Source organism: Phyllobates terribilis, unplaced genomic scaffold (genome assembly GCF_046119375.1).
Source record: "Phyllobates terribilis strain yellow unplaced genomic scaffold, ASM4611937v1 Scaffold_305__1_contigs__length_2280687, whole genome shotgun sequence".
NCBI lineage: Eukaryota > Metazoa > Chordata > Amphibia > Anura > Dendrobatidae > Phyllobates > Phyllobates terribilis.
The window spans coordinates 1,241,907-1,313,995 of NW_027363065.1; the positions used below are offsets into that span (position 1 = coordinate 1,241,907).

Consider the following 72,089-nt stretch of genomic DNA (forward strand, 5'->3'; position numbering starts at 1 on the left):
GATTGCAGCCAATTTTGCGTTCCTAAAGTCGGGGAAGCTGCGTGAACCAGCAGCAGCTGCAGGGAGGCCGGAAGACGCCGGAGCAGTACTGCGGCGGTAAGGGGGATGGAGTCTCTGCCGGGCAGGAGGCAGAGACGCCGTTGCTACAGTACCCCCCCCTTTACGCCCCCTCTTTTTCAGGCCATCAAGAAATTCTTTAAGGAGCAGAGGGGCATGAATGTTCTCCCTGGGTTCCCAAGACCTCTCCTCTGGGCCAAACCCCTTCCAATCCACCAGAAAAAAAGTTTTTTCCTCTTATCGTTTTGGTGGTCAAAATGTACTCTACCTCATAGATGTCCTCAGCGGAGACTGGAGCTGGAGTGGTACCTGGATCGTCAGAAAAAGAGTTAAGAACAACTGGTTTGAGGAGAGATACGTGGAATGAGTTGGGAATTCGTAAGGTGGCCAGGAGTTTTAGCTTGTAAGCCACGGGATTGATTTGCTTGAGAACCTCAAACGGGTCGATGAACCGCGGACCCAACTTATACGATGGTATTTTGAGCTGAACATATTTGGAGGAGAGCCAGACCCTGTCTCTCGGATGAAATTGAGGTGGATCCAGACGTCTCTTATCGGCATGTCTCTTCATCTGCTCAGAGGACTGAAGAAGTGCGGATCTAGTGTCTTCCCAAATAGTAGAAAATTCGCTGACCAGAGACTCCGCAGCTGGGATTGTCCATAGAAGCGGAGACGGGAAACGGAATCCGGGGATGTTGACCGTAGACCACAAAGAACGGGGATTTGGAAGAAGACTCACTCTCATGCTTGTTATAAGAGAACTCGGCCCATGGTAGGAGCTCAACCCAGTCGTTATGGTGAGCATTGACGAAATGCCGGAGAAAGCTGGTAATGACCTGGTTGATACGTTCCACTTGAGCATTGGACTGAGGATGATAAGCAGAGAAGAAATCCAGGGTGACATCCAGCAGTTTACACGTAGCTCTCCAGAAGCGCAAAGTGAACTGGACCCCGCGATCAGACACAATGCGGAGGGGTAGGCCATGGAGACGAAAGATGTGATGAATGAAGTCCTTAGCCAGCAGAAATGCGGACGGGAGACAAGGCAGAGGGATGAAGTGGGCCATCTTAGAAAAGCGGTCAGCCACCACCCAAATGACGGTACAACCGGCAGAAACAGGGAGATCCGTAATAAAGTCCATAGCAATGTGTTGCCAAGGAGCAGAAGGTACGGGTAAAGGCAGAAGACGGCCAGCGGGAAGATGCCTGGGAACTTTGTTACGGGCACAGGAGGAACAAGCCGTGACAAAATCCGCAACGTCCTTGCATAAAGAAGGCCATCAGTAATGCCGGACGATGAGCAGGAAGGTCTTCCTCTGGCCTGCATGGTCGGCTAGTTTGGACGAATGACCCCAGTGAAGAACCTTCTTACGATGCGGAACAGCTACAAAAGTCTTACCGGGTGGAAGATGAGCCAGATCAAACAGGGCCACAGTCATTACACTGGAGGGGTCGATGACATGCAGAAGCTCCTCCTCTTAGTCGGAGGACAGGAAAGAGTGGGATAGAGCATCGGCTTCAACGTTCTTGTCCGCAGGGCGGTAATGTAGAGAAAAGCCGAATCAGGCAAAGAACAGAGACCACTGGGCCTGACGCGGATTGAGTCTCTGGGCGTTTTGTAGATAGGCCAGGTTTTTGTGATCTGTGAAGATGATCACCGGGTGCAGAACCCCTTCCAGCAGGTAGAGCCACTCCTCCAGCGCCAATTTGATGGCAAGCAGCTCACGATTTCCTATGAAGTAGTTGCGCTCGGATGAGGAGAAGAGCTTGGAGAAGAAGCCGCAGGTTACCATTCTCTTGGATGGGGATTTCTGGGTGAGCACCGCTCCGGCTCCGGAGGAGGAGGCATCAACCTCCAGGAAGAACTGCTTGTTGCAATCCAGACGGTGCAGCACAGGGGCGGAGGAGAAGGCTTGTTTTAGGGAGACGAAGGCCTCCTCCACTCCGGAAGTACATTCCTTTGGATTTGCTCCCTTACGAGTGAGCACGGAGATGGGAGCAGTCCGGGAGGAAAAGTGAGGAATGAAGAGGCGGTAACAATTTGCGAAGCCCAGGAATCGCTGAATCGCCTTCAACCCCTCCGGTCGGGGCCATTTTAAGACAGCAGAAACCTTCTCGGGATCCATCCGAAGACCAGTCTCGGAGATAATATATCCCAGGAAAGGAAGGGAAGTCTTCTCGAAGAGACATTTTTCAAATTTTGCGTAGAGATGATTCTGCAGGAGCCTTAGTAGAACCTGACGAACATTCCTCCGGTGTGAGGGCAGATCCGGAGAGAAGACCAAGATATCGTCCAGGTATACCACTACGCAAGAATACAAGAGGTCGTGAAAAATGTCATTAACTAGCTCCTGGAAGACTGCTGGAGCATTACAGAGACCAAAGGGCATGACGTGGTATTCATAGTGACCGTCCCAGGTGTTGAATGCCATCTTCCACTCGTCTCCCTGGCGGATCCGGACCAAATTGTACGCCCCACCTATATCGAGCTTGGTGAAGACCCTCGTGACTTTAAGGCGGTCGAACAGCTCCGAGATGAGAGGCAGAGGGTACTTATTCTTGATGGTAATTTGGTTAAGCCCCCTGTAATCGATACACGGCCATAGCGAGCCGTCTTTCTTTTTAACGAAGTAGAATCCTGCTCCAGCCGAGGATGTGGATTTCTGAATGAATCCCCTAGCAAGATTCTCCTCGATGTACTCAGACATGGCCCGGGTCTCAGGCAGCGACAAGGGGTAGATACGCCCGCGGGGAGGAGAAGCACCAGGTACCAGGTCAATGGGGCAATCATACGGCCTATGAGGTGGTAGTGTTTCAGCTTCCTTCTTGTCGAAGAAGTCCGCATAGGACTAGTAGGGTGCTAGCAGACCAGGGAGATTAGCCTGAGTAGACGGAGGTCGAGCCAGCAGAACCGGAACCAGGCAGGCCCCATGGCAATCCTGCCCCCAACGGAGCACCTCACCGGATCGCCAATTCAGGACGGTTTCATACTTCTGTAGCCAGGGCAGACCTAGCAAAAGGGAGTGAGATAGTCCAGATAGCACATGGAAGGAGATCCTCTCTGAGTGCAGCATCCCACCTGAAGGGTTGCAGGCTCTGTGACGAGCAAGATGGACACCGGAAGCGACTGCCAAAGGTTCGGCCAGACGTTTGGTGGGAATCTGATACTTCTCCACAAGGGACTGAGAAATGAGATTCCCAGCGGCTCCGGAATCCAGGTGGGCGGTTTCAAAGAAGCGGATCTCTCCACAGGAAATAGAAACGGATAGAGTCAAGGACGGAGCAGATTTACTCTTGCCTAGGACAACCTCTCCGAGTGGTCCTAGACACTGGAGTTTCCCGGTTTCACCAGACAGGAACGGATCAGGTGCTTCTTACTACCAAAGTAGAAACAGCTCCCCTCGGCTTGGCGTGTCTCTTGGCGAGACTTTACCATCTTGGTCTGGTCAATCTGCATGGGTTCTCGCGAGTGTGCCCGGGGAGTTGCTGGTTGGGAGGCAGGCTTCTGGAAAACAGGAGTGAGACGAGGAAATCTTCTCTCCCGGGTAGCCTCCTTAACTCGTTCCAAGAAACGGATGTCAATCCGGGTAGCTAGTGGCAACAGGTCATCCAGGGTGGTAGGAATGTCCCGGCCGGCTAGCTCGTCCTTGATCCGTCCGGAAAGACCCTCCCAGAAGGTGGACACCAGGGCCTCGTTGTTCCAGGCAAGCTCAGATGCGAGGGTACAGAACTGTATGGCATACTGGCCCACGGTGAGACTCCCTTGGCGGAGACGGAGCAATGAGGAGGCAGTAGAAGTCCTTCGTCCGCGCTCATCGAAGACCTTCCAGAAGGCAGTGAAGAAAGCCGGAAGGTCGGACACCAGGGGATCCCTTCTCTCCCATAGAGGGTTTAGCCATGCCAATGCTTCCCCGGTGAGGTGAGACATGATGAACGCCACCTTGGCCCAGTCGGAGGAAAACTGATGTGCCAGTAGTTCAAAGTACAGCATGCACTGGTTCAGAAAACCCCGACATAAGATGGGGTCACCCCCAAAACGAGGAGGCGCAGAGAGCCGGGGTCCAGAGCTGGATGCCGTGGCACTGGTAGGCAGAGGCGCCACTGGAGCGGGTGCAGCTCGGCTCGAGACAGACACAGGTGGGGTGGGCAGCGTGTCCAGGCAAGAGTTGACAGACAGCAGGTAGGTCAGGATAGTTTCCTATACTATTGGCATGACCGTTATGCAATTATATTGGCGTACATGGGAGAAGGTACTACCCACAGACGCCAGACAGTGCCAACTCATAACACACATGCTCACTGAGAAAAAAGAGTTTTAACGGCATAAAAGTATATATATTTTATTGACAACATTAATCAGTATAAAATGTACAAAGAATATTTTAAGGTAAAGTGCAAAGAGATAGCAGCAAAAACAACTGCCATTTGAGGCCAATGATCCCATCAGTAAATGGAACCCATATATAGAACCCATATATGCTATTAAGGTAAAAAGGAAAAAGTACAGCATAACCACATATTAATGTAAGCAATTGGGTCAGTCTTAAAGTAAAATTAATGAATAATACCATGTATGAAGTTAATAGTAAAAGGCTGGACCAAGTGCACTACATGGATCACAAAAAATGTTGTACGCATGCCAAGACAGAATGTCTACTGCAATAAAGTGTGTGAAGTATATAAATGCAGTTAGTCCTCCTTACCAAATAAGATGCCAGATGGGAGCCAGTAGTAAAGGAGCGCAATGGCGTGCTCCGACGCGCGTTTCGCGGCCACCTGCGGCCGCTTCCTCAAGGGGAGTGAGGGATAGTGGAGGAAGAGGTTCCTATAAGCGCCATTGTGTTGGTCACGTTTGGCCTCACGTGACCGATCACATGGGATGGAAGAGGGAGCGGCTTGATGCTCTGAAGCGGTGCATGTGCCGCTGTCCCCCGCTCCAGGCGCCCGTCCAAGCCGTCAAGTGGCAGAGCGCCCGCTGCTATCTCTTTGCACTTTACCTTAAATTATTCTTTGTACGTTTTATACTGATTAATATTGTCAATAAAATATATATATTCTTTTATGCCGTTAAAACTCTTTTTTCTCATTGAGCATGTGTGTTATGAGTTGGCACTGTCTGGCATCTGTGGGTAGTACCTTCTCCCATGTACGCCAATATAATTGCATAAGGGTCATGTCAATAGTATTGTTGATTTCTGTGTGTTTCACAGCTTTTTTCAGACCCAGTATGGACTTTAGAGCTCGGGACGGGACCTGGCTTTCACAATTGGATGAGATGTGCAATGATGGCAGCAATCGTGGAGCAATAGCAGGGGGTGTTACTACATTTAAACATGTCAATGAATTGATTAGAAAAAAGACACGATTGTGGTGGAATGTTGCCTTTTTGAGGAAATATATTGAAAAGGGCCTCATACCTCGTGGTCTGAGGGTACAAATCTTCCCCTCATTTGGTATAGATGATGACACAATGAAGTCTAGATGGGAATAGCACTCGAATATATGTTCAATTGGATTTATGAACCTGCTCATTGAAATGAATCAGGTGTCATTATCTACCATTGAAACTCAAATTGAGAAACTACAGATTTCCCTCAAAAATGAAATGTCTACAGACTCCCTCAAAAAACTAAATGAGGATATTGAGGTATTATCCCAAAAATGGGCAAATGAAACACAACTGGTCAAATCAAAAAAATTTCAAAGAGATATACAAGATAAACAGCTACAGAAAGTGTACAAATGGGGTAATTCAGGAAGACGTTCGCGCCCTTATCATAGGAGTGGGCCTCACTTTAGATCTAGGTCCACGTCCGCATCGTTTGCGGCCTCTACTGAAGACACACATGATGGGCCTCAATCGATAGACAGTCATGGTGCATCCCTACAGATAACAAAAAGGATTCAGACGAGATTGACCAGCAAAAACAAGGGTCCGTCTCTGCAACGGGTGAGTGAGTCCCAGGGGGGATTACAGGTCGTCAATTTGTCCTCCCATATTCTCTCTAATGAGCAGCTGGAGGTCCTAAGTATGGGCTTAACTTTTTCTCCAACTAATAGTTTTAATTACTTTACAGCCCTAAAGGACCTCCATTTGTTCACTCGCAAGCTCATCCTACATAAATTACACTCCAAGGAGGATGTACCATCCGATGCCCTGAGTGCGGCGGAGTGGGAGGCGATCAATAACCAGAAAGAACTCTTACAGGAGCAAGGCCCTTCACAATCAGGTGGGTTGCCTCAATGTGCTGTACCTAGATCCATGCGCTTTCCCCCCTTGTCGCTATGTCCAGCCGTTGAGATTTTTGCCAAACTGGTTTCAGATGATTTTAAACAACTGTCAACAAAAAGGAAGTTTGACAATCTCACTGCACGACAACGATTAGCAATAAAACAACTACAAGCGTATGAAGATATCGTAATCAAACCAGTGGACAAGGGGGGAAATATCGTGATCTGGCCATGCACTAAATATGAAAAGGAAGCTTTTCGACAGTTGCGAGACATCAATACTTATTCCAGATTACACTACAATCCGACCGCCTCGTACTCCTCTGCACTCCAGGGCATCCTAGGCCATGCCTGTGAGGAAGATATTATAACTGAAAAAACAGTGAAAGCGCTTACTGTACACTTTCCAAAAACGTCAACCTTCTACCTTCTGCCCAAAATCCATAAGGACGCCGTCGACCCGCCTGGACGTCCGATTGTGTCCGGTATAAACGGATTGTGTGAACCAATCTGTAAATTTATTGATTTCTACCTAAAACCAATTGTAGAGACGCTACCATTGTACGTAAGGGACACTACGGACGTCCTAGCGCGGGTCGACGGCGTCCTTCTGGATGAGGATGTCTTGCTCGTCACGGCAGACAGAGGCTTTATACAACTGCATAGAACATACGATTGGTCTGGACGCGGTCCGTCTCTTCCTGGGGGCGTCCGACCTGGGCAGTCCTTTGTGCGGATTCATTCTCGAGCTGCTGCACTTTATACTCACGCACAATTATTTTTTATTCAAGGATACAATCTATTTGCAGAAGCCTGGCACAGCCATGGGGGCGGCCTGCGCGCCCTCGTACGCCAACCTCTGCCAGGGCGCATGGGAGAGGCAGTTTTTTTGTGGTGGGGGCCGCGGACCATGTGCTCTGCTGGCTTCGTTATATTGATGATATTTTGTTTTTTAGGCGGGGTACGGTGCGGCAGCTCGAGAGTTTCATGGCACAATTAAATTCAAACACGTGGGGCATTAGGTTAACATATAAATTTCACACACACAGGATCGAGTTCCTGGATGTCGGTCTTGAGGTGGATAGTGCTGGGCGCCTCCAGACTGACATTTACAGGAAGCCGACGTCGGTCAATTCCCTAATCCATGCTAAAACCGCACATCATCCTACAACCATTAGGGCCGTCCCGGTCGGGCAGTTCCTGAGGGCGAGGCGGATCTGCTCTTCAGACTTTAAATTTGAACAGCATGCCACTGATCTAAAAAATAGATTTCAATTACGTGGCTATAGTAAAAGGTGTATAAAGCGAGGCTATGTCCGAGCAAGACGAACCCCAAGAAATCACCTGTTGTATTCAAACAAGCGAAATGAAAATGGTGATGGGCAGAGGAAGATTCGTTATATATCCACTTACAACCACGAGTGGGAGAATATGAGGAGAATTATGATGAGACATTGGGACATCTTGACGACCGATACCTCCCTGGGACCAATTCTTGGTGATTACCCCCTTATGACTCCTAGACGATCAAATAATTTAAAGGATATTTTGGTTTCTAGCCATTATGTTCCGGCAAAACCAAATCCCTTTGGCTCCCATGGTCCCACATTGGGGACTTTTCCTTGTGGCCATTGTCGTGCCTGCACCCATGTCCTGCACAGTAGTACGTTTACGTCCTCGGATGGCAAGAGAGAATTTAACATCAGACATTATATTTCTTGTGGCACAAATAATGTGATCTATTATGCAACATGTGATTGCCCATCTATATATATAATTGTCTTATCCTGTCTGTCTGTCCAGGAAATCCCGCGTCGCTCATTGGTCCGGCCGCTGTCTGTCCAGGAAATCCCGCGTCGCTCATTGGTCCGGCCGCTGTCTGTCCAGGAAATCCCACGTCGCTCATTGGTCCGGCCACGGCCAATCAGCAACTCGGGATTTCAGAAAAAAGATGGCGGCTGTTAGCGGCTCATCTGCCGGACGGAGGTCAGCGGCGATGCAGCTGGGAGTTGAGCGGCGCCAGCAGCAGAACTACCCCGACCGGCGGCGCCGCTGACCCCCATGCGGCTAACGTCGGGAGATCAGCGGCTGGGGCCGCTGATCTCCCAACGGCAAGTGTGAATGGAGGACCAGGGAGCGGCGCTGCCGGTCAGGATGCTTCTGCTGCGAGCAGCTGCTCATCTCCCAGCTGCTCGCAGCGGAAGTGCCCGCAGAGGCAGCGCCGCTCCCCGGTCCTCACTAATACAACGCTGATTGGTTGCGGCCGCCGGCCGCGACCAATAAGCGATATGGGCGGCAAATTTCAACGCCGCTCTGCTGATTGGTCGCGGTGGCCGGCCGCGACTATTCAGCATTATTGGCGCCAAATTTAAACACCGCTCTGCTGATTGGTTGCGGTCACCGGCCGCGACCAATCAGCAGTATTGGCGCCAAATTTAAACACCGCTCTGCTGATTGGTCGCGGTCGCTGGCCGAGACTAATCAGCATTATTGGCGCCAAATTTAAACCCCGCTCTTCTGATTGGTCACGGTTGCCTGCCGAGACTAATCAGCATTATTGGCGCCAAATTTAAACCCCGCTCTGCTGATTGGTCACGGTTGCCGGCCGCGACCAATCAGCAATTTTGGCGCCAAATTTAAACCCCGCTCTGCTCATTGGTCACAGTGGCCGGCCGCGACCAATCACCATTATTGGCGCCAAATTTAAACCCCGCTCTGCTGATTGGTCGCGACCGCCGGCGGCTGCGATTAATCACCATTATTGGCGCCAAATTTAAATACCTCTCTGCTGATTGGTCGCGACCACCGGCCGCAACCAATCAGCATTAATGGCGCCATATTTAAACCCTGCTCTGCTGATTGGTCGCGGTCGCCGGCCGTGACTAATCAGCAGTATTGGCGCCAAATTTAAACCCCGCTCTGCTGATTAGTCACAACAACTGGCCGTGACCAATCAGTGATATTGGCGCCAAATTTAAACACCGCCTTGCTGATTGGTCGCGGCCGCCACCCGCAACCAATTAGCAGTATTGGCGCCAAATTTAAACCCCGCTCTGCTGATTGGTCGCGGTCGCCGGCCGCGACCAATCAGCGATATTGGCGCCAAATTTAAACACTGCTCTGCTGATTGGTCGCGGTCGCCGGCGGCGACCAATCAGCAGTATTGGTGTCAAATTTAAACACCGCTCTGCTGATTGGTCACAGCCGCGACCAATCACCATTATTGGCGCCAAATTTAAATACCTCTCTGCTGATTGGTCGCGACCACCGGCCGCAACCAATCAGCATTAATGGCGCCATATTTAAACCCCGCTCTGCTGATTGGTCGCGTTCGCTGGCCGCGACCAATCAGCGATATAGGCGCCAAATTTTAACACCGCTTTGCTGATTGGTCACGGTTGCTGGCCGCGACCAATCAGCGATTTTGGCGCCAATTTTAAACACGCTCTCCAGTCCTCACTAACACGGTTTGCTGATTGGTCGCAGCCGCCGCCTGCGACCAATCACCGATATTGCCGACAAATTTAAACACCCCTTTGCTGATTGGTCGCGGTTGCCGGCCGCGACCAATCAGTGATTTTGGCGCCAAATTTAAACACCGCTCTGCTGATTGCGCCCGGTCGGCCGCATACATATTCTAGAATACCCGATACGTTAGAATCAGGCCACCATCTAGTTAATTTATATTGGGCTAACATCAAGAGAACTCCGAGTACGTGTTCGTGAACATGTGCGGGACATTGGTGCGGCCAGGACAGTGGCCGATGTCGCTGAACTTAAGACAATCCCTAGGCACTTCATATCCGCCCACAATTGCGACCCTGGATGCTTAAAGATTCACGGAATAGATGTGATCCATATGGGTGCTCAGGGGGGTAACGTAAGGAAGATCTTGGCACAAGTTGAGGCCAAATGGATCGTAATGTTGGGCATTTATCACCAGATGGTCTCAATGAATCGCTATCATTTTCCTCCTTCCTTTGAGTTCACCCCTTGTTAAACAATGTGGGCTGTGTACACCTCCCCCCCTCTATTCATATTTCTCCTAGAGCATTGGCGTTTCTGTTTTTAATCGTTTATAATGGGGGTAACCTTCCATTATTTCTCATTACTTTTAATCATTTCATGTTTTTTCAGTTTTCACTGTATGTTTGGAGGATCTGGTCCCTGTTATTTGCCTGCATATAATTCCAATTGGATCTGATGTCATATTAATCTTTTTGAATGGCGGAGGACTGATTGCCTGAAAGGCGGAATAAGAGTACATCACTGGAAAGGAACCGATGACTCTATATATTGTTATAAAATACTTTCTTTATATGTTTTAGAATAATTGGTCACATATAATATGCTTTTCAGCGATGCCTCCTCCTACCATGACACACTTTTGATGCGGTGCGCGTGCGTTGCTGCCTCCGTTGCTGGGCGCGCCCCCGGCTGTCTCTGCAGTGCCGGTGCGCGTGTGGGCGCTCTGGAACATTTTGTGCTGTGCGCCTGCGCACTGGCTCTTGACGGCTTGGACGCTCGCCTGGAGCGGGGGACAGCGGCGCATGCGCCGCTTCAGAGCATCAAACAATGCCCTCTTTCATCCCATGTGATCGGTCACGTGAGGCCACACGTTACCGACACAATGGCGCTTATAGGAACCTCTTCCTCACTATCCCTCACTCCCCTTGAAGAAGCGGCCGCAGGTGGCCGCGAAACGCGCGTCGGGGCACGCCATTGCGCTCCTTTACTACTGGCTTCCATCTGGCATCTTATTTGGTAAGGAGGACTAACTGCATTTATATACTTCACGCACTTTATTGCAGTAGACATTCTGTCTTGGCATGCGTACAACATTTTCTGTGATACATGTAGTGCACTTGGTTCAGCCTTTTACTATTAACTTAATACATGGTATTATTCATTAATTTTACTTTAAGACTGACCCAATTGCTTACATTAATATGTGGTTATGCTGTACTTTTTCCTTTTTGCCTTAATAGCATATATGGGTTCCATATATGCGTTCCATTTACTGATGGGATCATTGGCCTCAAATGCCAGTAGTTTTTGCTGCTATCTCTTTGCACTTTACCTTAAATTATTCTTTGTACGTTTTATACTCATTAATGTTGTCAATAAAATATATATATTCTTTTATGCAGTTAAAACTCTTTTTTATCATTGAGCAGGATAGTTTCCTGTTGGGATCTCTGACGAGAAACCTCCTGGTACAGGTCAGCAAGCGAAGGAGCCTGGGGGCCACCGGGTTCCATGGCCCATGCAAACTGTTACGGATCCAGGTGGTGGAACCTCTGTGCTGCGGTGCAAGGAGGGGCCAGAGGGGCGTGACTAAGTACCTACTCGGCCTCACCAAGGTCACACAGTGGCTCAATCGACTCCGTGAACCAGGGAGGGACCGAGCAGGGGGACCAGGTGCCACTCTGGGACCGACCTTGTATGAGAGCAGGTGACTCCCACAGGTCAGAAGGCAAGAACTGACAGGTACAGTGGATGAGCTTCGGCTGGCAGGCTGACGGGTGGTCCGGGTAGACAAGCAGGCTGATTAGGCAGATAGTCAGGCGAGTGTCCCAGATAGGCAAGCTGGTGGCACAACAGGTAGCAGGCTGGTGCTTCCAAGTAAGCGGGCACAGCAGGTAACAGGCAGGTGCTTCCAGGTAAGCAGGCTGGCGATCACTGCAGTTAACAGGCAGGTGCTTCCAGGTAAGCAGGCTGGCGGGCACGGCAGGTAACAGGCAGGTGCTTCCAGGTAAGCAGGCTGGCAGGCACGGCAGGTAACAGGCTGGTGCTTCCAGGTAAGCAGGCGGGCAGAGCCCATAGACAGACTGGCGGACTGGACTGTAGACCGATTGTCGGGCTGGAGAGTAGTCAGGCTGGCGGACAGGACTGACTTGCAGAGGACCTGGGGGCTGAAGCAAAGTAAGAATCACAAAGCAACAACCTTGCACGGGCACCTCCATGTTAAAGGAGGTGCCTTTTATAGGGGAAGTCCTCCGGCCCTTTAAGAGGGAGGGAGCGCGCCCTAAGCACAGAGCAGGGGAAGCTGCGTGCACCAGCAGCAGATGCAGGGAGGCCGGAAGACTCCAGAGCAGGACCGCGGCGGGCAGGAGGCAGAGACGCCGGTGCTACACCCATTTTAAATGGAGGACAATATTTTCCACATTCACTACAAATGGCTGGATTTGAACCACAGTGATATGTGATACGTGTTACAGAAAACCAGTTTTAAATAGCTGGCCTGTAGGTAACTATTTTTAACAGCCAATTGGTGTCAATAACTTCGCTAACACACTGCAACAAAATTTCAATGGAGGCCAGAAATGGCAGAATTTTCAGTGCACTTATATGTGATCCGTGTGACGGACAAACCACAGTTTTAGATAGCTGGCCTGTAGGTACTATTTTTAACAGTGACCTTGTGTCAATAACTTTGCTAACACACTGCAACAAAATTTCAATGGAGGCCAGAAATGGCAGAATTTTCAGCACACTTATATGTGATCTGTATGACAGACAAACCATTGTTTTAAATAGATGGACTTTTAGCGCTGTATTATGGAAAGGATCTGACTGTATTCTGCAGTGCCATCAAGCAAATGGAGCAGAAAAACGGTGTTCTCTGGATTGCTTTTTAAGCATATAATCAGGATTAAGATCCCAAAAAAATTATTCCTGACCCTTGATACCTGGGGCTATTTCTAGAAATATCTGTAAAAGCACCAGCAGCAGACAGAACTGGAACTCTTTTATTATAAAAATATAAAACAAACCATAAATACACATTACAAAGAGCAAAATGCAAAATCCCAACAAAACACAACCCAAAGGAAACCCCGACAAGTCCAAAATTATAATGTCCAGCAAACCTTATAAAGAAAAAATGTCCTGCAACGTTCATAGAACATAAAATGACCATTTTCCACAAAATCCCCCCAGCAAGGGAAGACCTTAACCTCTTCTTTTTTTTTTTTCTTTTTTTTTTTTTTTTTTTTAAACCAGAAAAACCCCTTCCAGCATTCACTCACATTCATACCCATACATTTATAATTAACACCCCAAAAGAAAACAACAAACTGGCCCACTGCCAAAAATTTAAAGAAAAAGGCCACCTGGCCGAAAACTTAGTACACACCAAACTTTTTTTATTTATTTTTTTGTTGTTTTTTTTCCCCACCACCATTTTTTAACACCCAAGGTCCCACGAGAGTCTGTGGCCTTTCCACAACAAGGTCCCACTAAAGTTTATGGCCATTTCACACACAAAAAGGTCCCTTTGCCTTTTCCGGCATCCCGCAGGATGTCCAAATTTTTAGACAAAACCACCACAACCCCTCCCCCCTCCCACCTAAAGCCCCCAACCCAACCTAAACTAACCCCCCCACATGCGCAATACACATACATAATTTATATACAATACACAACATAACAGTAACAACAATACACAACATAACAATAACAATATAACAACGACTAACCATATACCTTCATGACATAACAACTAAACCATAAGACTACTAACCATGAACCAAAAGATCAGACCCAAGTTCAGTGCTTGCAAGCCCTATATTCAGATTCTGATACCGTAAAACAAAAAACTACAATGTGAGGGGAGCAGCCCACCACCAGGAAACTGGAGACTACAGAGGCTTTCACCCTAATCTAACACACAACACCCTATCCCTCTCTAATAAAGAAAAAGAAAAAACTATCCCTACCACCCTACCAATCTTTCCCTACCTGTCCCTCACTGACGCTCTCTACCATCCTAATACTAACTACCTGTCCCTAAAGACTGTCCCTATCTGTCCCTCCACATCTATCTGACCCTACAAATAAAGATAAAGAGACTAAACTCACCCTATCACAAGCACACAGAACCTAACTCTCCCTAGGGTACATTAAATGAGAACCCCCTCCATAGAAGAGAGGCCTTCCCTGCACCCAGCCTCTCATAGTCCAGCGAGCGCACTTTTGCCAGGTCACCCAGGATGTTCCTAATCACCTCTTCCCGAGGGAGGACTTTCTGCTGGGTGGACACTAAACACCGTGCGTTCCATGTGTAGTACCTAGTCACTAAACTAACTAAGAAAACAGTGCCCCGATCTCGGCCACCAAGGGACCTGAAAGCTCCATAGGCCCACTCCGCATAGGAAAGGCCTGCCAGCCTAGGCCAGCCAATGGAAGCACCCACCCTACTGTAGACCTCTGTATTAAAGGGACACCGAAGCAGGAAGTGCTCCATGCTTTCAAGCATGCCGCCACACTCCTCACGGGGACAATCCCGGTCATCAGAGTTCCTGTACTTCAGGTTGTCCCTTACATACAGTCTCCCATGGAAGCAGCGCCAAGTCAAGTCCCAAGACTTCAAGGGGATCCGCTTAGAGTTTAATAACCCGAGCCCCACCTCCAGATCCCGGCTTGGGCAATCCTTGACGGCTAGGGGCTTCTGGAAGTGGGTCAACAGAACCCTATTGTCAAGTAACCTCCTTGACAAGGTCCTGATCTCCCACACTCCCAGACCCCACCGGTGGATCACCTTCACAACCAGGGTAGCATAAGCCGGAAGATGCCCATGAGGCGTTCGAAGGTCCTTCTCCCGCCCTCCTGTCTCCCATTCCTGGAAGAAAGGCCGAAACCACCCCCTACAGGAGAATACCCAAGGAGGAGCCCTCTCTAACCAGAGGTTGGCGATGTTTGCCTTAAGAAAGGTGTTTACTAGAAACACCACTGGGTTGACCATACCCAACCCTCCTAGTCTCCTCGTGCGGTACGTGACCTCCCTCTTGATTAGATTCAGCTTATTCCGCCATAATAGTTGGAAGAACAGGCTGTAGACCCATGTCCAAAGAGGCTCTGGCAAGATGCAGATGCTGCCCAGGTATATTAATAAAGGGAGCAAATACCACTTGGCCAGGTTAACCCTTTCCCTCAGGGTCAAGGACCAACCTTTCCACTGATCCACCTTCTGGGCTGCGATCTTAAGTCTGCCCTCCCAGTTTTGCTGGGGATAGTCCCCTGGGCCGAAACTGATGCCTAAAATTTTAGCTGTGTCCTGAGGCCCTGGAAGGGTGTCCGGGAGATCAAAACTTGGATCTCCCCCTCCCAGCCAGAGACTCTCACACTTATCCCGATTGATCATGGACCCAGATGCCACCGAGCAGCGCTCAACCTCAGACATGACCCAGTCTGCCTCCTCTCTCGAGGATACAAAAAGGGAAAAGTCGTCGGCGTACGCCACTACCCTCAAGGTGGCCTCTGGCTCCGCCCGGTCCATCCCGACTCCCACCAACGGTCCGCGTTCCACTCTCCTTAAAAAGGGGTCGATCGCGAACACGTATAACAGTGGGCTCAGAGGACAGCCCTGGCGGACACCAGGCTTCACCTCAAAAGGGGGTCCGACCCAACCGTTCACAAGCGGAAAAGTCTCTGCCCCATTGTATAATACTCTCAACCAATCAACAAACCTCCCGGGCAGACCGTACCACAGAAGGACGGACCAGAGGTACTCATGGTTAACCCGGTCAAAGGCCTTCGCCTGGTCTAAGGACAGCAAGTACCCCTTCCAGTGACCTGCCCTGCCCTGCTCCACTGCCTCTCGGACACCGAGCACAGCACTAAAAGTACTGCGGCCTGGAACAGAGCAGTGCTGGGCCTCCGAAAGGAGCCGGGGTGCAAACTTCACCAACCGATTAAAAAGCACCTTTGCCAGAACCTTTCGGTCCGTATTGAGAAGCGCTATGGGACGCCAATTCTCAATACGGGACGAGTCTTTACCCTTTGACAGGATAATCAGGGCGGACTTCCTCATTGAACCGGGCAGAAAGTCTGAGGAGAGACATTCATTAAAAACCTCAGTCATGAGGGGGACCAAAGAGTCCCTAAAAGTCCTGTAAAACTCGGATGTTAAGCCATCCGGACCGGGCGATTTTTTGGGCCGGAGCCCATCAATGGCCCGTCTCACTTCCTCTTCCCTGATTGCTTCTGCCAAAACATGAAGAGAGGGGTCATCCCCTGGCTCAGGGATGGTTCCAGCCAGGAAAGCCGACATCTCATCCCGATCTGGATCCCTCCTTCCCAAGAGATGCGAGTAGAAGGATCTGACCACCTCCAGGATCCCTGATTTGGATCTGTTCAGGGAACCTGTACTGTCGATCAGTCCTGTTACCATCTTGCAACTCACTGACATCCTGCAGTTCCTGTAGGGGTCGGGCGAGCGGTACCTCCCGAAATCCCTCTCAAAAACTAAGGATGTGTGCCTATCATACTGGCACCCCTTGAGCAAGGCCTTCACCCTGGAGATTTCCTCACGGTCCCCTCCAGTCGAGACGAGCTGCTCGAGTTTCCTCCCCAGCTCCCGGTACAGGCGGTACCTGTTCAGGCCTCTGAGGCTCGAAAGCTGACGGAAGAACCCCGCAACCCTTGTTTTGAAGATCTCCCACCACTCAGACTTACTGCTACAGAGACCCAAGAGAGGTACCTGGCTCTGAAGAAATTCCTCAAAGGATTGTCTCACATCCGCTTCTTCCAACAGGGACGAATTCAGCTTCCATAGGCCTCTCCCTATCCGGGGAGTCTCTGCAACATTCAAGGAAAAGGAAATGAAACAGTGATCGGAGAATTCCACCTCAACAGCGGACACTGCAGAAGAGACGGCTTCCTCCTTTAAAAAAAACCTATCTATTCTAGACCTACAACTACCCCTATGAAAGGTGAAACCCCCGTGACCTGGGGTGTGCCGGATGTGGACATCCACCAGGCGAGCTTCGCTTGCTATGCTGTTAAGGGTATTACTATCAAAAGCCAGCCTTCGGTCTCCGGGGCCTCCCCTATCACGGGATCTAGTTATAGTATTAAAGTCCCCACCGAAGACCACCTGCCGGCTGGTAAAAAGATAGGGCTTGATCTTCAGGAAGAGACATTTACGGTCCCACTTTGACTGTGGACCATAGATGTTAATGAGCCGGAGCTCCTGTCCCCCCATGAAGACGTCAAGGACCAAGCACCTCCCCATTTCTACCTCGATCACCCGTCTGCATTCCACCGAAGCGGCCTTAAAAAGGACCGCTACCCCGCTATACGGCTTGGCCGCAAGAGACCAGTATGAGGGCCCGCACCTCCACTCCCTCCTTGCTTTGTAAATGGCCCCCATGTCCGTTAGTCTGGTCTCCTGCAAAAATAAAATGTCAGCCTCAACTCGGTTGAAAAAATCAAAGGCCATAAATCTGGCCGCATCTGACTTTATACTGGCGACATTAATCGACGCCAGAGTCAACTGGGTAGGTTCCGCCATCATGGGTGATTGAGTTAGACGGCCTTCTTTTTCACCGCACCCCTCGATTTACTTTTTTCACCCTCAGAGGAGGAGCCAGACTCTCCCCTCCTCTTTAGTGACACCGAGGTGTCCATAGCACCCGTCACCACCTTCCCAGTACCGGGTTCCTCACCCCTGGACCCCAGAGCAGTCCCCCCTCCAGAGGAAAGTGAGCCCTCCGGAGGACGGACCCCGCCGCTCCCTGAAGGCACCTCAGATGTTACCGCCGGTCCCTCACCCCCGACCTCCGACACAGCAGAGTCATCGAGGGCATGGAACTGGTTGGAGAGGGGGATCAGAGGGGAGCCGGTGAGCCCTTCCGTAGGCACCTTAGTGGCCAGGGGGGGGGGCCTTAGATGTTTTTGCCCCCTTTCGGTTCCTCCTCCGACTCTTACTGGTCTTACTGTCACCTTTTGTTTTAGGCTGCTCCACCACCTCCTCGTCCAGACTTTCATACTGGGAGGAGTCATCAGAAGCAGCCACCTCCTCCCTCTCCATCCTCCTGATCTCCTCGTTCACCTCCTCCTCCCCCAGGGGCACCGGCTGCCGCTTCCGAGGAGGGTACAGACATCACCCCAGTCGCCTGGGGCTTATCCTGCCCCCTACCCCCACGGCGCCTCACCTGATGCCACTGGCGGGCAGATGTATTGGCCACGCCTTCCTTCACTGGCCCCTCAGCCCCTCTCCAGCCCCCACCTCCAGCATCAGCAGAAGATGAACCGCCAGGGACTCCCCCATGGCTCACCCCTGCCTGACCAGAGATGGCGTTAGAAAAGGAGCGGGGGCAGCGGCTGTACGGGTGACCTAGGTCACCACACAGGTGACACCTAATGTCACCACAGGCCGCGGCAAGATGACCTACCCCGCCACACAAGGCACATTTCTGTACCTTGCAGCCCGCGCTGAAGTGGCGGGGATCACCGCACCTGTGGCAGACCTTCGGCTGCCCCTGGTAAAAGATCAGGATTAGAGATGAGCGTTGTTCTACTCTAACTGTTCGCCAATCTCAAATTCGAGCTGTTTTGGGCGGTGTTCGAGCCGTTCGGCGAACACGAACAATTTGAGAAAAATTCGGCTGTTCGAGGTTATGTTCGATAACTGTTCGTGCACCAAAATCATAACTGGATTTTTTCTCAGTAATGATGAAAATTAATGTTAATACGCAGTTTGAGTGTACAGCGGGGTGGGGGGAGGGGCAGGGGATGGATCTCTGCAGGAACAATGAAGATCTCCATTTTTTTTTTCTCTTTCCCGCATTTACAGTGGGGAGGTGCAATCTGTCAGCCTATCAGCAGCGCACACACGGAGCGAAGTGCTTTTTTTCACACAAGCAAGGGCATGTGTCATTGGCAGTGTATGTCACATGTCCTTGCCCTATAAGACCAAGCCATTTTCCCCGTCGCCACCATTTTCTCACTGCTGCAGCTGCGTGTTAGACGGCACCGCTGTTGCTGTGTGCGCTATACCTTGTTAATTTCAAGCCAATTTTCGCACAAATCTACAGATAGCTTGGGAGTAGGGAATAGTTGTGATTGCAGTCCTTTTAAGGACTAGGTTACAGCATTTCCTACGACTTTTATCAGGCAGGTCTGTGCTCTTAAATAGATAGATTGTGGGAGTAAAGACTAATTGTAATTGGAGTCCTTTTCAGGACTAGGTTACATCAGTTCCTATCAGTTTTTGCCAGGCAGGTCTGTGCCAGTGCTGTGCAAGTTTTTTTCACAGCATTTGGCTGAATCTAGCAAAGCTAATCCTTTTTGGCCTATTGCAGAGTGTGTTAGTCAGTGGAGTAGCCTATCTGTGTTGCAAGATATACCACCTGTGTATAGAATACCAATTTTTTTACTGCACCTAGTGAAGTAAAATCTTTTGGGCATAGCATCATTCTATTAGTCCATCTATACTGACTTCCATCAGGTTGCAAATTGAATATAATTTTTTTCTGCATCTAGCTCTGAAAAAATATTGGGCTTCTAGCTGTGTGTGGGACTTGTTGTATTAGTCCATCTATACTGACCTCCATCAGGTTGCAAACTGCATATATTTTTTTCTTCATCTACCTCTGAAAAAATATTGGGCTTCTAGCTGTGTGTGGGACTTGTTCTATTAATCTATCTATACAGACCTCCATCAGGTTGCAAACTGAATATATTTTTTTCTGCATCTACCTCTGAAAAAATATTGGGCTTCTAGCTGTGTGTGGGACTTGTTGTATTAGTCCATCTATACTGACCTCCATCAGGTTGCAAACTGAATATATTTTTTTCTGCATATACCTCTGAAAAAATATTGGGCTTCTAGCTGTGTGTGGGACTTGTTGTATTAGTCCATCTATACAGACCTCCATCAGGTTGCAAACTGAATATATTTTTTTCTGCATCTACCTCTGAAAAAATATTGGGCTTCTAGCTGTGTGTGGGACTTGTTGTATTAGTCCATCTATACTGATCTCCATCAGGTTGCAAACTGAATATATTTTTTTCTGCATCTACCTCTGAAAAAATATTGGGCTTCTAGCTGTGTGTGGGACTTGTTCTATTAATCCATCTATACAGACCTCCATCAGGTTGCAAACTGAATATATTTTTTTCTGCATCTACCTCTGAAAAAATATTGGGCTTCTAGCTGTGTGTGGGACTTGTTGTATTAGTCCATCTATACTGACCTCCATCAGGTTGCAAACTGAATATATTTTTTTCTGCATCTACCTCTGAAAAAATATTGGGCTTCTAGCTGTGTGTGGGACTTGTTCTATTAATCCATCTATACAGACCTCCATCAGGTTGCAAACTGAATATATTTTTTTCTGCATCTACCTCTGAAAAAATATTGGGCTTCTAGCTGTGTGTGGGACTTGTTGTATTAGTCCATCTATACTGACCTCCATCAGGTTGCAAACTGAATATATTTTTTTCTGCATCTACCTCTGAAAAAATATTGGGCTTCTAGCTGTGTGTGGGACTTGTTGTATTAGTCCATCTATACTGACCTCCATCAGGTTGCAAACTGAATATATTTTTTTCTGCATCTACCTCTGAAAAAATATTTGGCCTTCTAGCAGTGTGTGGGACTTTCTCTATTAGTCCATCTATACTGACCTCCATCAGGTTGCAAATTAAAAATAATTTTTATCTGCATCTAGCTCTGAAAAAATATTTGGCCTTCTAGCAGTGTGTGGGACTTTCTCTATTAGTCCATCTATACTGACCTCCATCAGGTTGCAAATTGAATATAATTTTTTTCTGCATCTAACCCAGCCAATAGTTTTGGCCTAATACCACAGTTTGGCCACTCAGCTCTGCTCGGTTCCCATCCATTGTTTTTTTGTGCAAACAACTCCAGAGTTGTTAATAAGTTAACCACCAAAATGAGTGGAAAAAGGCCTGCTGCTGGTGGAAAGGGGAATAGGCGTGTTGGGAAGGGGAAAAAAGGTTGTGTCCGTGGGGTAGGTGTTAAAGCAACAGTAACATCTGCAGAAGAAAGACCATCTTCCAGCCAAACTAAAATGTCTACTTCTTTTAGCGGACAATGTGATAAGATCCCTTTCTTACGGCCACGCCAATCGCTACAAATTCCAGATGAGGCACAAAAACAGCAGGTGCTTCAACGGATATCAAGTGCTCCTTTAAGTGGGCTCTCCTCCACATCAACTTCAACATCACAAATACTCCAGTCCTCAAAGGTGTCACCCCAATCGCACTTGCTTCCTCACAGCTCCCAAATCTCCAGCTGCCCGTCTGAGTATGAGGTAGAACAGATGGTTGAGTCTGCAGAGCTGTTTACTCATACTATAGCCTGGGAATCAGAGGTCGACTCCAGCGCTTCTGTGAATCCAGACGAGGAAATGATCTGCACTGATGCCCAGAATCTTTATGAGTCGGATCCAGGACCAGACGCAGAAGGTTCTGACCATAATGTAGACCCTCATTCCCAAACTGTAACTCCTGTTGGTGGAGACAATGAGGAAGACGATGATAAGACTCAAATACCTGATTGGAGTGACAACTTTAGTTTTTTGTCAGGGCAGGAACAGGTTGGCTCTGAGGACGACGGGTGTGATAACGCACAGGGTGATGATGATGAGGTTGGAGATCCCACTTACTGTCAACCCACAGTCAGCCAAGAGATGAGGTCAGCAGAGGAGGTGGAGGAAGATGCTAGTGACGACGAGGTCAGGTTGCGCCTTCCTGGACAGAGACGTAGTACTGGAAGCACGTCAACAACTGCATCCTCAAACACAACTCTGCCTCTCACCACAAGTCGTGGTGGCTCTTCAGGTCGCATGGGTGCTAAGCCTTGCATAGCCTGGGCATTTTTTCAGATCGATAAAGATGACCCAACTCGTGTTATCTGTAACATTTGTCAGCAAAAGCTAAGTAGAGGCCAAAAAATACATAGTTTGAGTACTTCATGCATGAACCGGCACATGGACATGAAGCATAAGTTGCAGTGGGAAGCTCAGTGTGCTACAATGCGGCCTAGCCGGCCGGGCCAACCACCGTCTGCCATATCTTGTGCATCCGCGGCCTCTTCATCCTCTGTGACTGGGGGGACAGCAGTCACACCTGTTTTGGGGCACAGACCTGCCACCTCTTTACCCGCAACAGCCAGCGTGATTGGCAGGTCATCATTTTCTTTGGAGGTGGTAACACCAGCTGGTGTTGAGCGCTGTCCGACATCGATAGCACCACCTTTGGATCAAGGCAACCTAACATGTCCGCCTGCATCTTCCTCACAGACCGGCAGTTTGCCGGGGACACCCTTATCAACCCCGTCTAAGCACAATAGCCAGCCCTCGGTCCCTCAGATGTGGACAAGTAAAAGACCATTTCCTCCTAGCCATGAGAAAGCTAAGAGGTTGAATTTCACCATCTGCAAGTTCTTGGCTACAGAAATGCTGCCTTTCCGCCTGGTGGACACAGAGGATTTTCGAGACCTTATGTCCGTCGCAGTGCCCCAGTACCAGATGCCCAGTCGGCACTACTTCTCAAAGAAAGGTGTGCCTGCGCTCCACCAGCATGTCGCACACAACATCACCGCTTCTTTGAGAAACTCTGTGTGTGACAGGGTGCATTTCACCACAGACACTTGGACGAGTAGGCATGGACAGGGGCGTTACATGTCGCTGACTGGGCACTGGGTAACTATGGTGACAGCAGGACAAGGGGCTGCTGTCCAAGTCTTGCCGTCCCCACGAGTTGTGCGTCAATCCTCTTTATGTCAAAGTTCCTCCACTGCTTCTGCCTCCTCAACCTCCTCTCGGTCTTCCACCTGCACCCAAAGCCTGTCTGGTCATGCCACAAGCTTTCTAACTGCGCAGAAGGGATCCTGCACACCTCCTTACTATGCTGGCAGTAGGGCTCAACGTCATCAGGCGGTTTTTACATTGAAATGTCTGGGAAATGTGAGTCACACAGCTGAGGAGTTGTGGTCAGCTCTGGAGAACCAATTTCATGAATGGTTGTCTCCACTGGACCTGAAACCAGGGAAGGCCGTGTGCGACAATGCTGCAAACCTGGGTGCGGCCCTTAGCCGGGGCAATGTCACACACGTGCCTTGTATGGCTCACGTGTTGAACCTGGTTGTCCAGCAATTTTTAGCCCACTATCCCAGACTAGATGGCCTTCTGCAGAGGGCATGGTTGCTGTGTGCTCACTTTCGCCGTTCGCATCCCGCAGCTCAGCGACTTACATCTCTACAGAAGTCGTTGGGCCTGCCACTTCACCGGCTAAAATGCAATGTGCCTACCCGGTGGAATTCAACTCTGCACATGTTGCAGCGACTGTGGCAGCACCGACAAGCCCTGGTGCAATACGTTCTGACGTATAGCCTGGGCCAACGAGATCCAGAGGTGGAGCAAATCACGCTGGAGGAGTGGTCTCAGATCAGGGACCTATGCACCCTTCTGCACAGTTTTGAAATGGCGACGAAGATGTTTAGTGCTGACGATGCCATTATCAGCATGACTATTCCGGTGATTTACATGCTGGAGCACATGTTAAACAGAATTCGGAGTCAGGTGGTGGCACAAGAGGAGGTGGAGGAAGTAGAGGAGGAGGAGTTGTATGTGGAAGGGCTAACATCTGCAAGGTCCAGACGGTCGGCAGCACCAAGGCGGCAGGCATGTGATGGTGGGGGAGATGGTTTTACCAGGGCGCATGGTAGCAGCCAAACTAGTGAGGAAGGTGCAGGAGCCCAGGAAGAAGTGGAGGACGAACTGATGGAAGACTCATCAGATGAGGGAGACCTTGATCACATTTCTGTTGTGCGAGGTTGGGGGGAGAGGACAGAGGAAGGAAGCATGATTGTTACCTCGCCACCAACACAACAGGGACTTGGTGCTCCTGGATGCGCAACACACATGAGTGCCTTCTTGCTGCACTACCTGCAACATGACCCTCGAATTGTGAGAATTAGAAATAATCCTGACTACTGGGTTGACACACTGTTAGATCCCCGGTACAAAAGTAAATTTGCAGAAATTATTCCTGCCATAGAAAGGGATGCACGCATGCAGGAGTATCAGCAGAGACTGTTGCAGAATCTTACATGTGCTTTTCCACAAAATACCAGTGGTGCACGTAGTGAATCTCACAGTTCCAACTTGCCAACCGTGGGACCGTCAAGTGTTCAGCACTCAAACCGTAACAGAACCACAGTATCTGCTGGTAACATCAATTTTGCGGAATCATTTCACCACTTTTTTAGCCCATCCTTTGCAAGGCCACAGGAGACAAGAAGTCTGACACATAGTCAACGCCTAGAGACGATGGTACAGGAGTATCTCCAAGTAAACATTGAAGCCACGACTGTGTCACTGGACCCTTGCTCTTTTTGGGCTTCCAATCTGGATAAATGGCCGGAGCTAGCCACTTACACCTTGGAGATCTTGTCATGCCCCGCAGCCAGCGTTCTGTCTGAACGTGTGTTCAGCACTGCTGGTGGTGTGCTGACAGATAAGCGCACGCGGCTCTCCACTGATAATGTAGACAGACTCACGTTCATAAAGATGAACAAATCATGGATCCGAAACGACTTTTCTACCCCTGTGTCATCCTGGGGAGAGTAAAAGCTTGATGATTGGTTAAAATCACCCTACCAACCATTTTAAGCTTTCAAATTACTAATCATGTTTATCTGTATCTTGGCTGGAAAATAATTTGGGCTTTGTAGCAGTGTGCAGCACTGATTCTATTAGGCCATCTATAATAAGCTCCACCAGATTTAAAATTACTAATCATGTTTATCTGTATCTTGACTGGAAAATAATTTGGGCTTTGTAGCAGTGTGCAGCACTGATCCTATTAGGCCATCTATACTAAAGCTTCACCAGATTTAAAATTAATAATAATTTTTAGCTGCATCTAGCCCGGAAAATAATTTTGGGGCTCCGAGATGCGCAAGACACATAAGTGCCTTCTTGCTGCACTACCTGCAGCATGACCCTCATATTGTCAGAATTCGAAGTAATCATGACTACTGGGTTGCCACACTCTTAGATCCCCCAAACTTTTCGATCAACCTTTTCATTTTAATAAAGACCAAAAAAATGGTCATTTTTGAAATTATAAGCATTAGCAGGTTGTTAGAAACTGAAATCAAACAGTTTTCAACTCAAAACTTTATTCTAGGTGATGTTACATTTTCACATAGGACCCCTTGTTCGAAAGGAGCTTCTGAACTCTCTCGTCCATTGAATTTGTCAGGTTTTGGATGGTTTCTGCTTCAATTGTTTTGCATGAGGACAGAATACCCTCCCAGAGCTGTTGCTTAGATTTGAACTGACTCCCGCCATCATAGACACTCCTTTTAATGAAGCTCCAAAGGTTCTGAATGGGGTAGAGGTCAGGGGAGCATGGGGGTCACACCATAAGTTTGTCCCCTTTTATGCCCATATCAGCCAGAGATGCAGATGTTTTATGTGCAGCATGAGATGGTGCATTATCATGCAGAAAAATGATCTTGCTGTGAAATACACGGTTCTTCTTCTTGAACCATGGCAGGAAGTGCTGTTTGAGAAAATCCACATACATTATGGAGTTCATCTTTAGCGCCTTCAGGGATCCTAAAGGGGCCGACAATCTCTCTCCCCATGATTCCAGCCCAAAACATTACTCCACCTCCTCCTTGTTGGCGCTGTAGCCGTGTTTGCGTGGGGTGTCCATCAACCAGCCATCCTCCACTCCATCCATCTGGACCATCGAGCGCTGCACGGCACTCATCCGTGAACAAAACAGTTTTGAAATCAGTCTTCATGTAATGTTTGGCCCACTGGAGCCGTTTCTGCTTGTGTGAAGTGGATAGAGGAGGTCGACAGGATGGCGTATGCACAGCTGCAAACCTCTGAAGGACCCTGCATCTTGTTGTTCGGGGGACGTTGGAGGCACAAGCAGCTTCAAAAACTTGTCTGCTGCTATGACAAGGCTTTTTTGCCGCTGCTCTTTCAACCTGACGTAATTGCCTGTAGGAAAGAGTCCTCAATTTGCCCTTATCAGCACGCACACGTGTGTACTGTGAATCAGCTACATACTTCTTGATTGCCAAGACACTTCATCCTGATCATCGCACAATGTTGATTGTAGTCATGCCTTGACCTAAACACTCCACAATTTGTTGCTTCTCAGCAGCCGACACATCCTTTTTCTTTCCCATTTTGGCAGAAAATGTAGGCTGCTTAATAATGTGAGACAGCCTTCTTAAGTAGTCTTGCCTTTCATTGGACACACCTGCCAAACTAATTAGCACAGGTGTCTGCAATTGCTTACAGTGATATAAAGAGCCCTGACACACATCACCATCAATGAGTTTAACTGACAAACAAACAAATTCTTCCCTTATCACTCCTAAACACTTTTTGCATAATAATTTGGAACACAGTGTACATGTGCTTTTCCACAAAACACCAGTGGTTCACGTAGTGAATCTTACAGTTCTAACTTGCTAACCGTGGTCTGTATGGAGTTGTTCAATAAAGGGCCCAAAATTAAGATAACATAGATGGGAGAGGTCTCTATGAATAGGAATTCCTAAGTATTTGATACCCTGTGAGGGCCAGGCAAAGGGAAAGTTGGACTGGATGGAATCCTATATGGATTTGGGGAGGGAGACATCGAGGGCCTCAGACTTCGCTGCATTGATTTTAAAATTTGACCATGTAACAAAGTGATCTATTTCAGCCATAACAGCATGGATGGATATATGTGATTGAGTGATATATACTAGGACATCATCAGCAAATAGAGAGCACTTGTACTCGGTGCCTCCCACCTCAATCCACCTAATATTGGGGTTATGGCGAATTGATGAGAGCAGGTGCTCCGTCACTAGGATGTATAAGAGAGGGGACAGAGAACATCCCTGCCTTGTCCCATTGGTGATTGTGAAAGGTGATGAAAATGTTCTGACGCGCCCCCTGGGCCTTGGGACACCCGGAGCCGGACCCTTTTTGGTGGATGCTGGTGGTTGTAGTCTCCGTGGCGGCAACCCGGTTCCGTGGCTCAGGGCGGTCAAACCAGTGGCGGAACTATTTATGTGGTTTTGATGTTTAAATGTCCGACTACGCCACCCGTGGATTGCGGTCAGAGTGAACCGCCGCTCCAGGGCAGACCGCTGAGGCTGGTGTTGTGGGTGCAGCAGAGCGTAGCATAACTCCCCACGGGAGGAGTATAGCCTCAGGGCAGTGTATGCGGAGGATGGGGGTGATGGTGCAGGGCAGCAGCAGTAACGACACGGAGTCAGTGATGCAGTCCAGGGCCTTTACTCACAGTTCTTATTATCCAGACCACGTCTGCAGGTAACGGCTGCCCACGTCGTACTGTGCTCACCAGGTGAGGGGCTCAGACAACTCCCAGATAACTTTGGAGTGCTTCACAGGACCCCCTTTGTGTGTCCTTTGTCTGGCCTTTCTTACCAACCCTTCTGTCCGGCTGCCTCGGGCCTCCTCTTGGTAAACTTGGCGCCAGTTTCCCTGACCCTATGTGGTGCCTTCCTAGCGGGTGTAGCGAGGGGCTGCGCCACATAAAATGTCGCAGCCTCCTGTTTCTAGCTGAGGGTTGTTTCCTGCCTCCACTAGTTTCGGGGACCGGTCTCCCCCTTTGGCCTGACCCCTCCACGCAGGTGGATTCGGGCGTGCGGTGGTGACTCGCCCGTCCGCACCCCTGAGATCCCTTCGTTCCTCGTTCCTGGAGCCTTCTCCGCTCCTCTTCCTTCCTTCTCCCTCTTCCAGGCCTGGGCCTCTGCTACTAGGCCCGCCTCCGGAGCAGAGCTCATGCAGAGCCCCTGCTCCCTGCCACTTCTGCTCAGACTTCTCTGCACTGAACTAAGATGGTGCCCACCTTTTATACTCCCTTCTCATTGCACCCAGGAACTGCTTCCTCCCTGCTCCTGCACTACAGGGTTCCCCTTCCTCAGTGTTCCCTCCCCCCACTCCAGCCAGGGACAGGGACTGTCGTGCCCATCTCAGGGGCATATTGGTCGCCCTGCCCCACGGCAATGTGGTGTAATGCATGCAGGTGTCGGGTCCTGATCCACACTACATCCTTACCTGATAGTGAGATATCACACCTCTGGGTGAGGTGCAATACCTCTGTAGCAACCGAGCCCTCAGGGTGCTACAGTTCCATTTATCTTCAGCCTAGGTGACGTATTGCGATACAGGACCGTGATTTTGGCTATAAAAGGGTCCCCTAGACCCCTACCCCAAGCTTTTTAAGAGAATCATATATGGCGTGCCAGGAGACTCTATGGAATGCTTTCTCAGCATCCAACGAGAGTATCTAATTACAAATTTTTAACTGCATCTAGCCCAGGAAATACTTTGTGCCTAGTAGCAGGGTCTGCTAGTCAGCGGATTATCCCGGCTGTTAAGCAAGCTACACCACCTGTAGTTTGGACACTTCATTTTTTCAAAGGAAATGCTTCGGGACCACGGGATACTCAGTGAAGAGCATCAGGAGGCACCCCAAGGCATAGGGGCTCGGACTGGCAGTAGGATGCCTTGCGGTGGACAGCCGAGCTCGATCCTTATAAAAGCTTTTTAACTGCAGCAGCTTTAGTGGACGCTACTGGAGCTCTAATTACGCGGCTGCTGGCATGAGACTTGCCCTCCAATAGATCCTTGTAAATGGATTTAAAGTGTATTTATTCAAATTAGAGAGACAATTTAAATTAAAAAGCTTAGAGCTGCCTCCACCACAGGGGGGCTCGCTCGACCCACCAGCGGACAGGCACCAGTATTGGGAGAGGGGGGCTGGCCGTCAGGGTTCACCGCGGCTCTGGCACAAACCCGGCGACACGGAAGTGGCACGGGCAGGAGCGGATTGAACGTGTCGGCTTCTCACTTTTTGGATTTTAGAAGGGCATGACATGCCTATATCTGTGTCTCCCCCTCCTTTTACTCCTCCACCTCTTTTCTTTTCGCATGACTATATGTACTTGTCACTTTTCCATGTGTTAGTTGTGTCTTCTGAGCAGTTTGTCAGCTTTTGGACACCTTTGAAGGTGTTTTCTATGTGTTTCTATGTGTTTTTGTTTGCCTGCCATTGGTTTTAACGGTGTTCGAAGGTGTTCGACGAACAGTTCGACGAACAGTTCGGCGAACACACGGGTGTTCGACGAACCGAACCGAACTCGAACACTACGGGGGTGGCTCAACACTAATCAGGATCCTGTCCCTCCCCAGAAGTGCTGAGGAGGGGATGTGGGTGACAGTACCGCCTGAGACCTTCAACCTCATCATGAAGGTCCAGCCCCCTGACCAAATGCCAAACTCGTCCCTGTTCTTTTTTGGGACGTCCGTGACCTCCCCATAGCGGGAAAGCCACGTCATAATATCGACCCCAGAGAGTGACTCGTTACTTGTCAAAACAGTCACCCTCTTTACGCCATTTTGACGAGACACCGCCTGCACGGCAAAGTCTCGCCAGCCGGGCTCCCCCTTCACCAGTTCAAAATTCGACCAGAAAAGCTCTAGGCCCTCCGGCCGAACAAAACTGATGTCGAAGATGGGGGTACCAAAAGGATGAATCAGGGCAAAGATGTCAGTCGCCCTGAAGCTCATCTTCAGGAGGAGCTCCACGACCCTCGATCTTGGCGGGCACGCTTCACTGCCCCTCCACCGAAGACGGACCACATTCCTCCTGGCCACCCCCTGCCCGGCTGTCGGGAGGGACCACACTGTCTCCCCCTCCCTTTTATCTTGGAAGGCGGCCAGGCCATGTCTATCCAGCCAAAAGGCCAAGTCTACCGTTCTTCCCTCTACCTCGATCGTCCGTTCTCCCTTTTTGAGGGCCTCGAGGAAACGGCGCCGCAAGTCACCATCCCTGAGGTCCAGAGGTGAGGAAGCCCGCCCTGAAGATCCCGAGCCCCCAGCTACTACCCCCGCAAAACTCCGGGGACCAGCAACCGGGGGGGCAGATGGACCAGCCCCACCCCCACTACCAACAGACACACCATTCTTACTCCCGTCCACAGACACCTCAACACTTGTATCTTCAATCACAGCCACATCCATACCCACGCTATCCCCATCCACGTCAATAGTCACACCCCTCGCCCCACTCTCACTCACATGCACACTGGGGTCACAGTTTTTTTTTTTCTGTAAACATTTTTTCCCTGCAGCAGCACTGCCGCCACCTGCTGGCAGCACCTTCCCTGCCGGGTGGGGTTTTGTGAACCTGGTGCTGCTACCATTTTTGCCGGCGCCCCTGCCCCAGATAAGCCCGTGGGCACAGAGGACACCGACAGGCAGGCACCTCCTCCGTTGTCTGCCGCAGCTGTGGCACCACTGCTCCCAGCAGTAGCAGCTGCCGGCGCTAAGCCCCGCCCCTTTTCGGGTGGAGCCACGCCCACTTGGGTGGGTTTGCCCACGAGGCCACGCCCCCGCACCAGGCAGCACGGTGGGGGCCCCAGAGGCCACTCCCACCGGTGCCGTGGGTGACAGGGAGACCAAGCCCCCCGCACCAGGCAGCACAGTGGGGGCCTCAGAGGCCACTCCCACCGGTGCCTTGGGTGACAGGGAGGCCACGCCCCCCGCACCAGGCAGCACAGTGGGGGCCCCAGAGGCCACTCCCACCGGTGCCGTGGATGACAGGGAGGCCACACCCCCCACACCAGGCAGCACGGTGGGGGCCCCAGAGGCCACTCCCACTGGTGCCGTGGACGGCTGGGAGGCCACGCCCCCCGAAGCCGGCCGCGCCGGGACCCCCGAAGCCGACCCGGAACTGGGTCTACTCACAGGGGCCCCTGGACCAGCGGCACCAGCTCTCAGGGGCATAGCACCCCCTACCGTCACACCCTTCGCCACAAACAGCCTGGCCACCCCAGCTCCGGCGGCCGGCCCCAGGCTAGGCCACTCCCCCTCGGCACCCACCGGCGGTGGAGCCCCTCGCGCCGACCCATTACTGGGCCCCTGCGCAGGGGGCCCCAACCTCGCGGCGGACTTTGCCAGGGGAGCAAGCCCCACCTTTCCTTTATGAGCCGGCTCTGCCGGAGCCGCAGGCCCCGCGCCCTTCACCTTACCAGGTCTCTGGGTCCCTGAAAGTGATCCAGATTTAGTGGATCCGTGCGTGAGGGACCCAGACACCCCAGGACACGCCGCCGGAGATGCGGCCCCGGCTGTCGGTGCGCCGCCAGCAGAGCAGGAGGCAGCGGCAGATATACAAGCCACCCCCTGCACGCCAGCAGGCGCACCAGGTGCCAGGCCAGACCTCCCTTTTACAGGGGATCCAGCCTGAGCACCACCACAGATCACACCCACCGTCGGGCCGCCCTCCGTGCCATGCTCCATATCAGACACCCCTGACGCACTGCCTCCATTACCACAAACAGCGGCAGCGCTCTGCGTGCCATGGCCTATAGTCTCCCCGCTCCCTCGCTGTGGACCCACAACAGAGTCCAAGCCGGGGTGGGTAGCGGGTGCCGCACAACGGGACAGGGGGGCCCCAGAGAGGGGGACATACACAAACTTGTGTGCAACAGTTGTTTTCCTCCTCTTTTTTTTTGCTTTCCTCTTCATCCCCCTCACGGGTGCCTCATCCTCGCAGATCTCATCCCCGAATGTAAGCTGACCAAAACGTATCGGGGACTCGATCTGCTGGATCTGCTGCATGATAAGGCAGCCCCCCTCACTGCTACTGCTCCCATCCTCCTCATCCTCCCCCTCGCTCCCGCTGCCCTCTGAAGGGCTAGAATCGGACGGGAGAGCCATCTGCTCAGGGGCTATCCCGCTATGCGATGCCTGGAGATCACTTACCAGGCCACCAGGCGGTGGGTAGGGTGCAGCCTCCTCCACGCATACCTCTTCCTCCTCCTCCACCGCCTGGCTGGGGCCCTGCGACCCCTCCAGAGCCCCACCGGTCATGGCTCTGAACCGGTTATCGTTTTCCAGTTTCTCCCGAAAGGGTCCACTGCCCGCCAAGATGGTGCTCCTGCGGTCCTCCAGGTCTTGAATGGCCCGCTTGATCTTCCGGACCGCGGCGGATAGCTCAGGCTTCTTACTGCCAGAGGCCCTCACAGACCTCTCCTGAGCCACCCTCAACTCCCCCCAGAGGGAACTTAGCTTCTTTGTGGCGTCCTCATACTCGCAGAGGTGCGCATGTATACGGGAGGCATAGGTGACGGTTGCCTCCCTCGACGCCTTGGTACCCCAATCAGGGGGCACCGCTGCAGCACCTCCGCTCGTACTCGACCTACCTCCGGAGGGAGGAGCCGCCGCGGTCGTAGCCTCGGGGGTCCTCCGGGTCCTCATGCTGGAACCCCTGCTGTCTTGGCCAGATCTTGTAGCCTTAGCTGGCTTGGTGTTCCTCCCACCCCCCGCCAGCTTGGACCGGGAGGTGGGAGCCGAGGGCCCAGCCCCGGAGGCCAGTACCACTCTGAGCTTCCTTTCCTGGGAAGGGGGCAGACAAAAAGTCCCAGATGTAAAAGATTACCTCCCTTCCCAGGAGCTCTCTCCAAACGCAGCACACTCAGCAAGCAGCACACGGCAGGCTCCACCTCCACCACTTCCTGTCAGAAGTTGCAACAGGCAGAACTGGAATGGATCCTCTTGCTATATGCACTGCAGTCTGTCACATACATTGCCTGCCTGCCTGTCTAGCACTGATATCTATGCAGCTTGATTAGTCCTCAGAAGGACTGCTAGTTGAGATGGGTATGTGAATAATATATGCTGGTATACCTACACTAACTAAGAAACAAGCAAATCTCTCCCTAGCTCAGCAGCACCTCTCTCTACACTGTCTGATTCCGGATTAGACTGTGACGAGCATGGCGGTGCCAGGTCTGATATAGACCTGATGACGTTGTGCGGCCAGCCAATCACTGTAATGCCACAACCAACATGGCTGCGGCATTACAGTGTGTGGCAGACAATCCCTACATGTTCATGGAAGAGACTCCAGCTCACGCTGAGCAATCCCGGAAATACTCGGCAAGCACCGAGCATCTCGAGCGTGGGAACTGCCGCAAATTCGGGCCCCCCATTCATTTGAATGGGGTTTAGGTTCAAGTTTGGGTACCGTTTTGTTTTTTTATAAAGTTCGGCTGAACTTGACAGACCCAAACATCCACGGGTCCGCCCATCCTTATTAATAATGAGCCAAATATCAGTTCTAAATGGAGAGAGACAAGCCATCCATACTGGACCTCTGCGCCTCTGGTTATATTTGGAAACACAAAATCTCTTTACGAGAATTTATTTGGAGATATTGACCCAAAATTACTAAACCTGGAATCTTACAGAGATAGTTGACCAAATAGAACATTCATTTCCGTGGGGAAGCTTTACACTCACATTTACATATAAAGAATCAGGGTAATTGTATATAGTGAAAAGCAGTTTATTAAGAGTAAAACAACAAACATAAGCAAACAACTAACAACTATTTACAAAAGCCGGGGAAGCTTAAAGTGTCCTTGGTGGTCCCTGTATGGACCTTGGTGGGTCAGGATCCCAGCGTGTGTGGAGCATCCTGAGATACATAACATTGTTCAGTTTGGGGGGAAATTGACGGGAGGATGATTCATTTCCAGGGTATGTGGGGGAGAGGTAAATGTGGTCGTAGGGTAGAGGGGTTTTGGTAAGGTGGGTGAGAATAAGATGGGAAGGGGGGATAAAAGTTAGATGGTGATGGATAGTTATACTGGGGTATGGGTGGGAAATTTGGGTAAAGCACAAGCGGGTGTACACTGGGAGGGGAAAATATATTAGGAGGAACAACGCTTGAATTAGATGTAGGAAGGTTCCATAGGATCATTGGGAAAGACGATGCGGGGTTTGGAGATGAAAAAATGGATGGCGCAGCAGCTTCTGGTCTGATGGGATCTGTGTCATTTGTAAGAGAAGGATGATGGTTATCTATAGGCCTGTAGGGATGTCCATGGATAATGAAGGGGGCCAGGTCAAGGTGGTAGATGTCCTGCCTGCTGACCGCCGTATTCTGAAGCTTCATGGCCTCTGGAGGAATCCGACTCACATCCACTGTCCAGAAGTTCCCTTTGGCCTGAGTCTGTTTTGGATCCTTCGGCTCCTGAAATAAAGATTCAAGAAATTCAGATAAAGATTGAAATAAAATTCAAATTTCTGCAATATAAAGTCACTACTGTATATAGATGTCACAGTAGAAATGATTATGGGATAATAACTTTGGTAGAAAACTGGGATCTTTGTTTATAGGAGTCTTTAGGAGGTAACATTTATCAGTAATATTAGAATTGGGAAATGCATTTTTTCTGAAAATGTAATAGTGTGATACCTTCTAAAATAATGTCAAATCCTTTAAAAATGTTATAAAAAAGACAACTAATATTAAGCAGATGAGATTTATGAAATAGAAAATTGTTACTTAGGATATAAATATTTAGTGACATGAAGAAAAATCCTGCCTCATTAGAGAAGAAAAACAGCGCTGTGTGTGATGAGGTTTATGGAGGAGAACCTGGAACCTACTAAGAGAGTCATTAGAGATGTAATTTACCCAATGCACCATTGTGATGATTTTACACGATTTCCACCATTTCTACCATCTCATGAAATGATGCATTTTACAATATTAATACATTTCCCCTTATATGTAAAAACCAGCAATGTCCATTAGAAGAGAATCACCCCAGTAAATGACCACACGGAGTCCTCACCTTTCTGAAGCAGTCGTTAGAGGACAGGTTGTGTCTGACAGAGTCTTTCCATCCTTGGTATCGTCCATTGAAGATGGGGAAGAAGTCGCTGATCTTTTCTAAAATCTGAAGGCAAAAAAACATTCAGTTCTGCAAATTAGTCAGGGAACCCCATTTATCCTAAATTGTGAATTCTCATTTCATAATAAGTATGCGTTAAAAATTACAATTTATATGGAGGGAAAAGAACCAGCAATAAGTTTATAATTCTCTTAACCTGGATGTGTCTGGCTGTTATAACATGTAACAGTATATTCCCACAATGCGGGAAAGTCTTGTTATGAAAATTTAGCGTTTTTTTCTGTGTATATGACTTAAGAAGAAATGTAGCAAAAGTAAAAATGTATCCAGTTAGCAGAAGTACAGTCTTAAAAGATTTGTTGTCCCCCGCTAGGTGTCCTAAGTCAATATCCCACTAACCTATTCCTTTATAACATCGTTCTCTTACCTGCGACAGCTTCAGCTTCTTGTCTGGGACACATTGTATCACCAGCGCAATCATGGCCAGATAAGAGTATGGAGGTTTGGGGTATCGCTGGTAATTCTTCTTCTTTTCCCCAGTTTTCTCCTCTTGACCTGGTGTCATCTTTGGGTCACGCTGTGCACTTGTATCCTCTCCTGGACCATCGTCCATTTTGGAGTCCATCTGCAGTATCTGCTCAATACTGAACACGTGGGGTGTTGGCATATTGATGGTTTCCCAGGGTTGGAGATTTGAGTTCATGTCTCACAGATGCCAATATTAGATCTGATGTGACCCTGGACCAGGGAAGAAGCCTTGATAAATGCTGATCACCCCACCTCAGGCTTTGTTATGTTAATACCCCCAAAATAAGATGGAGCCCATTGGCTGGTAACATCTTAACTGTTATTGAAAGACCTTGATCAATAAAGACAATAGCAGTATGAATACACAAAGTTTCAGTCTTTGGGTGTGATCCATCCTTAAAACATCCTTTGTCATGTATAGCGTGTATATCTATAGTGTATACCATGTGGCCCCTTGTGTATTAACAATTATCAGTCGCATAGGTAATGCTGAGGCCAAAAAGGAAATAAACAGCCCATAGGGACAAAAGTTTGAGCCTTGACTGAAGATCTTACCTTTCGTGAGTTTGTATAAATAAAGTCACTTACAGACCAAATTATCAATCATTTCTTTTAAATATATATTGTAATTAATAATCCTGTAAACTAATATATTCCACATTGATGGTTTTGGCTCTTCCCACTCCAACCCATTATTCAATATATTTGGGTGAATATATATATATTTTTTATACTTTATACTTTGTCTTTGGTTTCATCATCTAAGTTTTTCTCCTGCTTCCATCTATAATATTATTAAGGAGGCATTAGATTTTTAATTGGTTGCCGCAGTGTGACTTTTGGATACAATCTTATTACGTCTGACATCCACAGGCTAATGTATAGGTTTTTTTATCTTTAGTGATCTATAATGTCTTTATTATAAATCACTAAATACTCCATATTATTTAGGGGTGCCACCTACTCATTTTTATACAGCGATGCAATATACTCATTGACTATGTGAATGGTTACCCCAAACCCTGCAATGGACTAACTTGTAGCATCAGGGGAAAGGGGGGTAAGATGTTCCTAAAGACTGAACCCCTACACCGGCCTTTGGAAACTTGAATTCATGAGGTTCTTTTATTGTTTTGTCTTGTGGTTCCCATTTTCAAGAAAATATTCAGATATTCATCTTTCCCTTGGATAAAATGATAAATTTAATGAATTCTGCCCTCCACCATTGGTATAGGACATTGTTATACAATTTAATCTTAATAACTTTTCTCAAGTACATAAGTAAAAGGAATTACAGCCGGCTTGTGTTTGTCATTCCCAAAAAATCCAACCTTCCAGATCTTTGTTTTGAACCATTTGTCGGTGATTTGTTTGGTGAAAACAATCAATCGTTATTTTCACTGAAATAATAGACGATCGATTGTAGAGTGAAAATTGGCCATTTTGCTCTGCTTTCACCTCATGTGACCAACAACAGAGATCATAAGACTATAAAGACCAACAGACATATTATGTAGGTCTCTGCTGAACAATGCTTTGGCCAATCAGCTATGTCGGCTTTCTGTCCCTTGCAAAGAACCTCTTGTTATGCCGAGCATTCCTGTGTTCTCTACGAGAAGGTCACCAAAAGACGTCTCTACCAGCGGGATATATCCAGTAGAAGAAAGCCATCTGCAGTCCGAAATCATTCGTGCCTGATAGACATTCCTCCCCCAAAGTTTATTTGGCTGGTGCCCCAATATATCTCAGAGTATAGGCCGAATCTTTTGATATCGGTGATTGTGGGTAACATGAGTCTGATTTGTACGGGGGCTTCAGTCATTAAGATGCTGGAAAATGATTTATTCATATCTGCTCTAATTTACATGAACGGGGTTAAAAGTTAATTTTCCAATTTAATAACTATTTAATTTAAGAAAAGCAAATTTATAATTTGTAATTTTAAAAATCTACTTTTTTTCCATTTTTAGATTGAAACTAAGAAGTTCGGCTCTTCAGGAAACATATAGAAGAGCATAATAAAATGTCTTGTATTTGGTATTTCCTATAAATGTACAGTAATACTCGAAATTAAATGAAAAATTACTTATTATTAAAAAAATATTTATTAAGAAGTTTATACCCTCAAACAACATTTATAAAGTTAAATGCAACATTTACATATAAAATTCAGAAAACAACATATAAAAATGGACCTTGTCTCATTCATTAGGTAATATAAATTTGTAAAAATGTTAATTGACAATTTAGCAAATTTTACTCTTTAAAATATGAATTTTTATAACAGTAATTTTTGGAATTTGTTTTTCCTTTTTTTTTCTGTGATTTACTTGAGTAGACTTCTTTTTTTTTAATCATTTTCAGGTTGTCCCTAATGATATGATCAGAGAAATGTGCGAATTCTCACTGATCTTTTGATATTTGCACTTTTACATCAGTCATTGGGAAGCTTTGCTTGCGGTAATACTTTTTTTTTCAAAATGGTTATCGCCCTGTGTAGAAAAGAGCCTTGAATGATAATTTCTCTGCAGCTTCACCAGAACCTTTAATTTGTTGGATTTCTTACAACTGATGTGGAATCTTCACCTCTACATGACAATAGTAACAGTAAAGCTGTGATTATTTTCTGTGTAAGATCTCCATATAAATCTACACATTATTTAGTACAATTAGATTACTTTTTGCCATTGTCTTTTTTTTTTTTTTTTTAGCATTTTCATCTGATCTAATATTGGAGATGTAAAATTCTTCTTCATAGATGATTGTTACAGTGAATCATAGAATGGAGATGAGAAGCTGCAGGTCATTTAGTAAAAGAGGTAAAGAATTACACAGAATGGCTGAAAAATCATTAAAAATATAATATATTGAAGCTTGTTTGTGTGGCACCCCGAGGGCTCGGTTGCTACAGAGGTATTGCACCTCACCCAGAGGTGTGATATCTCACTCTCAGGTAAGGATGGAGTGTGGATCAGGACCCCGACACCTGCATGCATTACACCACATTTCCGGGGGACAGGGCGACCGATATGTTCCAGGCAGAGCATGACAGTCCCTGTCCCTGGCTGGAGTGGGGGGAGGGAACACCGAGGAAGGGGGAACCCTGTAGTGCAGGAGCATTGAGGAAGTAGTTCCTGGGTGCACCTAGAGGGAGGTATAAAAGGTGGGCACCATCTGAGATGAGTGTGGAGTCTGAGGAGAAGTGACCGGGAGCAGAGGCTCTGCATGAGCTCTGCTCCAGAGGCTGGCCTAGTAACTGAGGCCCAAGCCTGGAGAGGAAGTGAAAGGAAGAGGAGCGGAGAAGGCTCCAGGAACAAGGAACGAAGGGACCCCAGGGGTGTGGACCGGCTGGTAGCCACCACACACCCGAATCTACCTGCGTGGAGGGGTCAGGCCAAAGGGGGAGACCGGTCCCCGAAACTAGTGGAGGCGGGGAACTACCCTCAGCTAGAAACCGGAGGCTGTGACATTTTATGTGGCGCAGCCCCTTGCCATACCCGTTAGGAAGGCACCACATAGGGTCAGGGAAACGGCACCAACGTTTACCCGCAAAGGCCCGAGGCAGCCGGACAGAAGCATGGTCACTGGTGGGGTATGACAGGCCAGGGGAAGGACACACAAAGGGGGCCCTGTGAAGCGCTCCAAAGTTATCTAGGAGTAGGCCGAGCCCCTCACCTGGTGAACACAGTGCGACGTGGGACGTTATGACCAGCTGAAGTAATTTGGATAAGGAACTGTGAGTAAAGATCCTGAACTGCATTACAGAGACTCTGAGTCATTACTCCCGCGCACCATCACTCCCAACATCCCCACTTGCTGCCCTGAGGCTATACTCCGCCCGTGGGGAGTTATACTACACTCTGCTGCGCCCACAACATCTGCCTCAGCGGTCTGCACTGTAGCGGCGGTTCACTCCGACCGCAATCTACAAGTGGTGTAGTCGGACCTTCAGAACGAATAGACTATCCCCTCTGGTTTGACCGCCCTGGGCACGGACCGGTTCGCCGCCACGGAGACTACAACCCCCAGCATCTCACAGAGGCCCGGCTCCGGGTATTCCCCTACACACACGGCCCAGGGGGCGCGTCATTTGTATTTAATAAAAAGGTAAAAAAAGAGAATTCTTAGTGTTTGATACTTTTTATTGGCCCCTAAAATATACCAGCCGCTGAGAGCTCTTATTTTTTTTCATCACATAGAATTTAACATTGCACATAAGAAAAGATATTACTGCACATTCATCATCCAAAAAGTCTAAATGTCAGCAGGAGGGGATTGTGCCTTCCTTCCCTTAAGAGTATCTAAACTTTGGCATTAAATTCTACATCTAATTTTGTCTTTAATTTCATGCAGATTGGTGGGTTCAGGTCTCAGATCACTCAAAGCTTCCCTGAGAAATGTGGAGACAGAAGACGGGCAGCGTGTGCTTTCTATTGAATACATATTGCGTGCTCTCAGGCAGGAGCTCTGCGGTGCCAGCCTCCTGAGCTGTGCGCTGCCGGCCTCCTGATCTGGGTGCTGCCAGCCTCCTGAGCTGGGCGCTGCCGGCCTCCTGAGCTGGGCGCTGCCGGCCTCCTGAGCTGGGCGCTGCCGGCCTCCTGAGCTAGGCCCTGCCGGCCTCCTGAGCTAGGCCCTGCCGGCCTCCTGAGCTTGGCGCTGCCGGCCTCCTGAGCTGGGCGCTGCCGGCCTCCTGAGCTGTCCGGTGCCGGCCTCCTGAGCTGTCCGGTGCCGGCCTCCTGAGCTGTCCGGTGCCGGTCTCCTGAGATGTCCGTTGTCAGTCGCCTGAGCTGTCCAGTGCCAATCTCCTGAGCTGTGCACTTCTTGGAGGTTTCAAGACTCAGACCTCCCCGATCTGCTTGAAATTAAAGACCAAAATATAAAATTTTCAGTACAATTGTTTAGTTAATCTTTAACAGCAAAAGGCACAACATCCTCCTGTTGCTGACATTTAGGCACTTTTTTTTATATATGGATATATGTTTGCTTAGAAACCATGATTTAGTAGCCGCTGATATAGTAGTCCTCTTTTTTTTTTCCTGTTGTATGTTTTTTTTTTTAAATTCAAAACAAATTTTGTATCTTTGAAATGAGAGCAACAAAAATAATTAAGAAACCTGAGAGTTTTTTAACCGTTACCCGACCGCCCACTGTATATAAACGTCGGCGCTGTCTGGGCTCTGTGCAGCGCCGACGTTTAAAAACGGTGGGTGGTCCCGCAGCGCTCAGGACCCCCAGGGTCCTGCAAGCGCTGCAGGTGCGGTGCAGAGTGATAGCTCTGACAGGGGATATCATCGGGACCTGATTGGATCAGGTCCCAATGTTGTTAACCCTTTGCTATCTTCTATATGCCACTATCTATAGTGATCGCGGCATATAGAAGATAGTGAGAGGAGAGGGGGTCGTCCACTTACCTCTCCGACGGCCCCCTGATATCTTCCAGGACCTGCCGTTGTTATGGCAGCTGGAGGTCACATGACCGCCTCCAGATCTGCCATATATGGTGTCCTGCTAGGCTCAGCCTGCAGCTGAACTCCAGCAGGAGACAGACAGTGTGAAACTGTCAGCATAGATCTCATCCAATGCAATACATATCTATTGCATTGGATGAGATCAGTGATTAGAAAAATAAAAATTAATGTCCCATACAGGGACTAAGTAAAAATGTAAAAAAAAAAGTCAAAAAAATGTTTTCAAACTGTTAAAAAAGTCACAAAATAAATAAATAAATAAAAATAAAATATTAAACCAATAAATCCGTATATTTATGCAAAAACAAAAAAAGTACACATATTTGGTATCGCCGCGTCCGAAACAACCCTATCTATAAAACTGTCACACTAATTAACTCCTTCTGTGCACACCGTAATAAAAATACATAAAAAACGGAGCAAAAAACGATGCTTTTTCATCATATCACCAATCAAAAAGTGGAAAAAAATGTGATCAAAAAGCAAAATGGAAATAAAAATGGTACCGCTGAAAACGTCATCTTGTTCCGCAAAAAAAAAGCCACCATACAGCTCCATCAGCTGAAAAATAAAAAAAGTTATAGCTCTCAGAATAAAGCGATCAAAAAAAAAAAAATATTTTCTATAAAATTGTTTTATTGTGTAAAAGCGCCAAAACATAAAAAAATATGCAGTAAGTGTAGTATCGCTGTAAACGTACTGACCCGAAGAATAATGCTGCCTTATCACTTTTACCACACGCAGAACGGCATAAAAAAGCCCTCAAAAAACAATTCCTGAATTGTTGGTTTTTGTTAATTCTACCTCCCAAAAAACGGAATAGAAAGCGATCAAAAAATGTCACGTACCCAAAAATGGTACCAATAAAAATGTCAACTCGTCCCACAAAAAACAAGCCATCACATGACTCTGTTGGCCGAAATATGGAAAAATTATAGCTCTCAAAATATGGCGATGCAAAAACTAGATTTTGCAAATAAAAGCGTCTCTTAGTGTGTGACAGCTGTCAGTCATAAAAACCCGATATGATTCTGGTATCGCTGTAATTGCACCGACCCGAAGAATAAAGTAATCTCATCACTTATACCGCACGAGGAACGGCGTAAAAAATAAATAAAACCAATTCTTCACCTGCTACTGATTTGTTTATTATGTCTCCCAAAGATCGCAGTAAGGCTCCGCTCACATTTATCCTGCGCTGAGCACTTACGCCAGAGTTTCCGTATAAATCTCTGAAATACATGATTCAGACGGAACCCATGACGGAAGATTCCCTGTAATGAGGCAGATATAGGCCACTGTGGATGCCATCTGGCCTGTGATCCCACGGTGTCAGTTTTTTTAGGCGTGCATAAAAGTGCGGTTGGCCACAGTTTTGTGCACTTCTGAAAAAAAGGACACCGCTAAATAGAGGCCAGACGGAGTCCAGAGTAACTCTGCTGCCTCATTACAGTGAATGGATCCAAGGGGTTTCATCTGAATTACATCACTTGGAAATTTAGATGGAAACCCCGATGTAAGTGCTCAGCCTAGAGCGCCGGATAAATGTTACGTAAAATGTTCCCAATAAAAGCTTCAACTCAGTCCTCAAAAAAAGCTAGTCCCCACTCAGGTCCGTCATCTGTTAAAAATATTCCAAGTTACTGGTAGCAGAAAGGCTCTGGAAAAACGAAATGGCCCTTGCCCCCCAAAAGAAATTCTGAAAATTTTGTGCTCCCAAATCCAAATGCCTATTCTACAATAATTTGTTCTCCTATTGTCAAATAGCGCTTCGTCCCTCCCAGATCTCGCCGTATGGCTAAGCGGTACGATACAGCCACATATGGGGTATTGACACTTTTAGAAGAAATTGTGTGACACATTTCGGCACCATTTTTACCCATTGCCCTGTGTGAAAATGTAAAATCTGAGGGTAAAACATTTTTTTGTGATAAAAATATAATTATGTTTTTTTCACTGCCCAATGGTATAAATTTAAAAATTAAAAAATACTCACTACTTCCCTAGATGAATTCCTTGAGAGGTGTAGTTTACAAAATGGGGTCACTTGTGGGGGTTTCTGCTGTTTTGGCATGTCAGCGACTCTTCAAATGTGACATGGTGTCTGCTGCCTATCCCAGCCAACATAGCGCTCCTTTCTCTTCCGAACCCTGCCGTACACCAAAGCAGTGGTTTTCCCCCACATATGGGGTATCAGCGTACTGAGGAGAAATTACACAGCAAATTTCATGGTGCAATTTATCCTGTTACCCTTATGATAATGCAAAATTAGGGAAAGAAAAACATTTTTTGTGGGAAAAATGTGAAAATTTTATTTTTACGGCTCAATATTAGAAACTTCTGCGAAGCACCTGGGGGTGCAAGGTGCTCACCACACATCTAGATAAGTTCCCTAAGGGGTCTAATTTCCAAAATGGTGGCACTTGTGGGGGGTTTCCACTGTTTAGGCACATTAGGGGCTCCCCAAATGCGACATGGCGTCCGCTAATTATTCAAGCAAATTTTATATTCAAAAAGTCAAATGGCGCTCCTTCCCTTTCAAACCCTGCCGTGCGCCCAAACAGTGGTTTGCCTCCACATATGGGGTATCAGTGCGCTCATGAGAAATTGCACTACAAATTGTGTATTCCATTTTTTCCTGTTACCCTTGTGAAAATAAAAAAATTGGGTCTAAAGTAACATTTTTGTGAAAAAAAGTTAAATGTTCATTGTTTTCTTCCACATTCCAAAAATTCCCGTGAAACACCTGAAGGGTTAATAAACTTCTTGAATGTGATTTTGAGCACCTTGAGGGGTTCAGTTTTTAGAATGGTGTCACTTTTGGGTATTTTCTGTCATAAAGGCCCCTCAAAGTCACTTCAAATAAGATGTGGTCCCTAAAAAAAAATGTTTTTGGAAATTTTGTTGGAAAAATGAGAAATCGCTGGTCAACTTTTAACCCTTATAGCTTCCTAACAAAAAAAAATTTGGGTTCCAAAATTGTGCTGATGTAAAGTAAACATGTGGGAAATGTTATTTATTATCTATTTTGTGTGACATCTCTCTGATTTAAGATTTAAATTCCTGAACTGTGAATTCTTTTCCAGTTTTAATTCCAAACGAAGTTTTATGTGGAAGGTAACGAACCAGCAAGAAGTTTGTAAATCTTTTCACCTGGATGTTTGTGGCTTCTATGACTTGTTACTATATCAACACAATGCAGAAGAATCTTGTGTTTTTGATCAAAAAATTTGTTGCAAAAGTATTAATTTGGCGACTCGGAGTGCAGCCTTTAAAAGATTTTTTACTCTCCAGATATCCTACAGTAAGTCCATCTCCCACTAACCTATTCCTTTATGACAATGTTCTTACCTGAGACAGCTTCAACTTCTTGTCTGGCGCACTTTGTATCACCAGCGCAATCATGTGTATAAATGGGAGATCAAAGCCGGCGTATGACTATTGTTGTCCATAATGATAAATTTTGATGTTTGCGATTGTGTTGACCACTGAGAAGCCCCCATACACATAAGATCAAGGTGGGCAGCCGAATGATCATTCCTCAGTTGTTTGTGATAAATGAGCATCTCTAAGCACATTCACTGAAAATAGTCTAACACGGACAATGGTACAAAGCTATCCGCAAACCGGAAGTAGCCTCTCGAGGAACACAGGTGCTCCACATATCAATAGTATCAATAGTAGGTGCCTCTGCTGGAATGCAAATGCGCTCAATATATGAAATTACTATGTAAAGATACTTCTCACAAAATTAGAATATCATCAAAAAGTTAATTTCAGTTCTTCAATACAAAAAGTGAAACTCCTATATTATATAGAGTCATTACACACAGAGGGATCTATTATATAGAGTCATCACACACAGAGGGATCTATTATATAGAGTCATTACACACAGAGGGATCTATTATATAGAGTCATTACACACAGAGGGATCTATTATATAGAGTCATTACACACAGAGGGATCTATAATATAGTGTCATTACACACAGAGGGATCTATTATATAGAGTCATTACAAGGAGTTATCTATTTCAAGTGTTTATTTCTGTTAATGCTGATGATTATGGCTTACAGCCAATGAAAACACACAAGTCATTATCTCAGTAAATTAGAATACTTTATAACAACAGCCTGAAAAATTTTTTAAAATCCGAAATGTTGTCCTACTGAAATGTATGTTCTGTAAATGCCTCAATACTTGGTTGGGCTCCTTTTGCATCAATTACTGCATCAATGCGGTAATGTGGCATGGAGGCGATCAGCCTGTGGCCCTGCTGAGGTGTTATGGAAGCCCAGGTGGCTTTGATAGCAGCCTTCAGCTCGTCTGCATTGTTGGGTCTGGGGTCTCATCTTCCTCTTGACAATACCCCATAGATTATAATAGATTCTCTATGGGGTTAAAGTCAGGCGAGTTTGCTGCCAATCAAGCACAGTGATACTGTTGTATGTAAACCAGGTATTGGTACTTTTGGCCGTGTGGACAGGGGCCAAGTCCTGCTGGAGAATGACATTTCCATCTCCAAAAAGCTTGTCGGCAGAGGGAAGCATGAAGTGCTGTAAAATGTCCTGGTAGACGGCTGCGCTGACTTTGGTCTTGATAAAACACAGTGGACCTACACCAGCAGATGACATGGCTCCCCAAACCATCACTAATGGTGGAGACTTCACACTAGACCTCCAGCAGCTTGAATTGTGGCCTCTCCACTCTTCCTCCAGACTCTGGGACATTAATTCCCAAATGAAATGCAAAATTTACTTCCACCTGAAAACACCTTGGACCACTGATTATCAGTCCAGGTATATTTCTACTTGGCCCAGGTAAGACGCTTCTGGCGTTGCCTATTGGTCATGAGTGGTTTGACACAAGGAATGCGACACTTGAAGCCCATGTCCTGGAAACGTCTGTGTGTGGTCTCTTGAAGCAATGACTCCAGCAGCAGTCTACTCCTTGTGAATCTCCCCCAAGTTTTTGAATGGCCTTTTCTTAACAATCCTTTCAAGGCTGCGGTTATCCCGGTTGCTTGTGCACATTTTTCTACCACACGTTTTTCTTCCACTCAACTTTCCATTAATACACATTGCACACTGAACAGCCAGCTTATTTAGCAATGACCTTTTGTGGCTTACCCTCCTTGTGGAGTGTCAATGACTGCATTCTGGACATCTGTCAAGTCAGCAGTCTTGCCCGTGATTGTGGAGCCTACTGAAACAGACTAAGGGACCTTTTTAAACACTTAGGAAGCCTTTGCAGGTGTTTTTTTTGTTAATTATTCTAATTTACTGAGATAATGACTTTTGTATATACATTGGCTGTAAGCCATAATCATAAGCATTAACAGAAATAAACACTTGAAATAGATCACTCTGTGTGTAATGACTCTATATAATATAGGAGTTTCACTTTATGTACTGAACTGAAATTAAATTTTGATATTTAATTTTGAGACGTACCTGTACATGCTCCACAAATCGCTAGTGGAGCACAAATATATATGGAGTGCATTTTGCTCTATAGGTGATAAGATTTGTGCATATACTATGGCCACAACTATTAAATAGCTACTGTAGAAGGTGGCTGATAAGGCACAAGGTGCATCACACTTGCAATATACACACAAATGTTACAATTGTTTATTTAGGACCTATATATAAACTGTTTAGCCGCATATCACTAAATTAGTTGGCTATTCAATACCAAATATCAGGTTTAAAAGCCATTATGGGCCCAGGGAACCAATAAGCATAGGCTGTTCTCATGATATTTGTAAGGTTTTGTAGCATCGGCGTCTCTGCCTCCTGCTAGGCAGAGAAGCCGTCCCTCTCACCTCCCCGCGCGGCGTCCTCCTGCGCTCCTCTTCCTGCTGCTGCCCGCGCGCGCAGCTTCCCGGGCACTGTGCTTAGGGCGCGCGCGCTCCCCCTCTCTTAAAGGGGCCGCGCGCGCCGTCCTAAGGAGTCCCCAGCCAATAGCCGGAGGACCTCCCATATATAAGGCACCTCCTCCAAAATGGAGGCGCCTGAACAAAGTTGATGCACAGCATACTTACCTCTGCTTCAGCCCTCAGGTCCAGTTGCCAGCCTGACTACTATTCCAGTCCGCCAGTCTGACTACTCTCCAGCCCGACAGTCTGCCTTCCGTTCAACCCGCCAGTCTGTCTCCGCCAGTCTGTCTATGGGCAAGTCCGCCTGCTTACCAGGAAGCACCTGCCAGTTACCTGCCTGCTACCTGCCGTGCCTGCTAGCCCGCTCACCTGGGAGCACTCGCCTGTTACCTGCCTGTTACCTGTTAGCCTACCTGGAGGCTCTGCCGTCACGTGCCGTGACCACCCGTCTGCTAACCTAGAGACTTCTGCCTGCTTGGCCGTCACTTGCCGTGACCACCTGATAGCCTACCTGGAGGCTCCTGCTGTCACTTGCCGTGACTACCCGTCTGCTAACCTAGAGACTTCTGCCTGCTGGTTGTGTCCATCCGCTATACCGGTCAGTTCCAGTCTGCTGACCCGTGGGAGCCACCTGCTCTCTTACAAGGTCGTCCCCAGAGTAGCACCTGGTCCCTCTGCTCGGTCCCTCCCTGGTCACGGAGTCGGTCTGAGTTGATACTTAGTTACGCCCCTCTGGGTCCCTCCTTGCACCGTGGCACAGAGTTTCCACCACCCGGATCCGTAACAGTTTGCTCGGGCCATGGAACCCGTTGGCACGCAAGCTCCCGCGCTCTCTGACCTATACCAGGAGGTGTCCCGTCAGAGATCCCAACAGGAAACCATCCTGAACTTCCTGCGGAGTGTCAACTCTCGCCTGGACACACTGCCTGTCCCTCCTGCGTCCACCTCGACTCGTACGACTCCCGCTCCGGCAGCGCCGCTGCCCACCAATACCATGGCATCCTGCCCCGGTCCCCGGCTTTCTGCACCTCCTCGTTTTGGTGGCGACCCCACCTTAGCTCGAGGCTTCATAAATCAGTGCACCCTGCACTTTGAACTTTTGGCACATCAGTTAATCTCCGTCTGGGCCAAAGTGGCATTCATCATATCCCATCTCACTGGGGAAGCACTGGCATGGCTAAATCCCCTGTGGGAGAGAGGGGATCCCCTGGTGTCCGACCTGTCATCTTTCCTCGCTGCTTTCCGGAAAGTCTTCGATGAACCAGGGCGAAAAACCTCTTCAGCCTCCTCTCTGCTACGTCTCCGCCAAGGGAGTCTCACCGTGGGCCAATATGCCATACAGTTCCGTACCCTCGCTTCTGAGCTTGCCTGGGATAACGAGGCTCTGGTGTCCGTTTTCTGGGAGGGTCTTTCCGGTCGGATTAAGGATGAGCTAGCCTGTCGGGACATTCCTACCACCCTGGATGACCTGGTGTCACTCGCTACCAGGATTGACATCCGGTTCCAAGAACGCACCAAAGAGACTACCCGGGAGAGAAAGTTCCCCCGCCTTGCTCCTACTTGTCAGAGACCTGCCTCTCAACCAGTCACTCCCCGGGCGCACTCGCCCGAACCCATGCAGATCGACCAGACCAAGATGGTCAAATATCGCCAAGAGTCACACCGAGCCGAGGGGAGCTGTTTCTATTGTGGCAGTAAAGAGCACCTGATCCGTTCCTACCCGGAGAGGCCGGGAAACTTCAGTGTCTAGGACCGCTCGGTGAGGTCGTCCTAGGCAAAAGTAAGCCCTCTCCATCCCTGACTTTGTCTGTCTTTATCTCCTGGGGAGAGAACCGTCTCTTTGAAATTGCTCATCTGGATTCTGGAGCTGCTGGAAACCTCATTTCCCAGTCCCTGGTAGAGAGATACCGAATTCCCACCAAACCTCTGGCTGAACCATTGTCCGTCGCCTCCGTGGATGGAAGACTCCTTCCGGTGACCATCCTGCTCGTCACTGAGCCCCTAACCCTGCAGGTGGGAAAGCTGCACTCAGAGAAAATCTCCTTCCATGTACTGTCCGGACTCTCTCATTCCCTATTGCTAGGTCTACCCTGGCTCCAGACACATGAACCCATGCTGAACTGGCAATCCGGTGAAGTACTCCGGTGGGGGGCAGGACTGCCATAGGACCTGCCTGATTCCGGTTCGCCCGACTCGTCCTCCACCTACCCCAGCTGATTTACCCGGTCTACCGGCTCCTTACTGGTCCTACGCGGATGTCTTCGGTAAAAAGGAAGCAGAGACACTGCCACCTCAAAGGCCATATGATTGCCCGATCGACCTGGTACCTGGCGCCACTCCACCCCGTGGGCGTATTTACCCGTTGTCGGCGGCCGAAACACGGGCCATGTCTGAGTACATTGAGGAGAATCTGGCTAGGGGATTCATCCGGAAATCTACTTCCCCGGCTGGAGCCGGATTCTTCTTTGTCAAGAAGAAGGATGGCTCGCTACGCCCCTGTATTGATTATTGAGGACTTAATCAGATCACAGTAAAAAACAAATATACCCTGCCGCTCATCTCTGAGTTGTTTGATCACCTTAAGGGCGCCAGGATCTTTTCCAAGCTGGACCTACGTGGAGCGTATAGCCTGGTCCGAATCCGTCAAGGAGATGAGTGGAAGACGGCATTCAATACCCGGGACGGTCACTACGAATACCGTGTGATGCCCTTCGGTCTCTGCAATGCTCCTGCTGTCTTCCAAGAATTGGTCAACGACATTTTCCGTGATCGTCTTGACTCCTGCGTGGTGGTATACCTGGACGATATCTTGGTTTTCTCTCCGGATCTTCCCACACACCGGAGGGATGTTCGTCAGGTCCTGCTTAGGATCAGGCAGAACCACCTCTATGCTAAATACGAGAAGTGCCTCTTCGAGCAGACCTCTCTTCCATTCCTGGGCTACGTTATCTCCCAGACCGGCTTACGAATGGATCCCGAGAAACTCTCTGCTGTTCTTAAGTTGTCCCGTCCGGAGGGGTTGAAGGCGATTCAGCGGTTCCTGGCCTTCGCCAACTACTATCGTCTCTTCATTCCGCACTTCTTTTCCCGGACTGCTCCCATATCTGCGCTCACCCGTAAAGGAGCAAATCCTAAGGTATGGTCGCCCGAAGCTGAGGAGGCCTTCCTCTCCTTAAAGCAAGCCTTCTCCTCTGCCCCAGTACTGCATCGTCCGGACTGCAACAAATAATTCTACCTGGAGGTTGATGCTTCCTCCTCCGGAGCCGGAGCGGTGCTCACCCAAAAGTCTTCATCCGGGAGAATGGTAACCTGCGGCTTCTTCTCCAAACTCTTCTCTTCATCTGAGCGCAACTACTCCATTGGAGACCGAGAATTGTTAGCGGTTAAATTGGCGCTGGAGGAGTGGCGCTACCTGCTTGAGGGGGCTCTATACCCGGTGATCATCTATATGGATCACAAAAATCTGGCATATCTCCAAAATGCCCAAAGACTCAATCCGCGTCAGGCCCGGTGGTCTTTGTTCTTCACCCGCTTCGACTTCGTCCTACATTTCCGCCCGGCGGAGAAGAATGTCAAAGCCGACGCCTTGTCCCGATCCTTCCTGTCCTCCGATCAAGAGGAGGAGCCTATGCACATCATCGACCCCTCCAAAGTGATGAATATAGCCCCCTTGGATCTGACTCGTCTTCCACCCGGTAAGACGTTTGTAGCAGTACCAGATCGTGAGAAGGTTCTTCGCTGGGGTCATTCATCTAAACTAGCCGGCCATGCTGGCCAAAAGAAGACCTTCCTGTTCATCACCTGGCATTACTGGTGGCCTACCCTGCTCAAGGATGTGGTAGACTTCGTGTCAGCCTGTTCATCCTGTGCCCGCAACAAAGTTCCCAGACATCTACCAGCCGGTCATCTCCTGCCTCTTCCCGTACCTGATGCCCCATGGCAACACATTGCTATGGACTTTATTACAGATCTCCCTGTCTCTGCCGGTTGTACAGTCATTTGGGTGGTCGCCGACCACTTCTCTAAAATGGCCCACTTCATCCCTCTGCCTGGTCTCCCGTCTGCATCAGAGCTGGCTAAGGACTTCTTCCTTCACATTTTCCGTCTCCATGGCCTACCCCGCCATATTGTGTCAGATCGAGGGGTTCAGTTCACCTCATGTTTCTGGAGAGCTACGTGTAAGCTGCTGGATGTCACCCTGGATTTCTCCTCCTCTTACCATCCACAGTCCAATGGTCAAGTGGAGCGGATCATCCAGATCCTTACCAGCTACCTCCGGCACTTTGTTAACGCTCACCATACTGATTGGGTAGATCTCCTGCCATGGGTCGAATTCTCCTACAACAATCATGAGAGCGAATCGTCTTCCAAGTCTCCGTTCTTTATAGTCTATGGTCAACATCCCCGGATTCCGTTTCCCGTCTCCGTTTCTGTGGACAACCCTGCCGCGGAGTCTCTGGTCAGCGAATTTTCCACCATTTGGGAGAATACTAGGTCGCTCTTATTCAGTCCTCCGAGCGGATGAAGAGACATGTTGACAAGAGACGTCTGGATCCGCCTCAATTCCGTCCTGGAGACAAGGTTTGGCTCTCCTCCAAACATGTTCGGCTCAAAATACCCTCCTACAAGTTGGGTCCTCGGTTCATTGGTCCATTTGAAGTCCTTAAACAAATCAATCCAGTGGCCTACAAGTTAAAACTCCCGGTCATCTTACGGATTCCCAACTCCTTCCACGTATCTCTCCTCAAACCAGTTGTCTTTAACTCTTTTTCCAATAATCCAGGTACTCCCCCTGCTTCAGTTTCCACTGAGGACGTTTTTGAGGTAGAGAATATACTGGCCACCAAAAGGGTAAGAGGAAAAACCTTTTTTTCTGGTGGATTGGAAGGGGTTTGGCCCAGAGGAGAGAACTTGGGAACTCAGGGAGAACATCCATGCCCCGCTTCTCCTTGAAAAATTTCTTTCTGGCCTAAAAAAGAGGGGGCGTAAAGGGGGAGGTACTGTAGCATCTGCGTCTCTGCCCCCTGCTAGGCAGAGACGCCGTCCCTCTCACCTCCCCGTTCCCTGCGCGGCGTCCTCCTGCGCTCCTCTTCCTGCTGCTGCCGGCGCGCGCAGCATTCCCGGGCACTGTGCTTAGGGCGCGCATGCTCCCCCTCTCTTAAAGGGGCCGCGCGCGCCGTCCTAAGGAGTCCCCGGTCAATAGCCGGAGGACCTCCCATATACAAGGCACCTCCTCCAAAATGGAGGTGCCCGAGCAAAGTTGATGCACAGCATACTTACCTCTGCTTCAGTCCTCAGGTCCAGTTGCCAGCCTGACTACTGTTCCAGTTCGCCAGTCTGACTATTCTCCAGCCCGACAGTCTGCCTTCTGTTCAACCCTCTAGTGTGTCTATGGGCAAGTCCGCCTGCTTACCAGGAAGCACCTGCCAGTTACCTGCCTGCTACCTGCCGTGCCTGCTAGCCCGCTCACCTGGGAGCACTCGCCTGTTACCTGCCTGTTACCTGTTAGCCTACCTGGAGGCTCTGCCGTCACGTGCCGTGACCACCCGTCTGCTAACCTTGAGACTTCGGCCTGCTTGGCTGTCACTTGCCGTGACCACCTGATAGCCTACCTGGAGGCTCCTGCTGTCACTTGCCGTGACTACCCATCTGCTAACCTAGAGACTTCTGCCTGCTGGTTGTGTCCATCCGCTATACCGGTCAGTTCCAGTCTGCTGACCCGTGGGAGCCACCTGCTCTCTTACAAGGTCGTCCCCAGAGTAGCACCTGGTCCCTCTGCTCGGTCCCTCCCTGGTCACGGAGTCGTTAGCCGCCGTACGACCAGGGTCGGTCTGAGTTGATACTTAGTTACGCCCCTCTGGGTCCCTCCTTGCACCGTGGCACAGAGGTTCCACCACCCGGATCCGTAACAGGTTTTATTATACACATTATTCACTGTGTATATTTATATATTATATTCGTTATTACCCACCATCCAAAATAGATGGGACAATCATATTTCCAAAGATCACTTTGAAAATCATGGTTCCAAGGGATAGCCATAAACATTAGTTTAGCTGAAACTAGCAAAGTTACACTGCTCATGGAGTCCTCGAGGGCTAATAGATTCAATCCAGTAAATCCATCTCTTCTCCCGCTGAAGTATCCTTTTGTCCCAATCTCCTTACCTGATAGTAGGTGGGACTACTTCAATCATGCTAAACTAGATGGATACTACATCCCCTCTCTTAACGTGCCATGCTATTGGTGTATCCCTGTTGTTCCTCACAACTCCCAAATGTTCACTGATACGTGAAGTTCAAGCTTCGTTTTGCTCACGCAATCCATGGGCGTGTGCAGATGCATAAGTATACAACACCCACTGTCTTACAACATGAAGTGTTTTGCCAACTGTATGTTCTCTTCGTTCCAGCACTCTGAAACGTATTTGAAGGGGATATATAATGGCAAAAACTACAATATCCGCACCTAAAGATGCTAACCAGGTTTGTTTCCTTTTTGGCGAATAAAATGACTATGGACAATACGATCACTGATTGATTTCCCTTTCCTAAATGTTACAGATGGATACGGAGATACAAATCCGCTTACATATGAGTCGGCTCTCAGGATTTGCCAGTGTTTTCTCAATATCCCCATGACCTTATTAGATTGGTCGTCATACGTTCCAAATCAGTTGTGTGATAGAATCGCTCTACTTTTGGTTTGGGAATTAACAGGGATGATCTATTCACACATAAAGCAAGCCTATATGCTGATTTAACTGTCCCCAACGGATATCCCCCTATCCAAAAATCTCTTTCTTAGGTCAACAGATTGGTTGTTGAATTCTGCTAGAGAGGAGCAGTTCCTCCTATCTTTAAAAACTGCCCCTCTTAAGGGGATTGGGTGATGGCTCTCCCATTTGAGCAAGCTGTTGGTTGCTGTAGGCTTCCAAAATATGGAAGACCAGAGAGCCATCACCTCGCCCCCCCCCCCCACCCTGGACAGAAGGACATCCAGGAAAGCAATCTCCCCCCTTCCCTATTTCATGTGTGAAGGGCAGGCCTAGGCTATTGGTAAGATAATCCATAAAGGATTCAAATGTTCCCTGATCACCGGCACATAGGAAGAGGATGTCGTTAAGATAGTGGCCCCAGAAAATAATCCTGGGGCACCAGACATCGCTGTCCCTGAACACCTGTGTCTTCCCACCAGCCTAGGAGCAAGTTGGCATATGTGGGGGCACAAGGGCTCCCCATCGCCATTCCCCTGAGCTGGTGGTAATGTTTGCCATTAAAGAGAAAGTAGTTGTGATGAAGCACAAACTCTAATAATTCTAGAAGAAACATATGTCAAATGTATGTCTCTGCTGTTCAAGAAGTGTTTAACTGCTGCAAAACCTGATATTGAGGTGCTTTATAGCAGCATCCATCATACGTCAATGGAGGCCAAAATAGTACCTGCATCAATAGACATGCCTTCAAGCTTATTCAAAAGATCTGTTGTATCTCTTAGGTATAATGGGAGTGCCGTAACAAAAGATCTCAAAGTCTTAGGCTAAGTGCCCACGATGCAGAAATGAAGCAGAAATTTTCCTGAGCATTTCTGCATCTCCTTGGCAGAAAAAACGCATGTGGATTTTATATGCGTTTTTGAACAAAAATACAGTACACAAATAATGGTATGTGAAAAAAAATATGGCACTTCTGATGTCATTTCCTAGTCCAACCCCTCTTCACCATTTTGCTTTTTGCAATATACAGAATGCCACATGAACAGCAGCCCCTGCGTCTCAACAAACCATACATGACCAAATTTGTCCAGGTCACCTTCATTTGTGGCCCTGTCCATAAGACTAAGGGTGCCAGTCATGAGGGCTTCAATGAGATGACTCGCACCCTCTTGGCTTTTGGACTTTTTATTTGCTGCCCTTCTCAATGCCCTGGGATGAGCAGAACGAGCCCCCATCCCAGTGGGCCTCGACGCACCACCAGTAGAGCTACCAGCAGCACCAGAAGCAGGAGCAGCAGCAGAAACCCGTGCGACGTCCGCAGCAGAACTGGAAGGACCAGCAGCATGAGTATCCGGAGAAGAGGTTAGAAAAGTCCTCCGACTCCTCTCCTGGTCCCTGATCCGTGCTGGTCTCGTCGTGTAGAGCTGGTGCAGGGGCCCTAATATTGCCTTCAGTGCTATAGAAAAAAGGAAAAAAGAAGGCATGTTAATACAACAGTTTAAAAAAATATAGTTTACAACTAATTAGTGAAATTACCTCCGCAAACTCCTGCTAGTCAAGATGAAGCTCGGCTGGTCTGCATAGGGCACCTTCCTTTTCATAGGCGATGTGCCGCTTCGCCCTGTCTGTGACTTGACCAGTCGGTTGGTGACCGAGCACCACCTGCTTTTAACATCATCCACTGCAATAACAAAAAAAACAAAACAATTTATGGCCTGCATTTCCAACATAAATCAAATAACAAATATTTAAAAAAGTAAAAACATACTAATTTCTCTTTTGTGCCGCTTTGTCCGCGTCCACCCACAGCGGATAAATTTCTGTAACTACAGAGGGCCATGCATCTTTTCTCCGCTGTTTGTCCTTGTACAAAGGGGCGGCCCGGTCCCATATTTCGGGGTATTGCGTAACGTCAGTGAATTAATTTTAAAACCAAAAAGGGGTATATAGATACATACACGCTATGCAGATATGTACGCATGTGTGTATACATGCGCGCGCGCACACACACAACCCCCCCCATATGCAATTATGGCTCTTTCACACGTCAATCTCCGGTACGAGTGGTGATGATTTTTTCACACATACTGGAGACACTGTGAAGTGAAAACCATTTCCAGTGAGTACATCTTGAAGCTCATCAAGAGAATGCCAAGAGTGTGCAAAGAAGTCATCAAAGCAAAAGGTGGCCACTTTGAAGAACCTAGAATATAAGACATATTTTCAGTTGTTTCACTCTTTTTTGTTAAGTATATAATTCCACATGTGATAATTCATAGTTTTGATGCCTTCAGTGTGAATGTACAATTTTCATAGTCATGAAAATACAGAAAAATCTTTAAATGAGATGTGTCCAAACTTTTGGTCTGTACTGTATATAGGCTGCCGCATAATTTTCATAACTAGCAGAGGGAAAGCAGACAGTAGAGCTGATGATAGTCTGGGAAGCAGCCAATATTCATGGCACCTTCCCTTGCTATTAATACCAGGCCGCAGCAGTTAGCTTAGCCTTTACTGGCCTTTCTACAGGGGGACCCCAAAAAAAGATGTGGTGTCCCCCTATAAATTGTAGTCAGCAAAGGCTAGGCGGACAGCTGTGACCTGATATTAATAGCCTAGAAAGGGGCCATGGTTATAGGCCCCCTCCCAAGCTATAATATCAGCTCTCAGCTGCCCCAGATTTGGCACATCATATTTGTGCGCCAAATCTGGCGCTTAGCCTCGATGTAACATGCTGCACTGGTGCGGTGGCAGTGGGGTAATAGCGGTGGGTTTCATGTCAGCCGCAGTTGGCATGAAGCCCATGTTAGTAATGAGGGGCGTCTAAAAGACACCCCCAATACTAACCTACAAAGAGTTGAAAAATAAAAAAATAAACACACAAACACCTGGAAAAAAAAATGTAATTGAAATTAAAACACATCATTTTATTTAATTATTAGTTTACTAAAAAAATAATTACCTATCCACACTCCTGCGCTGATCTCCCATCTGCAGATGTGACAGCTGTACATGTCTTCTGTATGCTTACACTGCCGGGAACAAGTCCGCTCCCGGCAGCGTGAGCCACTGACTGCCTAACCCTGTGTATTATTTTGGGCCAACCTCTGCGTCTGACTCCAAGTCTGATGAAGATCTGTCCTTGGGAGGATTCTGAACCCCTGACAGTGTGCTCGTTTATCTTTAAATTCAGAGCAATCCCTAGTAAATCGTTTTTCTATCTTTTATGTTGGACTGGTACCTTTCCATTGTGATTTTTTAAATTCTCCTCTTTATTACCAAAGTCAGGATCAGACTTAAATTTCAAGACCCCCTTGATTAGTTCCTTTTGGTTTAGATTGTTTTTTTCTAATGTACACTTCTCTTCCTCAAGTAAAATTTGCGTGAATCTAATGGAAGATTATATAGACTCCTCTTCCCATTTGGTTAGAAGTGAGGGGATCTACACCTCGGTGCAGGAGTGATAGATTCTAAGACCCCATGGGATAATTTTAAGTTTTATGGAATTGTCTAATGATTCTACTTCCCACCACGATTTTAGATTTTCTTTGTAGGCATTTAGGAGTTCAAAAAACACTGATTATAAGAGTCGGACTATTGGTATTTTTTCCCCCAGACTCAATGTCAGAACACTTCCCTAGTGTCATCCAACCACTTTTTTTGTATCCAACGGCCCAGAAAGGAAACCAGCCATGTCACTTCGTCAAACACCGAGAAAAATAGAGGTCACGGCCCCAATTATACATAGACTGAAAACAGAAAAGACCCCTAAAATATAACCTTTTAAATTTAAAAATTCACCAAAAATATTAAGGGGTGTATATCCATACACATGTTATCAAATGGACAGACAATCTTAGCCACAATTTAACTATATATATAAAGTGTATCATTCATACATGCTCTAATATTTACAGGAACAAAGATAATGGTTCATTTTCCAATTTGTAAACTATTAAAAACAGCAAATTGAAAATAGACTACTTAGAATTAAATATTTTATTTCTTGTGTAAATTTTTAAATTGAAAATTAAGTACTGCTTTTAAAGGGAACCTGTCATGTCCTTTCTACTATCTACACTGCCCCCATAGCGTTGTTAGTGATGCAATGTGCATCACTAACACGCTTTATTCATTAAAATTGGTGGTAATATAATAAGTCTATAACTTTTAAAGACTTATATCCTACCTGCTTGTTTTAGTCATAGGGGTGTGATCCTGGTATTTAGTCAGGGCTGGCGCCGCCCACGTATTTGAACTTTGCTCCCAGCGAGTGCTGATATAAGTGGGGCGCTTGCGCAGTTTTACATCGCCAGCCTCTGCTCCCTGTGGAGACAATTAGACCGGGCTTGCGATAAATCTACAGATACCTGTTGAAATTTCATTCCCAGGACTTTAAAGAGTTTAATATAAGTCTCCAGGCGCTTCAGAGCCGAAACAAATATGGAATAACTAAAGTTCCATACATCCGATAATGATGGAACCCATATTTTTAGTGACAGAGTCAGATAGGGAACGATGGGCATATTTTACTGTTGCTGTAAACCCCTCCGTGGAGCTGTAGCACAAGATCACAAGAATAAAGTCTAGCAGCCAAGCTATGCATAGTCTCTAAACGATGGTAAAATAATGGAAAATATGCCGTCATTTGCAAGCTTCAGCGATCAACGAGTGATAAGTTATCGCAGAAGTTAGTGTTTTTAATAAAAACATGAAGTATAGAGACCATCCCCAGTGATGTCAGCACAGGGGGGTGTAGGCAGATCTCTCCCTTCAGCATAAAATAGTCTGCTGAGGTTGGAGTAGTATTCATTGCAGGAGTATATAGTTATTATATGCAACGGATCCTGCTCAATAACAGTCAAATCAGAGGAGAGCTCCCCTCCAGCTATATTGAATCGTCTCAACGATCGTATAGTAAGTTTCTGCTTTAATCCTTATTTTGTGTAACTTCATATGTATTGTAATGTCTTCTTTGTAAAATCCTTGTATATATTTTTACTAAACACTGTCACTCTTATGGATTTAACATAAAATGTAATGGTTCTGTTTCTTTTGTTTTGTAATCGTTCCCTCTCCCGAAGCCATATGCTACCAGAACGCAGGCGTCCGCCCAGGCCTGTATTATATTTCAAACTGGACGGTAATGGCAGCGAATAATATTAATAATCGGGCTATCGTGAAGCTGACAGTGACCGTACGGAGGGAGTAAACACATATTCCATGCGTTGGAATCCGGAGGTGTTGTGATGCCATACGCTCACTGGTCGCTTGCCGATACCTACGTAGGGAGTAATGGGGACCATGTGCTCGCGAATACCTGATGAAATACCGACAGTGACGGCACGGTGAGATATTGTGTGATCTCTTTGGAATCCCTGACAAATGTGTAGATAGACCTCCTCTCATGGCGAATCTAAATTTGTGAAAAATTCTGATTTTGCAAGTTATACTATTCTCAAAAATTACTTGCATATATTTGTATATTTTAAACGCTCTTATTTTCTGCTGATTGCACAAATATGCTAATAAAAAACAATTTACGTGTAATTTTTTTTTCTAAAACCTGTGAAAAGAACTTGAAGAAAAATAATTTCTGTTTTAAATCAGGGGTTCAGGAGAAGCTTGTTGGATTTTTTTTACAACTATGGAATATTGAATTCTATTTGACAATAGTAACAGTAAAGTTGTGATTATTTTCTGTGTAAGATCTCCCTGTCCGGCTCCGGTCGTCTTCTGCTCCGGATGCTGAGTATGTTCATCAATTACAATGTGACTGACCCAAATCTCCCCCTATGAAGACCCCCTTGTTCCACTGATTTCTCACCGCAGGAGGCTCCATATTCCTGATCCCTCCGGACTCTGCTGAGAATAGAAGACTTGTTGTCATGTAACACCTTCCCCACCCGATGTTTCTGCTCCCGAGGAACAGAAGATTTACATAGTATTACAAAGTGCAGGAATAAGTCACCAGCCATGTTTCCATCTTCCTATAAATCCCACCACATTTTTCATTAGAATTAAAGATTACTTTTTGACATTGGTTTGTTTCAGAGCATTTCCATTTGATTTATTAATTTATGCAAGAAAATGATTTAGCGAATCCTAGAATGGATATGAGACGCTCCAGGTCACTTAGTAGACTAAAGTATTAGAGCATAGCTGAAAATTCATTAGGTGTAATATATTGAAGTAGATTTTTAGCAAAAAAATCTCTAATTTGAGTTTCTAAAGAAAGTAAAGAGTTTACAGTGATTCATACTTTTATTGCCACTAAAATGTCCCAACCTGAGGTCTCTTGTTATGTTATTTCATAACAATTTTTAAAATAACATTGCTTCTAAGGAAAAATACCACTGTACATGATGCAGCCAAGAAGTCCAAATGGCTAAATAGTTACTTTAAAACAGTATGCAAACTTTGTGCTCCTGAGAAATGCCCAGATCAGATGACAGTGTGTGCTATCCATCCATTTATACTCCGGCACCGCAAAACTCCTGTCTGGGCACGAACACAGACCGGTCTACCGAGCTGTGAATTTCTTAGGGGTGTTCTGAGCAATTCTTGGAAGTATCAAGACCCCCGAACCATTTGATCTGCTTGGTATTAAAGACACACACAAAAAATATATATAAAAAAACTTTGAGCTTTCTCTTAAATCCTTTTTTGGATTATATCTTCTTAATCAAAGGGTCCCATATTCTGCCCCCACTACTATATAATTTTGTTTCTAGATCTATTGTTATGGGGGACACTGATACCTCCAAGGTTTCCACCACCATATTCCGCAACGGACTGCAGTCAACAGTATTTTGAAGTCAAGCAGGCGCCATCCCAACAGTCAAGTCTATCCCATATGGGGAAATGATTGGGGCAAAAAGAGTTTTTGACAATAAGACATTGAAAAGTTCAACATTCAAAGACAGATTACCCAAAAGGTGTTACTATAATCCGCTTTTACAAAGTACAAAATCTAAAAATTAGCAGAATACTGTGCCCTAAACCCTTTAAAATAATTAACCAAACTCCAATACAATTTACCAAGTTGTTTTTTATCTACAAATTACAATGTACAATTTAATGAGAATAAATCACAATTACTGATTTTTAAATGACGTTACCTCACTTAAAAAAATTCTTTATAATGAAATTCGATGTGTCCAGAAGAGGCCGGTCTCCGGATAACTATTTGTAATTCTTCCCAAATTATTAATCACTAATAAAAAAAACGTGACTTGCTCAGAAGGGTTTTTCCAATTGTGGCAGCAATAAATGTAATCTGTGCCAGTTTGCTGAAGAGATTCTTTTCTTGTAGAAATTCTCACAACATGAAATCTGTTTGGTTATAAGCGGTGATTACACTCATAGTTTCTTATGCAAATATTGTAGATTTCCATAAAATGTGAAATCAAGAAATGAAAATCTAGAATTGCCGCACACGTGCCTGATAAAACTGAGGAAACCTATTAATATTTTTGTGTTGAAAAATATAACAGTATTTTTTGTGTTGTGGAGAATGAACAAACCTAAGGCTGTGTGCCCACGATGCGTTTTTCAAGCGTTTATGCTGCGGAATTTCCGCAGCATAAACGCTTCAAAAACGCTTGGTAATCCGCCCCCCATGGTCCCCAAGGGGATTCCGCAAGTTCTTTGCCCATGCTGCGGATTTTTCCACAGCGTTTATGCTGCGCTCAAAAATCCGCAGCATGTCCATTAATTTTGCGGAAGCGCGGCGTAATCGCCGCCATTGACTTGCATTGAGACGCATATAATCCGTGACAGTACATTTGTACTCACGGATTATATGCGTTTCAATGTGCGGATGGTACCCGGGTGTAGAGGGTTTTGTCTGCTCCGTCCAGTGTCTTGCAATGTTCGCGTTGTGTAGGACCTGCCATGACGTCACTGAGTCATGTGACCCATCACATGGCTCAATGACGTCACCGCAGGTCCTTCACACTACAGCAAGCAGTGCAAGACACTGGACGGAGCAGACAAAACACCGGGAAGAGATCGGAAGGGGAGTATAAACTTTATTTTTTTTATTTTTTACCATTCTTATTCTTTTTTTAACTAACTTGGTCACACTTCTATAAATCCATGCCGGTTGCCGGTTGCATGGATTTATATAGTGTGTACAAGTTGTCAAGCACTTTCCAAGTGATGCTAAAATCGCTTGGAAAAGCGCTTGATAACCCGCATGCGGAAATGCATGCAAAGACGCTTCACAAACGCTTCTACCTGGTGGGAAATACGCATGTAAAAACCGCATGCGTTTTTCCTGCCAGGGAGAAGCGTAAAAAATATGCTTCATTTCCGCATCGTGGGCACATAGCCTGAACGTGGTGGTGACGAGCGGAGGAGGAACGTACAAATTGGAAGTGCTGTGGATATTGAAATCCTTGTTATGTAAATGATTTTGCACATTTATTACTTCAGTATTGCCTTTTGTATTAGTCATATCTGTACATTAAGTAGTGATCTGCTTTTGTAATTTTCTAATTTTATTTTGTGTATATTTTGTATTTTATGTCACTCAATTGGGAGGAGATTGTTTTTAAAAAGCAATTATTGCACGTACGTTATGTTATAATTTTTAGACCGGGGAACGGTCAAAAATAACCAACATGTCTGTCCATCTGATGTAATGTTTTTTTAATGAAGAAAAAGTAAAGAATTATACATTTTAACGGTCGCAAGCTATTTTGATTTGCGTTTGGAAATTATACTCCTCTCGAGGGCCGGTGAGTCGGCCGTGAATTCTCGTCTACAAAATTGAGAAGATGCTCAGTGAAAGGAGCTTTTCTGTCTTTAATGGGATACAGAACTTGGTCAAACACTTCTGCAGGAGCTGTAGGACAAGTCCTCCATATTACCAGATAAATTATCAGTCTCCGGTAGATTGCAGGAACTCAACGCTAAGATCCTTTCCCAATAGTGTAGGACCCTGCAAAATTACACAGAATGTTTCCCTCCGTCTCTAACGTATGTTGAAGTGCTCCGTCTACAGGATCAATGTTACTTGTCTGGTGGAGTTGTCCTCTGGTTTTATTACTCTGGCAGGAGATTATTTCGCTATACAAAACATATTTTTTTTGTGGGTTGTTTCATTTCATCTAACATCTAATGTACTAAAAATGGGGAAAAAAAAACTCCAAATGCAGTGAAATGGTGGAAAAAGGTGTAATTCTGTCATGCTTTTTGTGGTTAATTTAGACAGTTTTAACCTCTTCATGTCATTTGCAGTTACAAGTTTGTCACGGGAACCTCCGGTCACTGTCTTCAGAGACGGTGAATGGAGGAAGGTGCCTGCGGTTTCTGACAGCAGGGTACCGGGACTAATCACCATAAGGGGGGGGGGGATTTGCTGCTTCCCCACAACTACTATCGTTGTGATTGACTGTTCAGAATTAAACAGCCAGCCAATCACAGCGATTGTTCAGTGTTTCGACAAATGAAATTTCCTTAAACATTGCAGTCTACCTATGATCGGTGCTATAACAGCACCCACCATAAGGTGGTGCCAGGAGACTGCAGTGTCACCAGTCCCAGCACTGATTGGTGCGATCAGCCATCATCGTCCAATCACTCCATTCAGTGAGCAGGAGCGCAGTCTGACCTCAGTGACCGCTCTGCACCGCCTCATTCCAGCTTGAAAACGTGTGCAGAGTGGTCACTGTGTTCTGCTGCTAATATGCGGGGTCAGTGGAGCCAGACTATTTTAGCCTGTGTCACCACTTCTGCTGTTGACTGGAGACCTGAAGAAAGATCTTTCTGACCTGTCCCTGTCCCCTGATTTTTTTCCAATCCCCCCCTCCCCCTTTCACTGCAGCCCCCCATTCAGAGAGAGAAACGTCACTGCCATGCGCCCTCACACGGTGAGATGAGCTGCCAGAATAGTCACTGCTCCCCAAGCCAGGACTATGGACGCAGGGAGTGTAGACTATTCATTCTGCTTAATAGTGCGCACATTGTAGCTGCAGTGGCTCCTGCAGCGGCTGGGCGATCGCGTGTGCCCGCTATTGAAGATAGATGGGCGTGGGGAGCAGTGAATATTCATCATCTTTAGCAGTGGGCACACGCAGGAGCTGCAGCAGCCGGTTCTTGCCTCCTGTGCCCCGCTCCTCCGCCACTGCCCCCATACCCCAGACAGTTGAAAGGTATGTGACAGGAATAAGTGGAGCGGCCATCTTGGGGGTAGCCTGGAATATGTCCTGAACAGAAGAGGATGTGCTGAAAGGGAATTCAGCAGAATCTGCTTGTGACAACACCCCATTGACACCAGAGAAACAGGATATTGGAGCTGAGCTTGCTCTCGACCGGAACCTGTCCAAGTTTGAGGAGATTCTATCAGAAACGCTATTTAAAAGACTGTAAAGGCTGGGACCTACCGTGAACAGGTGTTGGACACTGCTGAGAAATTAAGCTATCAGCATCATTGGTACCGCTCACCTGTTGAAGGGGCCCTGCAGTAACATAGTAACATAGTAACATAGTTTGTAAAGCCGAATAAAGACTTGCGTCCATCAAGTTCGACCTGTTAGTTCTGTAATTGCTAAAGTTGATCCAGAGGAGGGGAAAAACCCCAAATGATTTGGCCAATCTTCACCTGAGGAAAAATTCTCTCCCAACTCTGAAACCAGCAGTCAGAATAAATCCCTGTATCAACCTACTATTTTATTTTATTTTTAAGTATATGCTGAAATCTGCCTGGTATCTAGAAATGCATCCAGTCCCCGCTTGAACTGGTGTAGTGAATCCGACATTACCGTCTCCTCACTCAGTGAATTCCATATTCTCACTGCTCTTACCGTAAAGAACCCCTTCCTATGCTGGTGCTGGAACCTTTTTTCTTCCAGTCTTAGTGAGTGCCCTCTTGTTACCGTAATATCCCTCCTTTTGAACAAATCCCAGGCAAGATCTCTATACTGTCCCCTAACATATTTGTACACATTTATTATGTCCCCCCTCAACCTTCTCTTTTCCAGGCTGAATAGTCCTAGTTTTGCCAACCTCTCTGGGTATTGCAGTCCCTCCATTCCCTTTATTAATTTTGTTGCCCTCCTTTGTACCTTTTCAAGCTCATTTATATCCTTTCTATATATTGGGGCCCATAACTGAGCACAGTATTCCAAGTGTGGTCTGACCAGAGCTTTGTACAGTGGAAGAACAATGTTCTCATCCTTTGCAGCTATACCTCTTCTGATACATCCCATTACCCTGTTTGCCCTTACAGCAGCGGCCTGACTTTGGGCACTCCAATTTAGTTTGCTATCAATCAAGATGCCCAAGTCCTTCTCCATCTCTGAATTCCCCAATGGTTTCCCATTCAGTGAGTACTGGTGACTTCCATTTTTCCTTCTCATATGTATGACCTTACATTTCTCCTCGTTAAACCTCATTTGCCATTTAATGCTCCACCTACCCAGCTTATCCAAATCCCTCTGTAGGTCTGCACTGTCCTCTTTTGTATTAATTGTTTTACATAACTTTGTGTCATCTGCAAATATTGATATTTTACTATTTATCCCGTTGACTATGTCGTTAATAAAGATATTAAATAACATTGGGCCTAGTACAGACCCCTGTGGTACCCCACTAGTGACGCTTACCCAATCTGAGTATATTCCATTTATAACCACCCTCTGCCTTCTATCCTTTAGCCAGTTAGCTACCCACTTGCAGACATTTTCCCCCAGCCCCATCATTCTCATTTTGTATACCAACCTATTATGTGGCACGCTATCGAACGCTTTTGAGAAGTCGAGATACACGACATCCCCTGGTTCCCCCTGATCTACTCGAGAGCTAACCTCCTCGTAGAAGTCAATCAGGTTTGTTTGGCAGGAGCGATTCCTCGTGAATCCATGTTGGTTCGGGATTAAAAGATTATTAGCATCAAGATGCTCCGTAATTGCCTCTTTAATGAAGCTTTCAAAAATTTTGCCCACAACGGACGTCAGACTCACCGGCCGATAGTTTCCGGCGTCACTTTTCGCTCCCTTTTTGAATATTGGCACTACATTCGCCTGTCGCCAATCAAGTGGCACAGACCCAGTCTCAACAAAGTCCTTAAATATAAGATATAACGGTCTGTCTATCACATTACTTAGTTCCCTTAGTACCCGTGGGTGTATGCCATCAGGTCCTGGTGATTTGTTTATTTTAATGTTACTGAGGCGTTTCTGTACCCCAGCTTGGGTTAGATTTGTCATACTTAGTGGAGGATTAAGCTTGTCACTTCTCATTTCGCCTGTTAGTTCTTTTTCCTTTGTGAAAGTTGTCGAAAAAAAATTATTTAATAGATTAGCTTTATCCTCATCTTTCTCTATGATTTTGCCTTCCTCACTTTTTATCGGTCCAATATTATCCGATTTAATCCTTTTACTATTTATATACGTAAAGAACAGTTTGGGATTTGATCTACTTTCCCTAGCAATACGTCTCTCTGTTTCCTCCTTCGCTATTTTTATTTGTTTTTTACAGGTTCTCGTTTTTTCCTTGTAACACATTAGTGCCTCCTTACTGTTTTCCTGTTTTAATCTCTTGAATGCCTCTTTTTTGCTATTTAACGCCCCTTTTACGTTCTTATTCAACCATATTGGTTTCCTCTTATTTCTGGCCCTTTTATTCCCATACGGTATATATCTCTCGCACTGAGTATTCAGAATTCTTTTGAAGGTTTCCCATTTACTATTCGTATTCCATTGATTAAGTACTTTGTCCCAGTCAATAAGTTGAAGGTTTTCTTTCAGCTGATCAAACTTCGCCCTCCTAAAGTTTAATGTTTTTGTTGTTCCCTTATTGATAACCCTACTGAAGGGCATTTTGAAGTCGATAATATTATGGTCGCTATTACCTAGGTGCCCCCCTATCTGTACCTCAGTTATTCTATCAGGCCTATTAGTCAATATTAAGTCCAACACTGCCTTCCCTCTCGTTGGTTCCTGCACTAGTTGGGAGAGATAATTATCCTTAATATTTGTCAAGAACCTTTTTCCTTTCTGAGATCTACAGGTTTCTGTTTCCCAGTCAATATCCGGGTAGTTGAAATCCCCCATTACAATCACTTCATTATGTTTTGCTACTTTGTCTATTTGTCCTAATAGCAGTTTCTCATTCTCCTCTGTTATATTGGGTGGCTTATAGCAGACCCCCAGTAATATTTTATTATTATTTTTAGTTCCCTCTATCTCTACCCACATGGACTCGACCCCCTCTTCTCCCTCTCCTATATCTTCCCTTAGTCTGGGCTTTAGACATGACTTTACATATAAGCAGACTCCTCCGCCCTTCCCCTGTTTCCGGTCCCTTCTAAATAAACTATAATCTAATAAATTTACCGCCCAGTCGTAGCTATCGTCTAGCCAAGTCTCTGTTATACCTACGATGTCATACCTCTCCTCCGATATAAGCGCCTGCAGCTCATCCGCCTTATTGGTCAGGCTTCTTGCGTTGGTCAGCATGCAAGATAAAACTTTGGGGTTATTTAGCATCCTATTCTTCTCTAACGATCTAACTGTACTATCCCCACCCCCCTCTCCACCCTCATTATATTCACTTCTCCCCTTCCCCCTTGCTTGCCTCACATCCCACCTATTTCCTTGGTTCCCCCCCCCCGTCTCTAGTTTAAAAACTCCTCCAACCTATTATCCACCTTCTTCCCCAGCACCGCTGCACCCTCCCCATTGAGGTGCAGCCCGTCCCTACGGTAGAGCCTGTAGCCGACCGCGAAGTCGGCCCAGTTCTCCATGAACCCAAACCCTTCTGCCTTGCACCAACTCTTTAGCCTGTAAGGCAGCGCTCGTCATCATACTGGGGGTAACTCACTTCGCTGCGTCAATCAATGCACACGTGCAATGTCTTTACGTTTTTCACACAGTGTTGCAGTTTATTATGGCACTTCATAAACCGCTGTTCACACACAGTTCATCTTAGTCCGCCACCGGCAGGTTTACACACATAAACAATTCATGAGCCAAGTGGCACACCGGCCCACTTGCTCCAGGGTACAGCTTACGGCAAGGTAATAAAGTAGCAATGTTCATATCACAATGTCCATATAGCACCGGGTATTACCTTTGCCGGGTATAGCTGTCTCAGTCCGTTACTCTGCCACCACTGTGGCTCTGCGGCTTCCCTGGTAGGGGTCTCCAGCCGTCGTTCCCTCAAAGGCCACTGACATCCACACAGGATCCAGGCTCTGCCTTCCAGGACTCTTACTCAAGCCGGCTCTCCGTCAAAGGCCACTGACATCCGCACAGGATCCAGGCTCGACCTTTCAGGTACCAAGCTTCACTTCAAAGCCGCTGCCTTCCAAGGCCACTAGCATCCGCACAGGATCTAGTCTTTGCCTTCAGGCTGCCAGGCTTCACGGTATCACAGTATCCCACACACATGGGGAACAGGCCTCACGCCTCTCACACCGAACACACCTGTCTCAAATTAAGCAGGTTTATATAGGCTGTGCACAGACAGCCTCATACTGACAGGACCTTGCTGATGTCACAGTCATGTGATCAGTCAGCTGTGTGTATAGGTCCTGTGTGCTGTCCCAGTCATGTATACAGAGCTTTACTGTGCATGCAGGACCTGGGTGATGTCACAGTCATGTGACCAGTCAGATAAAGGGGAAGGTACATGGTCCAGTAAGCACATCCTGGACCATTTACAGTAATGCTAGCAACCTGCTGCATTACATATCCCCCCTCTCTGTTCAAACTTGTGGGGTTGAACACATAATATACACAATAACATTATAACCCCCAGCTCACATATAGACCATGAACTTTACAATTGTGCTACTCAGCCCCTGGAACCTTAGTCAATGACATTAGCCCATTCCTTAGGGACCTACCATTTGTCACTGTCACTGACTTCGTCAGGTCACCTTTCCGGGTCGTAACTTTGTCAGGTCTCCCCCGCTCCCAGCGGTCAATCAAAACCCTGTCAGATCTTCCCCGCTCCCAGCGGTCAATACAGCAGCGCAACTCGCATGCCCCGGTATCAAAGGTCCGGTTCGACTCCGTACTGTCCCGTCCTCTATTGGGTCGTTTGTATGGGCTGCTCAAACCGGAGTTACTGGAGGTCTCACTACCTCTAAACCCACGCCCACTACTCTCAGGACATCCTAAAAGGTCCCTAACTTCAGCTGTAGCTGTTCTGTTATTTAGGGGGCCCTTTCTCTGTCGGGTCTCACTATTTCTAGACGGCTTCCATCTTCTGCTGCTCAGATGATGCTGTCTATCTACTCGCAGTCTAGCGAGATTCAATTGTTCTACCTCCTGCAGGCAGGTCACTCGGTACTCAATCAGCATGCGTATATATTCTAGGCTTTCTTCTGTTCCTACAGCGGAAAAGGACACCATGCCGTCTTTGTCTGGTATCCAGTCCTGTTGATCACGTGGACTGCTTACTTTCACCACACCAGACTTCTTGACCATCATCTGCATGGCTCGACCGCTTCTCCCAATGAGCTTTCTCACCAGAACATGAGGCACCCGGATGACCTCTTCACGCATACTGTGAGCTTTTCTCCTAAGCTCCAGTTGTCTAACGGCTTGTTCCGTCTTCAACCGGAGAAACCGCTTCGTGCGAAAACATCGCCAGTGCATGTCACTTAGGATAGCCACCCTCTTCACTGTGACTTTGGTCGTGGACAGGACCACCAGCTGTTTAGTTTCTGAGGTCAAGTAGACCTTACAGGCTCCCACAGCCTTCTTAAACTCTTCATGCACGGACTCACGGGTGCATTCTTCCCTCAAGTCCTCGGGTACTTCTACGAGGCACTTGTACCGAGACGTTTCGGTCTCACCAGTGGTTTCCAGACGATCAACCAGCTCAGGTTTTAGGAACAACTGACTTCCAGCTTCTTCACCCTGGATGCTTCCCCTGAGCTGACTCACAGCTACCACTTCACAACTTTTCGTCTTGACCACCTCCACTTCACCTTTATCTTCCAACACCATACTTTTAGCTCTCCTCAGGTCCTCCTTCTCAGGGTCTAAGGGAGTAAGTGCAACTTGTTTGCCTTTTCCCTTCTCCAAGGAGACCTCGTTCACCACGTGACACTTTGCTAGGCGACCTTTGAGCTCTAAAACTTCTCCTTCCAGCTCAGTTACTCGCCTCTCAGCGGCCCGTCTCTGAAGCTCTTCCTGCTTCAACTGCTCTTCCAGCAGCAGAGCTCTCTCAGACCTCTCCGTCTCCAATGTGCCCACTCGGCTCTCAATAGCCAGTCTCTCACGCTTCTCTTGCGTCCACTGGGTTTGTAGCAACTCCTTGAGCTCCCTGATCTCGGCTCTTACTTCCACCGAATCATCCAAGCTCGCATCACTCGAGGAGGTATCTGCTTCACACCTCCCCTCACCAGCGGCCAACTCCTGGCCCTGGTCTGTGGATTCTCCGACAGACTCCTCCATCTTTTTCCGCTCAGCTTCCATCTTGCTGACGGTTTCTTTAAGGTACGTCTCCGCCTTCTGGAGAGCATCACAGGACATCTGTAGCTCCTTCACCTGAGCTTCCAGATCTAGGGTCTTTCCCCGGAGACCATCATTCTCCTCACGGGTGTCTTGCAGAGTGGTCTCAACCGCTTGGTGCACTTGCTCTGCACCCACCTTATCCTCCTCTAGTTTCTCCTTCACCTTGAGGAGATCCTCATAATCTCTCTTTATTTTTATTTTCAGCCAAGTCTACAGGAGCAACCTTTTTGTGGCCCTTGCGCCGTCTACGAGATGGGGACTCTCTCACCTCGTCTAGCCCCTCCTGACTGAACTCACTTTTTACTTTAATAATGTCACAGTCAGCTACGGGGTCTGTGTCACTACCCATGGTGTTCTGGACTAACAGGTCACCTCCCACTTTGACGTCACCCCCTTCTACTGGAGTTACCCCGTTATCAACGGTCACATTGTCATTTTTAGGAGGCACCAACCCACCAACAGTAACAATTTTCAGTTTTCTACACTCCACACTCTTGTGAAAATCCGCCCCTTTTTTAGACTCCGCCCCCTTTTTAACAACCACACCGGCAGGGTAATTTTTACACAAAAAATCTGCAGTAGTCTTAGGACTCAGTTCACAACATCTCTTACCACCTCCCCGGGCACTCTGGGACAACACTGGCGCCCCCGGAGAGTCCATAGAATGGTCCACTGCAGCCATTCCATATGGTGCCCACAGCTCCTGCGGTTCCTGCACCATGTCCAGAAAAAGTTTCCCAAATACCTGCTCCGGTCCCAACCGGTCCTTCAACCGCTCAATAGCTCCAGACAGATCTGCTGCTTTGCTCACAGCCATCGCGGTACACTGTTCACACTAGGACTTCATCGCTCTCCCGGAAAAATTTTCGTGGCCCCACCAAGCCACCGCAAAACCGGATTTGAGTGCGATGAGAATCTTCGCAACCCCGCCGAGTTGCCGCAAGATGCTTTATACTTCGTGAGCCCCGCCGAGCCACAGCAAACCAGGTTTGAGTGCGACGCCAATCTTCGCAACCCCGCCGAGTTGCCGCAAGATGCTTTATCCACACTCGTCGTCCTGTGCCGTTGCCCCTAGCAACCGGGGTTGTCGTTGCCACTAGCAACCGGGCTGCCGTTGCCCGCATTCTCCACCATATGTAAGGCAGCGCTCGTCATCATACTGGGGGTAACTCGCTTCGCTGCGTCAATCAATGCACACGTGCAATGTCTTTACGTTTTTCACACAGTGTTGCAGTTTATTATGGCACTTCATAAACCGCTGTTCACACACAGTTCATCTTAGTCCGCCACCGGCAGGTTTACACACATAAACAATTCATGAGCCAAGTGGCACACCGGCCCACTTGCTCCAGGGTACAGCTTACGGCAAGGTAATAAAGTAGCAATGTTCATATCACAATGTCCATATAGCACCGGGTATTACCTTTGCCGGGTATAGCTGTCTCAGTCCGTTACTCTGCCACCACTGTGGCTCTGCGGCTTCCCTGGTAGGGGTCTCCAGCCGTCGTTCCCTCAAAGGCCACTGACATCCACACAGGATCCAGGCTCTGCCTTCCAGGACTCTTACTCAAGCCGGCTCTCCGTCAAAGGCCACTGACATCCGCACAGGATCCAGGCTCGACCTTTCAGGTACCAAGCTTCACTTCAAAGCCGCTGCCTTCCAAGGCCACTAGCATCCGCACAGGATCTAGTCTTTGCCTTCAGGCTGCCAGGCTTCACGGTATCACGGTATCCCACACACATGGGGAACAGGCCTCACGCCTCTCACACCGAACACACCTGTCTCAAATTAAGCAGGTTTATATAGGCTGTGCACAGACAGCCTCATACTGACAGGACCTTGCTGATGTCACAGTCATGTGATCAGTCAGCTGTGTGTATAGGTCCTGTGTGCTGTCCCAGTCATGTATACAGAGCTTTACTGTGCATGCAGGACCTGGGTGATGTCACAGTCATGTGACCAGTCAGATAAAGGGGAAGGTACATGGTCCAGTAAGCACATCCTGGACCATTTACAGTAATGCTAGCAACCTGCTGCATTACAAGCCACTTATTCACCTCCCTAACTTCCCGTTGGCGCTCCTGTGTGGCTCGCGGGATTGGTAGTATTTCTGAGAAAACTACCTTGGAGGTCCTTGCCCTAAGCTTCCTACCTAGGTCCCTGAAATCATTTTTAAGGACCCTCCATCTACCACTCACTTTGTCATTGGTGCCGAT

General features: G+C 47.5%; 1 pseudogene; it reads right to left on the minus strand.

The window, feature by feature from the left end:
* Positions 1–33,627: 33,627 nt before the first annotated feature.
* Positions 33,628–35,775, minus strand: LOC141220980 (forkhead activin signal transducer 3-like; annotated as a pseudogene).
* Between the last annotated feature and the right edge of the window lie 36,314 nt (positions 35,776–72,089).